This window comes from Nymphaea colorata, chromosome 4, assembly GCF_008831285.2.
Source record: "Nymphaea colorata isolate Beijing-Zhang1983 chromosome 4, ASM883128v2, whole genome shotgun sequence".
NCBI classification, from domain to species: Eukaryota; Viridiplantae; Streptophyta; class Magnoliopsida; order Nymphaeales; family Nymphaeaceae; genus Nymphaea; species Nymphaea colorata.
This window is the reverse complement of record NC_045141.1, coordinates 1223033-1283980: the sequence shown is the minus strand read 5'-3', so window position 1 is coordinate 1283980 and position 60948 is coordinate 1223033. Positions and strand designations below refer to the sequence as shown.

The following is a 60948-nucleotide window of genomic DNA, read 5'->3' as shown; positions in this document are numbered from 1 at the left end:
TCTGTTCCATGGTGTTCCGAGCTCGAAACAGCGTGAAACAAGGGTACCCCTATTCAATTGTTTGTCTGTCACTGTAGACGGCATTTGATAAAAAATGATACGGCATTTGATAAAAAATGATTAAACATAACACGTGTCCAGTAAACATCAAACGACCTCTCTAAGGTTTACGACGGAAGTCCCAGTTCCAGTGCCCACAATAAATAGGGAGCGTCCGCTCAACTCTTTTCCCCTCCCCCACCCCCTCGCCGTTGTTTCCCTTGGGCGTCCATTGGTGCTCGGGAGTGAAGCTGAGCATGCGAAGAGAAGCGTCCCTCAGCCTTCTGTTGATGCAAACCAATCGCCTCGCCCGTCGCTTCTTCGAATCTCTTCGCCACGGTTCAGCGTCTCGCTCTTCCGCCTTCACCTCCCCTCGACCCTCTCCAGAGGCATTCCTTCTCACCAGGGAACATCTAGATCATCCTTTCCGCTTTTGCCATCTCAGATGCGACCTGATAGGTCGCTACGTCTCGTTCCGTCCGGATACAGTTTCCCTTGGCAGAGCGCTTGGTGTCCTGCCCTGCCATTTGTTCTACCGGAATTGCCCTTCGCGGTGTGAGTACACCAGAGTATCTTGTAGCGCTCATAATACTCCCCCACAAAGTGTGCCTGAGATTGCAAATAATAGTCTTAAAAGAATCGCGATGCTCTTGCACTTCGTTGCTGATACTTGCTGACATCTTGGAGTCGGTTGATATCCCTTGGTGCTTGTTCTTTAGGGTTTTGATTTCTAAACGGTTTTAAGAGCGATTGCAGTTATGCGAGCAACTCATACAAGTTAGTGTTTGTAGTGCACGGCTTCCTGTGTGATGGTTCATTTGATCTCTGCCTTGAATTTAATAATTTTTTTTTAACAGTTTGTAATGCACGGCTTCCCATTTGGCAGTTCATTTTATCACCCTTGACTTGATTTTTTTTTTACAGTAAGTAGTGCATGATTTCCTGCGCGATTTTATCTCCGCTTTGACCTGAAATTTTTTAGCGAAAACTTCCGGACAGAAGTAAAAAAGTATATGATTATTTGTTATTTCGGAAAAGGGACTTTCACTACCAAAGAGGACGGAGTCACTTTTATCCGCGGAGCCTCCAACAAGACTTGTTTCTTTTGAACCCTCCGAATTTGGTCGCTTTATGTCACTCTCTTTTCGTATATGATTATTTGTTATTTCGGAAAAGGGACTTTCACTACCAAAGAGGACGGAGTCGCTTTTATCCGCGGAGCCTCCAACAAGACTTGTTTCTTTTTAACCCTCCGAATTTGGTCGCTTTATGTCAGTCTCTTTTTGTACTGCTGGCGGACTAGTTTAGTGGAAGTAGTTTCTTATTAGTGTGGCTTTTCCAACCGTTTGTGCAAATAAATTAGCTATAGAAATTGGGGGGATAGCAATCCAGTATTTAGATGAACAGTGTGTAATTGCGTTGAGTTAGTCTAGTTGGTTGTCCGCCAATATGACATCTAGTGGAACCTGTTATCTGACTGTAGGCCAAGCGGTGAAGATCTTTATTGTTCAAAAGCAGCAACTCTTAGCAGCAGTTCTTGATGTATTGACATAAATTTTCTTAATGAAGTTTATGCTGTGAAAGTTAATACTCTTTACACTTTTTATTTCCACGATCAATGAACTATTCTCTTATTCGTCCGTCTTTTTTCCATTTCCAGTTTATTGCTCAAGGGCGAGGACCATTGAAAGATCAAATGTTCATGACCACAGGTACTGATATTTATTTTGATTATTTTTTGAACACCTTGTTATAGTTACTCTTTTATCAGTTATATTTTATTCAGGACAAGTCCTTCCCGTTTTTGTTCCTGACATGCTGTACATTTGGAGCTGTGTCATCCAGTGAACCGTTGACTATTAATAGCTTTGAATTAGCTCATTTTTATTGCTATCATGGGAAGATTCATTGTTGTGGCCAAATAACAAAACATAGTTTCAATACGAATTTCTTCTTCAGATAATTTTGCAGTTATTTGTACGAGTTATGCTTGCAGGGACATCGATCCAGCTTTGCCTTGCCTTGATTTGAACCATTGTCACAGATGTCGTGCTTTTTCCTAAAAAAGGCACGATATTAATGTAAAACAAGAAAGACAAAAGGGGAACACATTTTTTTAAGGTAAAAATTAATTTAATGCATTTTTGATGCATTTTCCCCATTTTTTCGTTTCTCTTTTTATTGACGTTTATAATGTCATCGATTAATCTTTGAACTTAAACTGAATTATTTATCATCATTAAAACATTATTTTTTATCATTTTACCTGGTTATTTGTATATCTTCTTATTAGTTTATGATTTAATTGATTTCTACCTAATTTTTAGGAAAAAATGCCAACTGATTTTTTGAGATTTTCTCAACAAGAACAACTTTGCCAAAAAACATCCTAGAAAAAGCTCATTGTTGAAAACCTGATAATGATATTTGTGATGATTTGAACCCTCATTAGAGACTCCATCAAACATAGCAAAAGACCAAAACTTGCTTAATTTCAATGCTAAGTTGCTAACATATTAGTCTGGCAAGAAAGAGGTCTGTGGGTTGTGGTTGGAAAGGGTTCTTTGGGACTAGCTTGATCCTTTGATGCATATCGAATTGGGCCAAAGCCAGCACGAGCATCTAGTTAAGGTTTTCTATTATGCCCAGCAGTGCAAAATGATTATGTCGGTTACTTGGAAAGAAAAGCTATTATGGGGCATATATTGTCCAGTGGTTGAAAACTGTTGCATGTTCAGGTTTTGTCATCCTTTTCTATTGGGGTGATGGAAAACAACTGTTGGGAGTACTTCACTGGCTGAACATCCTCATTGTGGAGTCAAGTGTGGCCCACTTCACAGGCTACTAAAGAAATGAGACAACTGGAAGGTTTGTGGGGTTGGGAGGGAGGGCCGTGCCTATACAAAGATTTTGTTGCCCCGAATCCTGGCCATGTATTCATCTTATTAGTTCTCATTAGGTAGTCTCCTCCTTCTGTGCAACTTTTGGTCCTCCTTGTGTCTGAAATCTTTAGTACAAAAAATTAGATAAAAAACTTATGGATATATAAATATAGTCAATGGTTCAGTTACTCTCACTGGCTAGATCTCTTATTTATCATTTCACCATTGCCCTCGATCCTGGCCATGTATCCATCTTGTTAGTTCTCATTAGGTAGTCTCCTCCTTCTGTGCAACTTTTGGTCCTCCTTGTGTCTGAAATCTTTAGTACACAAAATTAGATAAAAAACTTATGGATAGATAAATATAGTCAATGGTTCAGTTACTCTCACTGGCTAGATCTTTTATTTATCATTTCACCACTTGGATGGCTTTGCAGCGTTTGGTAGCTGCATATAACCTTTTTATCTGCATTTTCTTGCTGTGTTCTTATGGATATTCGCTCCAGCTGACATCTTTTTGTGTCTGAAACCTTTAGTACGAATATTCTCAGATCAAAAACTTATGGATCGATAAATACAGTCAATGGTTCAGTTACTCCCAATGCCTAGTTATGTTCTTTTATCATATCACTTTTTGCATTGATTTTGTTGTTTGGTAGCTGCATATACCTTTTTCATCTGTATTTAGTACTGTCTTCTTATGGATTTTAACTTCAGCCAACAGGCAGTCACAACTGCATTATGGTGCAACTTCTTAGTATTTTCTTTGAAATTCGGTGTATGGTTGGCAACATCTAGCCATGTTATGCTGGCTGAAGTTATACATTCTGTTGCAGATTTTGCAAACCAGGTAAACATTTCAAGTGGTTCTCTTTTTTCATAAGTTCTTCTTTTTTCTGTTTACATGGAATTTATGGATGTCTTATCAATGTTATTTGTATTCGAGGCTACTTGAGTTGGATATGTAGACTCCGTAACATTTAATCTGCATATTCTATTTCAGTTAACTGCTCATTGTTTTATGGCTTCTAGTGTGTGTTATAAATTTTTCTTCAATAAGCTTGTGAAGGTTCCTAATTGATAATGAGGGACCTTTTTCCTAGGTCCTACTTGCTTATGGTTTGAATAGCTCAAGGCGTGCTCCAGATGCTTTACACCCGTGAGTTCTCATCTATCTTAATCTCTTTGCATTCATTTCTAGGTACTAGGTGAAGACCTTAAAAAGTTACTGCATAATCTAAACTATTGATCTAAGTTTATTAATATATTATAATTTTAGGTTATCTGTTAAATTTCAGTCTTGTCTATGCAAATGTTGTTCATCAGTGGTGTTGAGTTCTTATTACTTGTTTTTTGCAGCTATGGCTATTCAAAGGAAAGGTTCGTCTGGTCTCTAATATCAGCTGTTGGAATATTTTGCCTGGGTTCTGGTGCAACCATTATTCATGGCATTCAGAACTTGTGGATTTCACAGGTAACCTATATTTAACTACTAATTGAACTATTGCCAGAATATATCAACCTCTTGAAAACTGGAACATCTTGATAGCTTATGAATTATTGTTATTTCATTCTTCCTCACATTTTCCTTCTACTCACTCGACAAAATACTGGTTCTTATTCTGCTTATTTGAGCAGCCTCCAGCAAATGTATATTATGCAGCTTTGGTGATTGGGGGTTCATTCTTAATTGAAGGTGGTCTACAAATTCTGACTATATACTCCTTGAAAAGCATTACTAACTGTCAACCAGATAATTGGAAAAAATTTACTTTGTGATTCAAATTATTTGTATTGTAGATCTTGACTTTTTTGCATTCTTTTGTTTAGGTGCTTCCCTTGTTGTTGCAATTAAGGCTGTCAGAAAAGGCGCTGCTGCAGAGGGTTTGAAAATTTGGGATTATATCTGGAGAGGTCATGACCCAACCTCTGTGGCTGTTATGACAGAGGTAATAATCTGTTAAAGAGTTTCAAAAGGAAAAAAGGAAAGTATCTTTTCTTTTTTCCTTTTCTTTTTTGATACTTGTGTGTTTCCTTAGGTATGGAATAGTAACTTACTGAGCTAGAAACCTAGAGACATGGTGTACAGTTCTCACTTCTCAAATCTCATGTTTTGAAATTTTATTATGTTCATAAATAATAACATTGCATAGTGCACATGGTATCAATATCATGTATGTTTAGTGCTTTCTATTTAGATTATATATACATATAAAATTTGGTACTTAGTAATTTAAATTTTGAACTTGTCATTTGATAATTTTGTTGTTTATAGACAATTATATATTTACCCTCACACCGGCACCGGCACCCCGCACCCATGTGACATAGATGAACATGCTGAGACATATCTTGTGATAACTACTTTGGACAACTGTAGGCATGACTTCAAGTTGAGATTGACTCCTCCATCGTGACCCTTGCATTATTTGGAGTGGACAAAGTGACCCTTTAGGTAGTGAGGAAACAAGTACAACTTCAGGATAATGTCGCTTCAGCCTTGAAATGTGAAAGACAGGATGGATAATGGAGTCCTCTGAAAGTTGCAGCTAATAAACTATCTGTCCTATTCTTTTGTGATTTTGGAAAGGACCTGAATATCGTGCAGATAAGCTTGGGTGCTCTAGCTGATTTGGACTGCAGCTTACCCATTGGGAAATTCTTAATCTAGATCCAATCCACTATCAAATTCTCACGATATTTATGAGAAAAACAGGCAAGATGAAAAAACTAGCAAAATTTTGTTAGATTTGGAAAATCTCTCTTGAGTTATGATTTTTTTTAAAATTTTTTAGGAGTTTTTACAATTTTTAGGATTTTTTAATGTTTAAAAATTACTGAAATTTTCCTGAGACTTTTCCAAGAGGAATAACTTTACCGAAAGATACTTGAGAAAAACCTCGCCGATAATTCCTCGAGGAGGACATTTGTGACAATGGTCTAATTCTCAACCTTGAACTCCTTGTTGCAATGACCCTTACTGTGCTGCTCTACTGTTCTGTTTTGAGTTGTGACTAACCTTTGCCTAATTACTTCTAACACTTTGTTGAAACTTATGAGTTGAATGTGAACCTCTTCAACTGCTGAGTGTGAGGATGGAATCGGCACAACTTCGGTGGAGGTCTTCTATAGGCTATTTCGAAGGGGAAAGTCCCATAGCAGAATGAGAGGCTGTGTTATAAGCAAATTCAGCCTGCAATTAAGAAATTTGTCCAGTTATGTGGCTGAAGTTCTGTATAACATCACAGGTAGGTTTCAAAGAGTCTATTAACCATTTCGGTTTGGTCATCTCCTTTGCAAAGGTATGCAGTAGTGAGATTGAGTGTAGTTCCTTGTAGCTTGAGGTAATTTTGCCAAAAGTGGCCGAGGAATAGTGTCATAGTCACATACAATGGATTTCAGCATCCCTTGAAGCTTAACCACATTTTATTGGAATGCCTAGCTGCTTCCTTGGCCCACAAAGGATGTGAAAGCACCACCACAAAGTGTGCATATTAGGAAAGCCTGTCCACTGCCACTAGGATGACAGGTTTCCCATTCGAGGCAACCCTTTTATGAAGTCCCTGGACACCCTTCTATGCAGCCAAGACAAGACAAGGACATTCATACACACACATAAGAGTAATTTTTCTTCACTGACAGATTCTGTATCATCTTCCTCCATAGGACTTAGGTTCGAAGAACCATGAAAAGCTCTAATACCATGTTGAAACTCATGATATGAAAAGGATAGGAAAGAGAGCAAAACGAAGGAGAGATAAATGATCATTCTAAATGTCATTAGCCTTAAACGCCTCGTGAATGGGGATTTGCTTAATAAGGTTAGAAAGAGGTCCACATTATTAAGAAAATAATAAAGGAGAACTAAGAAATTTAACTCAATTTCAATCTACATTTGTATTAAAATTATTTATTTCGACAATGTAAATATGAAAAGAATTCTGGAATCAAATGAATGTAAACTTGGTTTTCTTTTGCAAGTGCACAATTCACATTCTCTTTCAGACTTGCAGAAGATCTTTTATTCTTTTAGATGTTTGTAACATTGACACAAATATTGCAATATTTTCAAAATTATTGAGATATTTACAAGAAAAATGAAAAAGCCCAAAAAAACGTGTTTTTTTTTAAAATATGAAAGTATGTTTATCACATTTTTATTGTTTTTTATCCTGTTTTTGTCCTACTTTGTCCTTCTTTTTTCGTTTTTCTTGTTTTCTACATCAATGTTATTATGAAGTCAAATTCAAACATAATGAAGTTATTTATCATCATTTTTGTCATTGTTAAAACTTTATTTTTATCATTTATCTAGTTTTTACAATGTCTTTTTTTATTGGTTTTCTCATTTATTTTATTTTTATCAAATTTTTTATTTTTTATTTTTTCCAAGTTTATTTTTTTCAAGAAAAGTAACTTTGCCAAAAAGTACCTGAGGAAAACCTTGCCATTAAAAACCTCAGAATATTTGCGACAACATATGTCACATAAGTACGAGTATGGTGCTGGTATGGGTACGGGTATGAGTATGGAACATTTAAAAAAAACTTGAGTGCGGATATAAAACAAAAAATTGGACTTTAAGCAAACAAAATGACATATTCATGTTCCAAAATTTGTAGACTATGAAGAAGAACCTAATAAACTAAGTATAAAAGACAAAGTAACTAACATACTAAAAGTCCAAGATATGTCAGCTTTACTGATCCTTCTCAATTGCATCATCAAGATTAGAAGGAACAACCAGTTTCGTAAGGTCCATATTAAGAGCATGCAAATCATGTTCTCCTTCAAGTTCCATGTTAATGTCCTCTGGATTAACATCTCAATACTTAGATGATGTTGGACTGCAAGTTGCAACACAAACACAATATGATTTAAGTTAATATTTAACTTCATGCAACCGACATAGTATACAGATTTATTCATATCAAAGATAAAAATAAAAAAAATACCTGTAATCATTTGAAGTATGTGAAAGTAAGTGTAGGTTGGAGTGAACATAAACTAATTCTTCTGCTCGCTTACTAGCTATGTCACATAGGTACGGGTACGGGTACGGGTGCGGGTATGGGTACCGGTACGGGTACAGATCATTTTCAAAAAATTTGGGTACGGGGGTACGGCCGTACACACACGGGCATATATATATATATATATATATCAAAAGATTTCAAACAAAATAACATATTCACACATATATATCAAAAAATTGCAAACAAAATAAAATCATTGTCCAAAACACAGTATGGAAGTAATTAACATACAATTATACTAACATGTCAGCTTTCTTGATTCTCCTCAGTCGCATCATGAAGATTAGAAGGAGCAACAGGTTCTGTAAGGTCCATGTTAAAAGCATGCAAATCATGTTCTCCTTCAATTTCCACATCAATGTCCTTTGGATTAACATCCCAATACTTGGATGATCCTGAACTGCAAGTTGCAAGTTGCAACAATTTCTTTTACAACATGAAGAGGTTGGAGTGGACATAAACTAAATCATGTATACATATCAAAGATACAAAAAGAAAGAAAAAGTAAGCGTAGGTTGGAGTGGACATAAACTAAATCTTCTGCTTGCTTACTAGTTAGCTTATTTCTCTTGATGTTGTGAATTTGAGAATAAGTGCTCCAATTTCTTTCACAACATGAAGAGGTTGCCGGTTGAGATAATCACTTCAGCGCAAGTTGTTGGAGATTTGGTGTCGATGCTCCAAAACACAACCACCAATTACCAGGATCTTCTTCATCTCTTGCCATTGCAGCTTGTATTGAATCGTTTCTTCCACCACAGAAGCTCGCAAACTCATTATTTATTATCTTCAACCGATGAGAATCAGAATACAGTCTTCCCAAACATATCTCCCTATTTTTTGATATTTCTGGATCTCGATTAGGAGGAACACGACCAATACCTCCTGCCAACCATGTTTGTCCATAATACTTGGGATTTAAAGAGTGTGCCATACAATGCAAAGGGTTATTGCTTTTGTTCCATCTTCTTACTAAAATTCTATGCACATGATCGAAAAACTCAGAATCATCAAGTGCAACATTCTTCTTCTCATGTCTAAAAATGATGTTTTGAATTTTTTCAATCATGTTATCCCACATATCATAAACTTTATGAAGCATGGGCCCTTCTTTATCAACTTCTCTCCGCATCTGCCAAATAGGCTCTGTAAACTGCAGAAAATATGTAACTTTATCCCACCATTCATCTTCTAAAATGTATTTTTTAATTTCTTGAGCCTTCACGATGTCATCATTCCGATAAAACTCCCAATCATTGTCAGTCACCATAAGTGTTAATGCATGTTTCACCTGCTTTATTATTCTTTTTATCATTACGATAATGGATGCAAAACGAGTCTCTGCTACCTTCAACAATTTCAAATCAGAATGCCTATTAAATATAGCAAGAGCATTGTTTTGGTTTACAACAAAATTTCTGATGTTTCTGACATCATGCTCAAGCTCCTCAATCCATGAACACAAGAAACCGGCATTTGGATCATCTTTTGATGGGTTGCAAATACTTTTAAGTGCTAGATTTATATTGTGTGCCACACTAGGAGTCCAGAATATGTGACTATACTTGGGATCACTTGCCAAATTCATTCCTGCTCGTTGGCAAACTGGAGCATTATCAGTAATAAGCTGCACTACATTATCTTCACCCACTTCTTTGATGACTTCTATAAATAGCCCTTTTAAATACTCAACATCTTTATACTCCCTAAATGCATCAACACATTTCAAGAAGATTGGTCCATCAAGCGAATAAGCAATAAAATTTATTAGTGGCCGCCTTTGTATATCAGTCCACCCGTCATTAACAATGGATACTCCATATTGTATCCACGAAAATTTCTTCTTCTCTAATAATTTTTCAATGTTTGCTTTCTCTTCTGCAAGAATTACTGTTCTTAACTTCTCTGAACTCGGGGGTACATAACCACTCAAACTGCAATTAGCCAAACCTGTAACAACATCTTTTCAATAAGGACTTGTGGCTACATTAAAAGGAAGTGAACTTGCAAAAAAGAACCTTCCATCCTTCTATCCATCTCTGCCCTTCCCATATTATTGAATGCTTGTGCTAATGTTTTTCTTTTCTTTGAAGGATCTTCACCTCCTTCAGTAGCATAAAGAGGAACAGACACACTTGATTTGGATGAAGATTTCTTCGTCTCAGCTGCATCTTGTTCTTTTTTGAATATTTTGATCTCCTCGTTGGTAACTTTTGGGCATGGTCTAATTCCAACGCCAGAAATATGCAACAAATGTGCCTTGCAACGTGGATAAGAGCCCGTGAACATCATATCACAAAATTTGCAAGAAAACGTTACATTCCCACCACCACCTGGTCCTTTTGATAGTTTCTTCACATAGCGCCAAAGAGGCTGAGATGGATTATCCTTCTCTATTGTAGCGGTATTAACACTACCACTGCTGCTTTCTACATTCCCACTTCCTGTAGGAGGCAGTATTTCTTTTCCTTTATCAGCCATTACAACTTATGTCTCAACAGAACCTAGCAAATGAGCTGCAACACATAACCAATAAAAACAGGGATCATTTGAAAGAGATGAATCCTATTCCTATCACAAAACGATATATCACAGATTCACAGCCTTATACAAGCAAAGCTGCAGTCACCCAAGTGAAAGCTATACAAGCAAAGCTGCATCACTGCATGAAAAGAAGACTTTTCGCCCATACAAATTATTGCTTTGAAACTTGTTTTGAAATGTAACAGCTGCACATGCCAGAGCAACAAGAAGCACGATTTACCAGCACACAAAAGTGACTGCTAGTTAGACAATTAGTTTATCTGTTGAAGGAAAAGAACTTTGAACAAGCAAATTCCAATAATGAAACACAAAAGAAAGCTTTAGCCGAAAGTGTTTCAAACAACAAAAACATAATATTCAGACACCGGATTCTATATCGATCAAAGTCTCCCACCCATATGCACATACAAATCAAACCCAAATAAGAATAAATGAACAAATCCACCAAACGCTTCATACCATACCGACTACCGAAACATGTAAAAACAAAGAATCTCTCTCTCTCTCTCACACACATCGCTGGTCGTTGCTGGCGACGATGGGTATTCTGCCTGTCGACGCCGATCGTCGCCGGCGGCGATGGCAGGGGTGGAGCCGCTGAAATGGTTTAAAAATAAAAACAAAAAGACAAAAAATATACCTTGAGAGGTAAGACAGTCTGCCTGCTGTCGCCTCCTACCGTTTGCCGTCGTCGGTCGCCACTGCTATCGCCGTTCTGCCCTCCGTTCGCCGCCTCTGCCGCCGCCTGTCGCCGCTGCCGCTGCCTTCGTCGCCGAGCTCGTGAGAGGTAAAGAGGAACGAGAAAAGGGTTTCGAGCGAAACCCTTACGATTTTTGTTTTTTTTTAAACGTTAAAATAGATATAAAATTTAAAATGAAATAATCGTTAAAAAAAAGACAAATTTGGACTCAGTCAAACTTGATTGTGTCCGAAAAAGGTCAGATACGGCCTCCGGTACGTTGACCGTACCCGGTACGGTCAACGCGTACCGGAGCCTTACCCAGCCCCGTACCGGTACCGGTACCGGTAGGGTACGCCTCCAAAGGGAGGCGTACCCGTGTATCATAGCTTACTAGTTAGTTTATGTCTCTTGTTGTGAATTTGATAATAAGGGCTCTAGTTTCTTTCACAACATGAAGAGGTTGCAGGTTGAGATAATAACTTTAACGCAAGTTGTTGGAGATTTGACGTCGCTGCTCCAAAAGATAACCAACAATTAACAAAATCTTCTTGATCTTTTGCTTGCAACTTGCAGTGAATCAATTCTTCCATCCGAGAAGATCACAAACTAATTATATATTATCTTCAAAGGAACACAAAAAAGTCTTCCCAAACATATCTCCCTATTGGTTGATGTTTCTGGATCTCGATTAGGAGGAAGTGAACATGACCAGTACCTCTTGCCAACCAGGTTTGTGCATAATATTTGGGATTTAAGGAGTGTGCCATACGATAGAAAGGGGTATTGCTTTTATTACATCTTATTAAAATTTTATGTTCATAATCGAAAAACTCAAAATCATCAATTGCAACATTATTCTTCTCGTATCGAAAAATGATGTTTTGAATTTTTTCAATCATGTTATCTCACGTACTGTAAACTCTATGAAGCATGGGCCCTTTTTTATCAACTTTCTCAACATCTGCCAAATAGGCTCTGTAAATCGAAGAAACTATGTAATCTTGTCCCACCATTCATCATCTAAAATGCATTGTCTAATTTCTTGGGCCTTCATAATGTCATCACTTCACTAAAATTCTCAATCATTACCAGTCACCATTAGCAATAATAATGCATGCTTCACCTGCTTAATTTTTTTTTTCATCATTACAATACTAGATGCAAGACAAGTTTCATCTACCTTCAACAATTTCAAATCAGAATGCTTATTGAATATAACGAAGCATTGTGGTGTTTTATAATGAAATTTTGGTTCTTGACATTATGCTCAAGCTCTTCAATACTTGAACACAATTTAACAACATTTGCATCTTCTTTTGATGGGTTACAAACACTTTTAAGTGCTAGATTTATGTTGTGTGCCACATAAGGAGTCCAAAATATGTGACTATAATTGGGAGTTGGGATCACTTGCCAAATTCATCCCTGCTTGTAGGCAGACTGTCAAAATTTGCTCAACATTTTCTTCACCATTTCTTTGATAACTTCTGTAAACAACCCCTTTAAATACTCAACATCTTTATGCTCCCCAAATGCATCAACACACTTCAAAAAAATTGGTTTGTTAAGCAAATAAGCAATAAAATTTATTAGTGGCCGCATTTGTATGTCAATTCACCCATAAGAAGAAATGGATATTCCATATTGTGTTCATGAAAATTTCCTTTTTAATAATTTTTTTATATTAGCTTTCTGTCTGCAAGGTTTACTGTTCGCAGCTTCTCTGAACTTGGGGGTACATAACCAGCCAAACTGCTATTAGCCAAACCTGTAACATCTTTTCAATAAGAACTTTTAGCTATATTGAAAGGAAGTGAACTTGCAAAAAAGAACCTTCTAGTCCTTCTATCCATCTCTACCATTTCCATGCTTTTGAATTCTTGTGCTATTGTTTTGGTAGGTGTTATTCCCATGTTCATGTTTCTTTTCTTTGAAGCATCTTCACCTTCTTCAATAACATAAAAAGGACCACATATTTCACTTGATTTGCCTGAAGCTTTTTTTTTTGTCTCAGCTGCCTCCTTTTTTTTTTTTCAATTCCTTCATTGATTCTTTGCTCATTCTTAGCCAACCTCTAATCCCACAGCCTTTAATAGGCAATAAATGTGCCTTGACATGCGTATAAGAGCCAGTAATTATTACAGAAATTGCAAGCAAAATTCGTATTCTCACCACCACCACTAGCTTTTTCTGCTTTAGTCACACAGCCCCAAAATGGCTGAGATGAATCTATTTCTGTTGCAGCAGCGGTTTTAATACTACCACTAGAGCTTGCTATATTTCCACTTCCACTTGCAGACATCATTTCTTTACAGCCATTACAACTTATATCTGAAAAGTAAAAGGCTATAACTAAAAATATATATCAATGATTTCACATAAACAAATTTTAGGAAGAAAAGATAAACAACATAGAAAATCTATGACAATTGACAAGTAAACAACAACGAAAATATATAATATCAATGATTCAACATAAAGTAAACATGACATGCGTGTAAACTGTGTAATTGAAGTGCAACATGCAAGCTGCACCTGAACTGCGGCTCTGCCAACAATTTGTTGATTCTGCACTTATGTGATGTAGCTCCAACAATGTTTTGGTATGTACTTTAGACTGTTAAATGCAACTAATATCAAGCACAAATACACAATTCAATGCACCTAATATCAAATCTATGAATGTACTTTTGACTCTGTCATTATTTGCAAACTTAGCACAAGGAATAAACTGCTGTGAGGCATTGGTGAAAGCTTACGCCATAAGCTTTCACCAATGATTCCTAGTTATCCTAGTCATCTCCAGCAGATGAGCGCTAGTGTGAAGGACAAAAAATGCCCAAATCAGGCAACTGCCTGTTTGTTGTTGTCTGAACTTAGACAAAGCAGTTCAAACCGAAGAAGAGGAAAGAGACAGACGCACGGTTATTTGATAATAACATGGTAAAATGTGAGAGAAAGGCTGCTGAAAAAAAGCTGCTGCCGAACGATGGGAGAGTCTATCAGAGAAAGAAGGAACTTCAAAGCTGAAGCTTCATAAAAAAAACAACCAAATTAGGCGATGGAGAAGTTCGAATACCATAACAGCTGCGTCGCCCTTCGCCGAACACATCGCATCTCGCCACAAAACTCGAACACGTGTTGGAAATTGATAAACAGAGCAATAGAAGTCGGCGGTCTTCTTTTGGCAGTGCTGTTGTGGGTAATGCACAGAGCCTTCGACAGGCTTTGCATTTTCTTTAAAAAGGAAACCTTAATCTAAGATGACTTTGTACTCAGTCAACTTTGATCGAGTTTGAAAAATACCAGATATGTACTTAGGTACGTTGACGTTACCAAGTACAGTTATATATGTACCCGGGTCGTACCCGAGTACATACCGGTACCCGCTCCAGTATTGTCCCGGTACGGTATGGGTACTGCTCCTAAGGAGCAGTACTCGTGTTACATTGGTGACAATGGCTTGTAGTCTAGAAGTTTCTTTATGAATAATATGGTAGCAGAACTATGACATGCTTTCTACTGAAGATGGTTCTTCCCAATTATCAGGACTTTTATTGTAGGTTTGCATTCACAAAGTATGTTTCATATATCTTTATTATCTTAAACCATTCTTTTTTTGCTTTTCATAAACTGTTATTTTTTATGGTTCATAGACTTTGTGTCCTTGCAAAACTATGATAAGAATATACATTTCACCCTTCTCAGGATAGTGCAGCAGTAACTGGCCTTCTTATTGCGGCTGCATCTCTAGTGGCAGTCAACAAGACAGGAAATGCAATTTATGATCCTATCGGCTCAATTGTTGTTGGAAATTTACTTGGAATGGTATGCATATGCTTGTTTCTAAATTCTATTTCCAAATTCCAATATCAACTGTTATTGACTAGTACATTCTTGGCTTTGGTGACTAATACATTCTTGGTTTTGGTTATGCTAAATGTTGAGTGGTAGTGGTGTTTGTGGAACTTCAAAATAGTTCCATGATAATTGATACACAACAAGTACCTATACTTTCAGTGACAAGGCATTCACTTGAGCTGTACCAAACTGCTATAATAAATTCTCTCTCTTTCCCCCGACACACACACACTCTCTCTCTTTCTCTCCGTGTTTATAGTGCAATTCTAGAAAGCTAGAATGAACTTGTGACACAGTGATTAGAGGGTTAACTCTAGTCCCTGCGGTAAACTACGTTCTAAACGACAAGTGAGAAAGCAAATTGAAGGAAATATAGTGAAAGCATAGAAATAAAGGAAGGAAATAACCTAAAAGAAGAGATTAGGGTTTTCATTAATCTTCACCCAGCCCAAAGGAATCACACGACCAAGTATCCCACTTAAATAGACTCAAAATGGATCTGGATCCAAAACAAAACTGAACCAGAAGATAAAAGGTCTAATAATCCATAATAAAGTTGACCTATAAAATGGGCCCTCCACATGATCCGTTCCCAACATATCAGACCTGCGTTATTCTCCTTGGGTTGAAGAAGAGTCGTCTTCGATGATGTAGAATTCGGTAGTAGGCAAAACAATAAAAACTAGATCTGCGCAACCCAAATCTGCTCCAAGGAGAGGCTTGCAATGTCTGCAAAGAAAAGGTTTTTCCTTCTTTTTTTTCTTCTCCGCTTCTTTTTCTCTGACTCTTTCTTTGATTTTTTTTCCCTTTTCTGTTTTCTTCTTCTTCGTTTTCCTTTGTTTTTTTTTCCCTTTTGGCAGAATCGGGTCTCGAAATGGGACCCGGTTCCAACTATGGAGCCGTCGGGTTGCTGACCGACACACCTCTGTGCATTAGGGCACAGGGCTATGTCACATAGGTGCAGGGTGCAGGTGCCAGAGCGGCACATCCCCAAAAATTTAGGTGCGGCGGTGTGGCGAGAATATTTATTTGTTATTATTAATATATATATAAGAACTAAGAAATTTGGAGTATACACTATAGTCTATACACTCTACACTACACACTTTATGGATAAATTATATATGAATATCATATATTACATACTTATAAGTTATAATGTATTGTGTATATGAATGTAACGTATTAAGCATTAACATGCTTACAAAGTACAAACATTAAACAAGTAAACAAAAAACGCAAAACCATGACAAAACACAGAAATGAAAAAAAAAATGCTAAACCCTCTTTTCAACGTTAAAGATTTTTAAAATAAAAAATATCAAAAAAACGATGAAAATAGGCTTGACGTGGTTTGACCGCACCCGACTCGAGTCAAACGCGAGTCGGGTGCGTGTCCAAAATGGACGAAAATGATCAGGTGCGGTCAGCCGCACCCAACTCTTGTTAACTTGTGTGAGTGCGAGCTGCACCTGCACCCGACTCGTGTCGACATGGGTGCGGCAGTCACTTTGCAGCGTCTGTGTGACTTTGGTGTAGGGAGAGCATTGGTAGACATCGACGCCCTCCATACCTGACGGTGGCCTATTGGGGTCGGCGGCTATCCGACAACGTTCCAACACTATTCTAGTGACAGAGAGAGTGGCCAGAAGGACGAAGGCAGCAGCAGCACGTGTAATGAAAGGGCCACAGGAGCACTGCTCATAAAGTTACTCAAACAGAAAAGAATGGAATCTTGGCTGTGCAAGTGGCTGGTCGGCGGTATTGCCATCGTCCTTGCGATGCCTTCTAAGTAGTTCAAAGGCATGGGCGGCGGCAAGGCCAATGGCTCCTGGCTGGGCAGGTGGCACGGTGAGGGCTTTTTGCAGCAGGTTTCTTGGAGGCCATTGATCCATGTGCCTGTTGCTCAGGTGACCTCTGGTGGGCAGGAGATCCATGGCTGTTCCGCGAGAGGGGATGAGTACCACCGATGTTGTTGGTATATGGGTGACTCCTCTGATAGAGTAAATCGTCGCTGCTGCTACCTGTGGCTGCTCCACTATGCCTAAAAAATACACCTTAAATGCACAATCCCAATACATCTTCAATGCACAACCCAAATACTAGGTTATAAACATTTATTGAATGAGAGTTGGAGCTGAGCAAATCGGCAAGAAATTGCAATTTGTACTACCTATGCAATAATATTAACACTCCTTCCAAATCCCCCCTTACCCAGGTTATAAACAATGTCCGCATGAGAGTTGTATACTAACTCTCAATGTGCCAACACCAGGTTATAAACATTTACTGAATGAGGGTTTATCCTAACTCTCCATGTAAATACTCCAGGTTATAAACAATTAATGCAGGAGGGTTGAGGGGTGCGAAACACTTATTTCCATAATCCTAACTCGAATGTGAATGAGAGTTAACTAATCCTAACTCTCTGCACAAGTGGGTGGCGTGGTAGAGAGACGCCTCCCCACTTGTAGGGCATACAGCCCAAAATGTGGGCGGCATGGTATAGGACGCCGCCCACTTGTGGGGCTGTATGTCCGTCAGAGAGTTCGGATTAGTTAACTCTCATTCATAATTTGATGGATAGTTAGTAATTACCATAATCCAAACTAAAGTCCATAATCCTAACTCGAAATAAGTGAATGAGAGTTAACTAATCCTACCTCTCTTTGGGGCGTGGTAATGGACGCCCCAAAGAGAGGTTGGATTAGTTAACTCTCATTCATAATCTGATGGATAGTTAGGAGCGAGGGGCCCCATCGACCATTTCCAGAATCCTAACTCTCGGCTCAAGAGGGGGGAAGCTCAGTATTAGGCCTCAAAGAGAGTTAGGAAATGGTCGATGGGGCCCCTCGCTCCTAACTATCCATCAGATTATGAATGAGAGTTAACTAATCCAACCTCTCTTTGGGGCGTCCATTACCACGCCCCAAAGAGAGGTAGGATTAGTTAACTCTCATTCACTTATTTCGAGTTAGGATTATGGACTTTAGTTTGGATTATGGTAATTACTAACTATCCATCAAATTATGAATGAGAGTTAACTAATCCGAACTCTCTGACGGACATACAGCCCCACAAGTGGGTGGCGTCCTGTACCATGCCGCCCACATCTTGGGCTGTATGCCCTACAAGTGGGGAGGCGTCTCTCTACCACGCCACCCACTTGTACAGAGAGTTAGGATTAGTTAACTCTCATTCACATTCGAGTTAGGATTATGGAAATAAGTGTTTCGCACCCCTCAACCCTCCTGCATTAATTGTTTATAACCTGGAGTATTTACATGGAGAGTTAGGATAAACCCTCATTCAGTAAATGTTTATAACCTGGTGTTGGCACATTGAGAGTTAGTATACAACTCTCATGCGGACATTGTTTATAACCTGGGTAAGGGGGGATTTGGAAGGAGTGTTAATATTATTGCATAGGTAGTACAAATTGCAATTTCTTGCCGATTTGCTCAGCTCCAACTCTCATTCAATAAATGTTTATAACCTAGTATTTGGGTTGTGCATTGAAGATGTATTGGGATTGTGCATTTAAGGTGTATTTTGATGGTTGATGCCCTCTTGTCATCTGCAACTCTGTGTTTGGTCTTTCTGACCAACATTGGAGACTTTAGAATGCCCTATCTACCATTATTTGGGCATCCCAAACTGCAGCGTCTCCCATTGCTTCACCTCAACGTCAGTATTTTCCTCTTCTTGAAGCTCCATTAAATGTGTTTCTTTTCCAATTGCAGTCATCAAGTTCTGATTTTTCATTAGATTTTCTCGTCCTGTGTCCATCGGCTTCTCAACCATTTCCAACATATGATCATCAACCTCAAGTGATCTCCTTGTCAATGCAGCCAATATTTGATCCAGTTGTACTTGGCTTTTCTGATTTCCCTTTTCCATCCGTGTGTACCTTTCTAAAATAATGTTATTGCCTATCACATATATCTTCTATGGACTCCAGTAGGAAACCTGGGCTTTGATACCACATTAACACAGTGATTATTGGGTTAACTCTAATCCCTGCGGTAAACTACGATCTAAACAAGTAAGAGAGCAAATTGAAAGGAACATAGAGAAAGCATAGAAATAAAAGAAGGAAATAACCTAAAAGAAGAGATTAGGGTTTTCATTAATCTTCACCCAGCCCAAATGAATCACACGTTCCACTTAAATAGACTAAACCAGATCTGGATCCAAAGCAAAACTCTATCAGACGATAAAAGGTCTAATAAATCCATAATATAGTAGAGACATAACCCTCTACAAGATCCGTTCCCAACATATCAGCCCTGCATCAACCTGTGTATATATTTCATTTCAATTTATATATTTGAAGTACCAAGAAAGATTCCATTTTGGTTCTAGAAATACAGACCATTGGTACTTCTCCCCTACAACTGCTCTGTTACTATTACGCCTCTACAACTTCTCTGTAACGATTTGAACTTTTTCAGAATTGCGCTTCATAACCCTTCCAAGGCAATCCTTGAAGGTCCCTTTCCACTTTGTAGGAAAGGATTGTTGTAATATGTTCTGTTCAACCTCTGAGAGGCGACAGGGTTATCTATTACAATTAGTTCTTGTGTCTAATGTATGTGCCAATTGGACAAGTATATTTTTATTGACAGATCTCATGTATGATGCATTCAGCAAAGACAACAATAATGAAAACATGTATCAGATCTGATTACTAGATTTTGCATTATATAATGTAACTTTCAAGATTCCAAATAATATAAAATCAATAAGTCATATGAAAAGTTTTATTAGAATAATAGCATGATGAAAAGTAATAAGATTTTGCCAATGAACTTAAGTTTAGTACAAAGAGAGCAAAATTGAGGAAAGAAATAAATAGACTCAATTACACACTTGAGACGAAGAGAAGGCTAAGACGGACTTCCACCAGGAGGAGGGTATCAGAGATTGGGATAGTGGGCAGGTGACGCAACCCAAAAAGCCTCCTTGGTTAAGAGCCGTGGAATTGAGAGGAAAGAAATAAATAGACTCAATTACACACTTGAGACGAAGAGAAGACTAAGACGGACTTCCACCAAGAGGAGGGTATCGAGATTGGGATAGTGGGCAGGTGACGCAACCCAAAAAACCTCCTTGGTTAAGAGCCGTGGAATTGCAGGCAATGTGGCCTCTTACATTGAGAGCAACCAGAAGTTTCAGAGGGGGGGAGGAGAATCTAGAGAAGGGGAGGAAGGCCTTTTGGAATTTGCACTAGGAATGCAGATGACCTCCCTCCCTTGCGAAGGTTTCGGGCCTTGCTAAATGGACTCTAAGAAGAAGATCTCAAATCTGATGAGGCCGATCAAGAAGGGGCAGAAGCTCATCCTCTACATGTTAGTCGAAAAGAATGGCGATCGACTCACTTGTGCAACTAAGGTGTTGGAGCCATTGAGTGGGCAGATGCAGGGGCAGTCAACAGTTAATATAAGAAGTGTCGATGAAACTATAGTGATTGGTGCTGCTCTTTCTTTCTTTGCCATCTTCTGCCTTTATATGACAGATGCTTGTAGAGAAAGGAGAGCTGCCTACCTGACTTGGATCTGCTACCACAAGACAGGAAGAGTTGGGGACTAGCGAGGAGAAAGGGACATAAAAAGGGTGAGCGTCAGGTTGCCCCTTCATTCCTATTAGCCGAGGCAAACAAGGCAGCAACATCGAAGAGTGGGGTGGGAGGTCACTGGGGCAGCCTATGAAACCTCCCTGGAATGGAGCCCTGGACGCAACCGGAAAGTATGGGGGAAATGCCCTGGGGGATGGGGGAGCCATGCCACCAACTGAAAATATGAGGTATGCTTCTTTCCTTCTCGAAAGACCCGATAAAGTTCTTTACACGCTATTGCAGCCGCCCTCAATCAGATTGGAACTTATCGGATGGGAGATGGAGGCAGCCGGTGACAATTCAGAAAGAGAGATGGGGCAGAGTCTAGTGGGGACGATGGGTGTCTGGCTTGCCATAGAACGTGCAAGTTCATATTTATTAGGTTATCGTCTCCAAGGCTTCCTCAATGTGCATCAAGTGGACGAGGAAGTTGCAGATGGCTAGGGAATTAGCAATCCAAGCCATCAGCCTTCCATCTGTACCCTTGATGTTATCATTCTGCCCAACGTTATTTATGTTGGTGAAGGTTGTGCTGGACACATGGGGAATAGTGGTATGGTGGAGAACATAAATGAAGAAAAAAAATGGCGATAATCAGCTCTATCTCATCAGATGGCTAATGAGGCCCAGTGCTCTTATGGTAGCTAGGGACACTTGTCATACCCAGTTTGTAAAAATGGGTGACTCATGGCACTTTTCACTTGGTGCCTATCCAACAGTTGCCACAGTACCCTGCAAACACTACTTTGGAAGTTTGGAAGAGGCCCCAGCAAGAGAAGAGAATGACTAATTAAAGGAAGAGCAGACTCCGTGGCATCTCTGTCTAGTAAAAAATATATAAAGCTTCATGAATTGCGCCACACGTGCTTTGGGTGCATGAATCCAAATTAAGGCAAATGATAGAGTCTTGTATTCCTCTTGTAGCAAGGAGTGGTATGAAGTATAGAGGTATTTGGTGTATTGTCTACTATTATAGCATGGAGGCATGTCATCGAATATACTCGCATGGCAAATTAATGGAAAACCACCAAAATAAAGACACTAGAGGATGCACAAAAGTATCATTGAATGTGTCTTTGTACTGCTCATATTACACCAGAGCCAATCCACACTTATAAGATGATACATTCTGCTACTCCAGCTGATCGTGGTCCACAGAAGGTTCAAATTACTTTTGTGTCGATGCCCAATATCTGCTATGTCAGGGTTCTGGCTATAGGTGTTCACCATCCTGGAAAAGCAATTGCCGATTCACTATTACCTTGTTTGGATTGGCAACTTAAAAAAGGTGACAGCATGCAGTGCGTATTGCTCATATTACACCAGATCCAGTCCACACTTACAAGATGATACGTTCTGTTAAAATATAAATCCTTCACCAGCACGTTGAAGAGGAGTCTCTTAGGATTCCACCTCCTTGTAGAATGTGTTAAAATATTTAATGTCCTTGTAACATGTGAAGAGTCTCCTAGGATTCTATGTTATAGTTAATATCCTTGTTATATGGGAAGTCTCCTAGGATTCTATGTTGTAGTTAATATCCTTGTAATATGTGAAGTCTCTTAGGTTTCTATGATGTAATTAATGTCCTTGAAGCTTGTGAAATCTCCTAGGATTCTACGATTGGAGACTCTTAGAATTCTGAAAATGAGATTATAAATAGAGGCCGTGCAAACCATTTTGGCTACGGCTTCTTCTCCTCAGTTTCTTCTTGTTTTCATTTTCTCTCTCTCTCTCTCTCTCTCTCTCTCTCTCTCTCTCTCTCTATCTTCCTGCTTGAGTGCTGTTTTCGGGTTACAGATATTGGTGCTACATTTCTATCATGGTATCAGAGCGCCAGGTTACGTTATCTCTACCAAACGAAATGCCCAAACAGGTCTGATCTGGTTAGAACTCTTTTCTCATCTTGTCTCTATCCTGAATTTACTTTTCTCTTGCGCAATTCTTGTTCCTTTTTTCTTCTTGCTTACCAAGGACACATCTTGTTATATCGTGTCTTCTTTCCCTCTCATCTTCTACCTATATACCATTCTTTTCTGCTGTCATGGAAAACCTTTCGCATTCTGGCATGTCCTCAAGTTTTCTTCCTCACCTTATTACCGAAAAACTCAACCATGAGAATTATCTGATCTGGAAAAGGCAAATCATGCCTTTCATAAGAAGTCAAGGCCTCTTTGGACATCTCGATGGTTCAACAAAGGCTCCACCAATATCCGTCTTACAGGAAATAAAAAATGAGGCAGGAGAAGTTATTGCTGTTCATGAAGACAACAATCCTGAACATGCTATGTGGATGAGACGTGATCAAAGTCTGGTTGCGTATATTTTGTCCACTTTATCTCAACAAGTGTTACTTTCAGTTTCTGATGATTGTACTGCAGAAGAATTATGGGAAACCCTTGCTGATACCTTTTCCCAAATATCAGAAGCTCGAATTATGTACTTAAAGAAAGAATTTCAGAATTTGAGCAAAGGTTCAACGTCTATCATGGATTATTTGGGGCGTATTAAGGCCGTCGCAGACCAACTTGCTGCCTCAGGGAATAACATTTCTGATAAGGAAAAGGTGCAGCAAACCTTGAATGGACTTGGGCATGATTATCATGCTTTTATTACAGCTCTTGAGGTCCTTCCTGTTCTGCCTTCCTTCAACGAACTACAAGGTAAACTTCTCCAACATGAAATGAATATGAAAAGAGTCATTGAAAGGACTGATCAAGGGAACTCCCAAAATGTGTTGGCTATGAATGTAAAGTTTGGTAAGAGCCATGGGAACTCCAACCATGGTGGTCGTGGCATTCTACCAACACCACATAACCAAGGTATGTCTCCTTTGGATACTTCAAGAAAAATACCAATTTGTTTTCAGTGCAACAAGAAAGGACACATGAAGGCACAATGTTGGTTTAATCCTCAAAATAAAAACAAAGGAGTAAGACATGATTATAAACAAGGAGGACAAAGTTCTAAATCCACCGCTGAAGATATGCAACAGCTATTGATGGCCGCATTCTCAAAGATGACTATAAAGCAAAATGAGCAGGGAGAATGGTTCTTGGATTCAGGTGCAGCTACCCATGTGACAGGAAATGCAGGTAAATTGACTAACTTATCCCCTCATTACGGTAGAAGTTGCATTATAACAGGTGATGGAAAATCTCATCCTATTACACATATTGGAAATGCACATATTCCATTGTCATCCTCGTCTCTATCACTGTCTAATGTTGTTCTTGCTCCCAATATCAAAAAGAACATCATATCCATTTCTAAACTCATTGATGATACAAGCTCTTCTGTTGAATTCACACCTTCTTCTGTCTATGTCAAGGACCTCCAAACGAAGAAAATGTTCGCTAGAGGGGAGCGTCAAGGGAATATGTACGTCCTCAAGGAATGTCTACCCAAGGATTCATCCACTTTTGATATAGGATTGAAGACATTTTCTCTTTCTCATAATGCGTCATCAGTGCCAAGTTCTTGCCATTTTCAATCAAAAGTAAGGGGCCCTAACCAATTTTTGGAGTCTGATTTGTGGCATAGTCGGCTAGGACACTGTGGTCGACATTTCATTGAAAAACTTGTCACAGATAGTCTCATTCCAAGATCAAGTTTACCTCTTACTTCAAGTGTCAAAAAATGTTCAAGTTGTGGACTTTGTAAGAGTCATGTTTTACCTTTCCATAATATAAATCAAAGGGCTTCCAAACCTTTTGAAACTATTTTTTCTGATGTATGGGGGCCAGCCCCTATTGATTCCATGTCTGGGTCAAGATATTATGTCTTATTCATTGACTCTTACTCACGTTTCACCTGGATTTACTTCATGAAACACAAATCAGAAGTACCTCACATATTTCGAAACTTCTATGCCATGATTCAAACTAAATTTTCATCCAATGTGGTGCATTTTCAATGTGATGGAGGGGGAGAATATTCCTCGCTTGATTTTATTGAATTTCTACGTGAAAAAGGGATAACTAGACAAATTTCCTGCCCTTACACACCACAACAAAATGGTGTAGTTGAGCGGAAACATCGACATATAGTTGAAAGCGCCATGAGCATGATGCATGATACTAATGTGCCCATTTCCTTGTGGACTGAAGCCTTCCATACTGCTGTATACATAATAAATTGTTTGCCTATGACACTCTTGATGTCTAAATCGCCATATTTTACACTCTTAGGCAAACAACCTGATTACAAGAACTTGAAGGTTTTTGGTTGTGTATGCTATGTTCACGTTGATGCTGCCTTGAGGAACAAGTTTCAAGACAAAGCTATTCAATGTAGATTCGTTGGATATGCTGATGAATATAAAGGTTTTCGATGCTATGATCCAACAACTAAACGTATCAAAACTTCAAGAAATGTCATTTTTGATGAACATAGTTTTGATAATACAAATGAAATGCCTATGACCATTGAATCTTATGATCCCTGGACCAGTACACAGTTATTCAATGCAGATCCTGTTATAGAAAATGATGTGCCTCAAAGTGAAGATTCAGAGAGAGCAATACAACCGTCGGATATGGCTCAAAGTGAAAATCAAGAAGATCCAACACAGTCATTAAGTCATCACGAAAACAATAATGAACAGAGCAACGATGCACATCGGTATTCGGGTCTTATCTACAGTCGACGACTAAGGGACAGAGATGCTCACAGTGAAGAAGACAACATGCCCCACCTTAGAAGATCCCAACGCCTTCGTCATCCCATTCACAGGTGGGTTAGCTATGATTCTTTATCACTTGATTTTCAGTTATTCATGGCAAAAGTTGGCAAGGAGGAAGAACCTACTTCATTTGATGAAGCATCAAAATCACATCATTGGAGAAAGGCTATGAAAGAAGAAATGGATGCCTTGCATGAATGTGGAACATGGGAGATCGTTCCGAGGCCACACGAAAAGAACGTAGTGGGCTCCAAATGGGTATACAAAATTAAATACAAACCTGACGGCAGCATAGAAAGACACAAAGCAAGGTTAGTAGCAAAAGGGTTTACACAACAATATGGAGAAGATTATGATGAGACATTCAGCCCTGTGATCAAAATGGGAACAATTCGCGTGATTATATCATTGGCAGTTGAATATGGATGGAGACTACATCAAATGGACGTGAAGAATGCTTTTCTTCATGGTGATTTAAGGGAGGAAGTATATATGGAACAACCTCCAGGATACACGAAAGGAGACTCTCATGCATGGGTTTGCAAACTAAGAAAATCTATTTATGGACTTAAACAGGCCTCACGTTCGTGGTTTGACAGTTTCTCTTGCAAGATTCAAGAATGTGGTTTTCGGAGATGTCCTCTAGATCACTCTCTTTTCATTTATCGAAAGGAAAACATATTTACTTTACTTCTTATATATGTTGATGATATTGTTATCACAGGCAATTCAGAAAAACACATAGAAGAAGCTAAAGTTTTGATGATGCAAAACTTCAAAATGAAAGAGCTTGGTGATTTACGATTCTTTCTTGGAGTGGAGATTGATAGGCACAATAATCGCCTCACATTGACACAACAGAAATACACGTTGGATTTGTTGAAAAAGTCAGGTATGTCTGATTGTAAGCCTGTTGGAACTCCTAGTGTTCTAAATCAAAGACTAAGTGCTCAAGATGGGGAGTTATATGAAGATCCTACGCAATATCGAAGTATTGTTGGGGCACTTCAATATCTTACATTTACTAGACCAGATATTATATATGCTGTGAATCAAGTATCCCAATTTATGCATGCACCTAGAGATACTCACATGGATGCTGTCAAAAGAATATTAAGATATCTTAAAGGGACAGCAGGAGATGGCTTAGTTTATGGTAAGAGTGAAAATATAACTACTGGACATCAACTTATGACATTCACAGATGCAGATTGGGCTGGAGATCCCGATCAAAGAAAGTCCATTTCTGGTTTTTGTATTTTCATTGGACGTAATCTTGTGTCTTGGAGTTGTCGAAAGCAAAAGGCAGTAGCAAGATCCAGCACTGAAGCTGAATACAGATGCATGGCTGCAGGTACTGCTGAAGTTACATGGGTTAGACATTTGCTAGAAGACATTGGAGAAAAGATTAAAACATCAATGTTAATGTGCGATAATCAAAGCGCTATTAACATTGCCTTTAATCCCGTACAACATGGTCGAACAAAGCACATTGAGATTGATCAACACTTTGTTAGACAAAAGGTGGAAGACAAGGAAATTCAGCCTATTTATGTTCGTACAGATGAACAAGTTGCAGACTTATTTACAAAAGGATTAACAAAGGAACGATTCTGGTTTCTAAAAGGCAAGTTGTACATGGTGCAAAACCATGCACAACTTGAGGGAGGGTGTTAAAATATAAATCCTTCACCAGCACGTTGAAGAGGAGTCTCTTAGGATTCCACCTCCTTGTAGAATGTGTTAAAATATTTAATGTCCTTGTAACATGTGAAGAGTCTCCTAGGATTCTATGTTATAGTTAATATCCTTGTTATATGGGAAGTCTCCTAGGATTCTATGTTGTAGTTAATATCCTTGTAATATGTGAAGTCTCTTAGGTTTCTATGATGTAATTAATGTCCTTGAAGCTTGTGAAATCTCCTAGGATTCTACGATTGGAGACTCTTAGAATTCTGAAAATGAGATTATAAATAGAGGCCGTGCAAACCATTTTGGCTACGGCTTCTTCTCCTCAGTTTCTTCTTGTTTTCATTTTCTCTCTCTCTCTCTCTCTCTCTCTCTCTCTCTCTCTCTCTCTATCTTCCTGCTTGAGTGCTGTTTTCGGGTTACAGATATTGGTGCTACATTTCTATCACGTTCTTCCTATGTCACATGTGTGCGGGTACGATACGGGTACAGACATAACAACTTTCAAAATTTTCGGATACGTGGACACGTCGAATTTTATATTCTAAAAAATGATAAAATGTTCACAGATTACACACGAAGATGACTACAGAAGAGAAGTTGATGTTCACAACATTCAAACGAACGCACACAGCCATAAAAAGAAAAAACAGAACATCCCCAAATCGGCAAATCCAAAAGAAAAAACCGTCCATAGCATTGAAGAAGAGTTGAGGATGAAGAACGACGAAAAAAACCTCCAAAGCGGCAAATCAAAAACAAAAAAAAACCCAAATGAAGAACTTGAAACCCTAAGTTCTAATATCGAAAAAAAAAAGTACTTACCTATCAGTCGCTGGCTGCCGCCGAATGTCGCCGTGGGTCGCCGGACGCCGTCACCATCGCCGTCGCCTGCCACTGTCGTCGAAGTCCTCTGCTGCAACACTTGGCGCCGGTGAAGTGGAGAGAAGTCTAGGGTTTGGCGTAAAGAAAATTTTTGTCGTTAAAAAGTCGGGTAGATCTAACGGTTCAGATCGGGTTTGATCCAGACCCGATCCAAGCCGTATCCTGTGGTGTCTCGTGTCAGGATCGCCGTGTTGGCGTGTCGACACAGGTAGGCGACTTATTTTGCCGTATTCGTGTGACATAGCATTCTACTACTCTAGCGGATCGTGGTCCACAGAAGGTTCAAAGTACTTTTGTGTTGATGCCCAATATCTGCTATGTCAGGGTCCTGGCTGTAGGTGTTCACCATCTTGTGTTACCTTGTTTGGATTGGCAACTTAAAAAAGGTGACAACATGTAGTGCGGAGAGAGACCATCAACCGTCTCACGGAGGAGTCGACTCAACCAGCGATCACTGTCCAGGCTCACACGTTGAGGACAAGGTGTTTTCCTTAAGGGGGGACCATTGTTAGATACTAGATATGGGATCTTGGGTCGGGTCCCTTGGACTAACCCATTAACTTGCATAAAAAGGGACGGTGGACCAGAACAAGGTTCAAAATTACTGATGTTCCTTTGGGAGGAGAAACCCTAATCTGGAGATTAGGGTTGAGTGTGTGTGTGGAGTTTTCGGTTTCCTCTTGTAAGGGCTCATCAACGTTAACAAGTCCATATTAAGAGCATCCAAATCTTGTTTTCCTTCAAGTTCCACATTAACGGCCTCTGGATTAATATCCCAATACTTGGATGATCATGAACTGCAAGTTGCAACACAACCACAATATGATTTAAGTTAATATTATCTTCAAACAACCAATATAATATACATATGTATACATATAAAAAAAAAAAATACATGTAATCATCTGAAGTACATAAAAGTAAGCGTAGGTTGGAGTGGACATAAACTAAATCTTTTGCTTGCTTACAAGTTAGCTTATTTCTCTTGATGTTGTGAATTTGAGAATAAGTGCTTCAATTTCTTTCACAACATGAAGAGGTTGCAGGTTGAGATAATGACTTCAACGCAAGCTGTTGGAGATTTGGTGTCGATGCTCCAAAACATAACCACCAACTAACAAGACCTTCTTCATCTCTTGCCAGCTTGCAAAGAATCACTTCTTCCACCATTGATGCTCGCCAACTCATTATTTATTATCTTCAACCGATGAGAATCACAAGATAGTCTTCCCAAACATATCTCCCTATTGTTTGATATTTTTGGATCTCGATTAGGAAGAACATGACCAGTACTTCCTGCCAACCATGTTGTCCATAATATTTAGGATTTAAGGAGTGTGCCATACAATGCAAAGGATTATTGCTTCTATTCCATCTTCTTACTAAAATTTTATGTACATGATCGAAAAACTCAGAATCATCAAGTGCAACATTCTTCTTCTCATGTTTAAAAATGATGTTTTGAATATTTTTAATCATGTTATTCCACATATCATAAACTCTATGAAGCATGGGCCCTTCTTGATAACTTCTCTCTGCAAAAAAATATGTAATCTCACCATTCATCATCTAAAATACATTTTTTAATTTCTCGAGCCTCCACAATGTCATCACTCTGATCAAACTCCCAATCGTTGTCAGTCACCATAAGTGTAATTCATGCTTCACCTGTTTTATTTTTTTCATCATTACAATAATGAATGCAAAATGAGTCTCTGCTGCAAGAGCCTATCGGACAATCTAGAAAAACATGCAAACGTTCGACAAAAGGGAGAGGATGAAAAAGTTGACAGACGATGAAAAAAAAATTTCGGGGCAACCCCCCAGCATCAGTTCTCCAGACATAGGATGAAAATACCTGTCGGTGGTCATTGGTAAAGCCTGTCGGACGACGGATGAGGCTGCTGGAGAAAGATGCTTAAATGTTGGTCAGAGAAAAAAAAAAAAAGCCCAAATCAGGAGATGGGGAATCATATTTCTGTCGTTGTGGTCTAGGGCTCTGTTGTGTTTGGCTTCTCTTTAACGTTAAAAACAGTGTTGCCCTTTGCCGGAGAAGTCGCCGTTCGCTGGAGAATCGGTGGAGAAGTCGTCGTTCATCAGAATGCTTACTGCCGTCGGTCACTGTGGGTGAAACGTAGAAACCGTCGAGGGCTCTTCTACGTTTTGCTTCTGTTTAACCTTAGAAAAGGTGTTGCCCTTCATTAAAGAAGTTGTCGGTCATCGAGAAATCGTCGTTTGTTGGAGAATCACTGGAGAAATCGTCATTCGCCGGAGTGGAGCTTGCTGCCGTCGGTCGCTGTGGGTGAAATGCAGAAACCATCAAGGGCTTTGCTGCGTTTTGCTTCTCTTTAATGTTAAAAAAGGCGTCGTTCTTTGCCGGAGAAGTTGTCGGTCATCGAAGAAGTTCTTGTTCGCTGGAGAATCGCTGGAGAAGTCATTCGCCGGAGTGGAGCTTGCTCCTGTCAGTCGCTGTGGGTGAAAACGCAGAAACCGCCGAGGGCTCTGCCTTTTCTCTTTGATGTTTTTTTTAATGTTAAAAAAAAAACATAAACCCTAACTGTGGACGTTTTTGGACTCGGTCAACTTTGACCGAGTTAAAAAATGGACGGATACGTACTCAAGTACGTTGATTGTACTTGATGCGATCAATGCAGTACCTAGGGCATACCCGACTGCATACCGATACTCGTATCGTTACTAAGCAGTACCTATGCTACATAGGTTTTGATCGACAACTTCTCAAGGCTCATCATAACCCGTTTTTGGCTCATCATAATCTGTTTTTGACTCATCTATTTCCTTTTGAATCTTACTTTTCTGTAAAATATGAAGCATATCCAAATATTACTGAGACACAAATGGTGGAAATGGATTCTTGTGACTCCCATTACAAGGAGCCATATATTATTGCCTATCCCCGTCAAATGGTGCTTAATTCTAAAAATCCCTCCTATATTGTAGCAATAGTTACATTTAAGTTTTAATTGATCACTCTCCTTCAGCTTTTTGCAGAATTTTCATGTCTGATCGGAAACCATATCTTCAAAAACAAATGAAAACTAATGGTAAACTTAACAAAAAACAATTGAAATATATGATTCTATGGTAAAAATGAGAGCTTTCATGCTTTCGTAGAACAAATTGAAACAACCTTTTTTTCCCTGCCCAATCGGACATCCATGCACAGATCTACCCTTAAATCCATGATTTCACGTTGAAATCGACGGTTCCCCTTTAAAACAAGCACAAACTCTTCCTTCTCCAACTCTTAGATAGGTTTAGAAATTATGGGAGGAGGGGGTTTTAAAATCCAAATTGCAAGAGGGGGATTCAGACCCTTTTTTTCGCAAAATAGAATTGTCTTTTCTGACTCATGTGATACTGGCATGATACACTACTTATCTGCAATACAGGTGGTGTAGCGTACCATAATTTTTAAATGATGAGATTCTTATCTTATGATGTAGCCCTATATTGTCCAATATGTACAACACTGTTGTCCACTAACTTGTCTATGCCAGTTCTGGCTTCTGAAGGAAGCTTCAAAAGTTTATTTAGTTTGACATATTATATCTGGAAACTATCCATCAAGGCGAACGGTTTTGCAGGTTGCCATTTTTCTCATTCACAGAAACCGACAAGTTTTGATTGGCAGAGCAATTGATGATCATGATATGGCACGCGTCCTCCACTTTCTATCTTCTGATCCGGTGAAAACAGCCCCACAACAAACTCTTTATTAATCACTTAAGTCTGCTAGCTTGTTTGTTAATGGCTTTGATTTCTTTAACAGCATGTTCATACAAGACCTGTGCATTTTTTGAAGGTTGTTGATGCTATTTATGATTGCAAAAGTGAGGTGATTGGACCTGGCTTCTTTAGGTTCAAAGCAGAGATAGGTTCTCTCCCTCTCTCTCTTTCTTATTCTACTGTGGTTCTAAAGTTTAATCTAGCATGTTCATTCTTTTTAGCTCTCAAAAGTATGCCATTGGTGAAACATATCCGACTAATTAAATGGTGGCTAAAATCTAGATTTAGCATGTTCACTCTCTTCTTGAAACATAGACCATTGAACTGCACCAGTACCTTCCAATCATGCAAATGTGCAATCCTGCGAGCTATTGGCAAATAATATATAAAAGGTTGATTTGTAGAACCAGAGGTTGCAGTAGTTTATGTCAAAAGGGTTAGTACTTTGGGTACTCTTTGTTGATAACAAGTTTCTGTCGTTGAAGGCATTCAGCACAATGTTTGATGAGTCAAAAGTTGGTTTGTAAATTAGCTTTAGCTGTCTTCTTCATTCCTCATATGACAAAGTCGATTGGAGCAGTAAAAAATAACAACATTTTCTCTAAAGGTTGATTTCTCATGTATATACATGGCACACATCCACACACACATGCATTTTGTTAGTTGAAACTTCACAATACAATTTCAGGGAAATCATTCTATGTAACATATCATTGCCTCAAAGAAGTTTGAACATCAAATGGGAAGTAAATAGTGGAACCAATGTGGGTTAAAACATTAAAAGTGAATCTCTTTTTTGTGCATATAAGCACGTATAAATATGTTTGAATACCTGTTTCTGGGATTCATCTAGCATCCTATACATGTAAAGGTTGGGGACCAAGAATGATTAGACAAATAACTCTTCTCCAATATGCCTGAAGGACACAAGTGTTTCCTCAAAGAATACCAACACAAAGAGCTTACAAAAGTTTCAAATAATAAATCACACTCAGATATGTTTAAACAAGAGACATAACCATACAAAATTCTCCTTTTGTTACAAGTGCTCTGCAAGAAAGCATACATTACAAGGTGGGTAGAATCCTCTATATGTACATGAAGGGAAGAAGGAGAGAGGGCTAACGAATTCTAGCCATTGGAGATGACAAAAATACATTAAGGAAATAAAAAAGATAGGACAAGCTATATGTATATATATGTATATATCTGTATGTATATATCTGTGTGTGCTTTTAAGGAATAGGATATGGTTTTCGAAGGTGTTTATTAGATCATTCTCTATTCATCTATCAGAAGAAAGGTATTACAACTCTTCTCCTTATATTTGTTATTGACATTGTGATAACAGGGAGTTTAGATGACCATGTAAGAGAAGTGAAACAGTTACTAGTGAAAGCTTTATTGTGAAGGACTTAGGAGAATTGAATTACTTTCTTACTGTAGAGGTGGACAGACAAGGGGATACATCATCATGCAATAAAAATATTGCAGTTGATCTCTTGGGAAAGTCAAACATGGAAAATTGCAGACTGGATAAGAGCCCTAGTGCTATGTCACATGGGTATTGGTACAAGTGTGGTACAAGTATGGCAATGTGGGTGCAGAAAGAGAAGATTTTATAAGTGGAGGTACGGGGGTGCAGCAGTGAATGTGGTGTGTGTGTGTGTGTATATATATATATTATATGCAAATTTATGATCATATTGAGAGTCTTTAACCAATTTCCATATTTACTAGCATTCATTTGTAAGTTTCAAAAACTTAAGTTTTATTTGTAATATAGGTAATAGCCTAATAGAAGAGGTCTTGAAAGAAATTTTACGAAACAAGAAACACCTTAAAGGGGCAACACAGTTTCTCCAAAATCACTCTCGGGTTTGAAGAAGAAGACAAGTACTAGTCTCTCTCTCCCTCTCTCTCTCTTTCTCTCAAACTTACCATTTGTACCGTACCTAGATGGTGGTTCATATCTCTCTCTTTCTCTCTTTCTCTCTCTCTCTCTAAACAGAACTGTATTAGACTTTTTTCTCTTTTCTTTATTTTCAAAATGAACTTACCATTTACTACCATACCTAGATGGCCCACCTCTCTCTCTCTCTCTCTGTCGAACAAAATAGATTTGAAGCTTTTTCCTCCTTTTCTTTATATTATAAACAACCTTACCATTTGTTGCTTACCTAGATGACCCATTCTACCTACATTAGTGTACCCACATACTGATGTGAGTACTTGGGCCAACATGGCGTACCTATGTGACATAGCCCAAGTGTATTACATCAGAGACTAAGTTCTGAAAATGAAAAACTTCATACTAATTCTCTGAGTTATCAAAGTATTGTCAGGATGTTTCAGGATCTTTGATCTTACATTTACTAGGGCTTACATAGTTTATGTCGATCAGGTGTCGTGGTTTATGCATGCCCCAAGAAAAGGTCATATGGATTCAATGAATTGTATCTTAATATATCTGAAAGTAAGAATATTGGGTGTTAAGCAAGGGCATGACATTGTTACTTATATAGATGCAGATTGGGCAGGTGATCTAGATGAGAGAAGGTCGCTAAGTGGATATTGTATTTTCATAGGGCAAAATCTAGTATTTTGGAGCAGCTGAAAACAGAAGGAGCACAATGGAAGTTGCATGAATTAGATACATATTAGGTGATTTAGGAGAGAAGATTGCTCGGTCATGCTCTTGTGTGACAGTTAAAGTGCCATTAACGTTGTTTTCAATGCCATTCAACAAAGCAAGATGAAGCATATGCAAATTGACCAACATTTTTATTTTTATTACTTATTTAAATGTTGCTTTCATTTTGATTTTTTTATGTTGTTTTGCATATATACATATACATATCCTGCAGTATCCCATAGCCACATTTTCTAAAGTAACCGTGTCCGTACCAGTATCTCTGTATCCATAACCGAATTGTACCCATATGCGAATCATACCTGTATCCCTGTGACTTAGTCTATAACCTAACAAACCGCAGAAACAAAATAAGGACCAAGTTAGAAACAACCCAAATCAAGATGAGCACACGTTGACCTTTTTGGCAAGAAAAATTGGTTTCCAAGAACAAATGAAATATGAATATGCAAATATGCTTCATTCTTATGAATCAGATCACCAGCATCAGCATAATACAGGAGTGTGTCAGTCTTGTTTAAAACGAAATGCTTTAAAACAAAACAGTACAAATGTATAACTATAACCTAAACAAGTGGGGTTAAAAACATATAAACAACACTAAAGAATAAAATTTGAGGTTTGACCATCATCATTAAACAAATTTGAGCATCATTATTGAGCGAGAACAAAATTAGAGTATCATCATTGAACTTGAAAAAAGTTGGTTCATCATTGAACAAGAAATACGCAAAAAAGTAATAGCAACACTAGATGGTTCTAACTTCTAACTCTACTTTTAATGTGCATATGCAGCTCAGAAATATCAAATGGAACAACACTGCGAGCTGCAGAACTGAGAAATCTGTCATGCATTATAGCTCAGAAATTGGTTTGCACAACTATGGTCAGATCCCAAAATTGAAACAAAACTTCAAAAGCAGAAATAAAACAGCTCAAGTTGAAAGAAAGAAAAAAGAAAAGAATGAAGAACCCCAAAAGTTTATATGTAAATATTGATAAGGCTACTCAAAAGTTAAATAAATATCTAACAAATGATTTGTATACACATACAGACACGCACTATATCCATCCTCACTGAAACCGTACCTAATTTTGTTTTTTTTTTTAAATTGCTGCATCCTTGTCCGCACCCGCACCCACACCATGCACCCATACGGCATAGCTATAATGCCGTTGATTTTGAATTGAACAATGTTTTTAGTTTCAAACTTTAATTTGAGGGGATTATATATATGAAGTATGAAATAGACTAGTAATTTAAATTTTGAGTTTTAGTTTTTGTTTTTTTGAATTTTTGTGGGTTTTTATGAGTGTCATCATATATCTATATATTCTACATCTTGCCATGTCCCCTTGCCAACTTTTTTCTCAATTTTCTGTAAATGTACCCATTTGGTCGTACCCGTATCCATACCCATGTCTATGTGATATTGCTTAAAAATACGTTAGATACAGTTCATGCAATATACGGAAAATATAGTTTGCGTTTTTCAGTAATTTACATCTTTATTTTAATTTTAAAGCCAAAGAGAATCTCCTCAAAATGGAAAACTGGAAAGTTGGAATCTGACTTCTTTTGTCCCTTTTCTAAAACAGATTTCAATGGAGAGGTCTTGGTTCAAAATTATCTACAAAGGACTGGACGTGATGAGTGGGCTAGACAGGTATATGAATGTTGAAGCATGCTTTTCATTAAAATAAAATGTGATGTTATCATTTTTTAGCATGACTATCCTTGAAGAATCCAAGTATTCAAGCATTAGGTTTGAATGACCAATATGTTTAAAGCTTATATTATTTAATACATTAACTGCTGACTTTCACAGGCTTGGATGGATACATTGCAGTGGTATCTGATTTACTGTATGATCCATGAAAATTTACTATATGATCCATGTCACCCAGCAGTGGTTGAACTAGAAATTTTTCTTACCACCTTGAACCAAGATAACATTTCCACCTTGGACCAAGATAACATTTCAATTTGTTGGATTAGGGTTTGCACTTGCCCACACATCAAAATGTGGCTTTGCGCTGTAAAATCATATTCATTGTCCTCTGGTAAAGTTGCAGTATCAAGTAATATTTTGCTCAATTCAGAACCATATCTGCACCTGTATGAATTTTGTGGACACATGCATGTTTGTGTGCTCAACTGCATTGACATGTATGTGTGCTCATAATGCAAATGCTTGGGACCAGTCTCTTTTGGATAATTATGCTGTGTGCTTTTCTAGCCAACCATTTCAATCTGATCTCATCATGCTTTTCAGATGAGTGGAAGATTCTTTATGAGGACTTAATTGGTTATTAAGTTTTATTGACTTTTGTTCGATTCCTGGGTTTTCGGACATGGTCATGCATCCTTATGAAAGGTCTTATAAATGATTTCTGTAAATAAGGAAACCGTCTGGAGCTGCCTGAAATGGAGAATGCTCTCTCTGTCTCTCTCTCTGTCTCTGTCTCTGTGTCCCCAAAACAAAATTACATTCGAACTTCTCTGGACCTTGATTGAATGGATATCCAGTGAAAAACCATCCGAAGAAACATTACCCTTGTTTAGCTTGTTGATATTATTCAGTCTGCAATTTGATGCACATGTTCAGGAATTTGTATTTTGGTTGTGTTGGGAGGCAAGCCATTGAGAGCCCTATTCAGCTATATGAAGGCATAAATAAGGCATCATGATCTTCATTTTGTTCATGCAGCTACTAATTGTCATGCCTTTTGTGCTGTTGACCCATAAAAGCAAATGAGACAGTAGGACACATGTACTTTAGCAATTTGAAACAAGGGTAATGGCCAGTTTTGGGATTTCAAATATTTTTTTGTAGTGATATGCATTGGTATCCATAATTGGTGATCTTAGCAGTTTCGAGAAGCTGCAAAGAGGAAAGATGACACACATCTTTTCAACCTGATGTCCAGCTATGGTAAGAAAACGTGGTATTGAAATTTCTTTTGGCCACTTGATGGGATGACTATAAGGAACTGTTGATTATTTGGTGTCCAGGGGAGGAAGTCGTAACTGCACTAGGTAGCGAGGTTGACAGGTTGGAGAAAGAAATACAGAAGATTGTTCCTGGAATCCGCCATGTTGATATTGAAGCTCACAATCCTAAGGGTCCTTTGCCATGATAATAAGCTCTCAAAGGTATTTGAGTAGGTAAACCAACTTATGTGCTAGTCAAGTGTCTCAAGTTTTGCAATTAGTAATTTAATATCCTCTCCTACATTCCTGGCTAATGTCAAAATTCTCATGCAGTAATTATGAGTTAGTCAATTGTCTTAAGCTTTCCAATTAGTAATTGTGTATCCTCTCCTACATCCCTGGCTAATGTCAAGATTTTCATGCAGTAATTATGCTCAAGATGTGGAACATGCTGCAACGTATGTCTCCTCCTGGTAACTATGGAGCCAATCTATTGCAAGAAGAATTAGCAATTATACCAAGAAGACTCGGGTGGAGCAATATTTGTCTTTTTTGCAGTTATGCAATGGTAGTGGAAAGGCACCGTTGGCGTCTTCATCTAGCTTCTTAATAATTTATGATGGTGTCCTAGTTCCGCTTGGAACAGGCCAAAGTTGGCACCCGTCATGGTTCATAGAAGCAGAATCTACAAGTACAGCGCTGTTGCATGGGCATGGGACTGCAGTATATTTTTTGGCAACCAAGGGAGACTCAGATAAGATTAGTTTAGATTAGTTTTGAAACCAAAGTGCTTTGCTCATATTTTTGTTGTGAAGGGTTTGAAAATTTAGGACTATATCTGGAGAGGTCATGACCCAACCTCTGTGGCTGTTATTGACAGAGGTAATAATCTGTTAAAAGAATTTCAAAAGGAAAAAGGAAAGTATCTGTTTTTTTCCCTTTTCTTTTTTGAAACTTGTGTTTCCTTAGGTATGGAATAGTAACTTACGGAGCTAGAAACCTAGAGACATGATTATTCTTGTTTCTTTATTGTATTTGATTTGTTCAAGGCTCAAAAATTGTTGGTGCAATATTCAATAACGAGGACATGCTTGACTACGTGGCAATGTTTGCTTAGTGCATCCTCGAGATGCCAACTCCAATCCCTTTCAGTCTTTGCCCATTATGAAAGTACAAACTCTTCTTGCTTGCTTTTATGAATGAGTTGTATATAGCTCTTTCTATGAAGACGCTGTCATTAAATGGTTGTGGTGAAATTCATATCTTGTCTGTGTTACATTAATCCTTGCAAAGACATGAAGTGTCAGTTTCCATCACGTCTGGACACCTATAACAATGTGTATCGTCGTGCTCAAGATATTACAAGTACAGTGCACAGAAGAGGATAGATGTCTCTCTTTCTGGATACAATTCTCCTGAAAATATAGACTTGCAATAACTAAAAAAGTGTTGATGTTTGAGATAAAACGTCTAATACAAGAAGGGCATCTAGGAGATTTCAAACACTTCTAACATTTCAAGTGCATGACATTATTAAAGTATAAAAGAACGTTTACAACTAGATCAGGAATTTGACATTGTTGGATTCGAGAACCCGGCCGTAACAATTGGTTCTTAGTTCATATTTGCAACTCTATTTTCTCAATGCTTATCATGGTGTACGGTTCTTAGGGCTGCACAACGTGGAGCTTGACTTGAACTCGCTCGAAAATACTCAAGGGTTGCACAACGAGTCAAGCCAACTTGAGCTCGACTCGAACTCGCTCAAAAATACACTCGCGCTCGACTTGTTTATAAACGAGTCGAGTTCAAGCTTACAATGATACTCGAAACAATAAACGAGTCGAATTCGAGTTTTAGGAACTCGACTCATTATAAATTCATTAAATGTTGAAAGCCGATACACTAACTTATTACTAACTTATTGAAACCAGTTCACCAATTTAAGGTAAAATGTTTTACATTGAATGGTCCGTGTTATGCTCGACTTTAATTTGTGTTTTTAGTTTTCCTTCTCTCTCTCTCTTTACCCGCACAAGCCCACTTTAGTTTTGTTTTACGTTTTTCATTTTCCCACCGGTTTTCCCACCGGTTTTCGTTCTCTTCATCTTTTTCTTCATCTTTTTCTTTTCCCTCCCTTCTCCCCCACGCAGCCATCTACCCTTTTACTCTCATTATTACTCCTTCCCATCAATTTCCCTCCCGTTTCTTTCTCACCTTACGCTCGTCGTTCACCCACGCCTTTCCTCCTCACCCACGCCTGCGCCCCCCTTCCCAACTTCTCTCTCGCGCTCGCGCTCTCTCTCTCTCTCTCTCTCTCTCTCTCTTCTGAAGGCTGAAGCAGAGGCAGGTCGGCGCAAAATGAGGTCTACAGAGAGGACGGCGTGCAAGAGGAGGGCGAGATGGACGCCGACATGGTCGGAGCTGAAGACAGCGAGACTTCATTTTCCAAGGCTAGAGCTAGGGTTTCTTTCATTTGCGACTCTTCGGCACCGATTCACAATGCTGCAGATATTAGAAATTTAGAATTTTCTTATTTAGGAATTGGGTCAGATGAAGAGGAGGCTTAAGGAGAATGAGGACGAGGCCGGTGCTATCCGCGAAATGCAGGCCAAGATAGAAAAGGAGATGGGCCAGGGCAAGGCGTGAGCAAACGTGTGGTTTTTTTTGCTTATTCTGCAGAGGTCCTTTTTCGTTCACTTCCTTTTTTTTGCTTATCCTGTAGAGGTCCTTTTTCTTTCGTTCAGTTCGTAAGTTGTAATGGGCAAGACGCTGGATATTTAACCGACTTACTCGAGTTAAGCGAGTCGAGCTCAAGCTCGAGCTCTTTGAGTCGAGTGGTGCTCGAGTTGGGCAAGCTCGGGCTCAACTCGGCTGGTGTGCAGCCCTAACAGTTCTCACTTCTCAAATCTGATGTTTTAGAATTTTATTATGTTCACAAATAATAACATTGAATAGGGCACATGGTATCAATATCATGTATGTTTAGTGTTATCTGATGTTTTAGAATTTTATTATGTTCAGAAATAATAACATTGAATAGGGCGCATGGTATCAATATCATGTATGTTTAGTGTTTTCTATTTAGATTATATATACACAAAATATTTGGTATTTAGTAATCTAAATTTTGAACTTGTCATTTGATAATTTTGTTGTTTATAGACAATTATATATGTACCATTGCACCGGCATCGGCACCCCGCACCCATGTGACATGTTCAGAGATAACTACTTTGGACAACTGTAGGCGTGACTTCAAGTTGAGAATGACTCCTCCATCGTGACCCTTGCATTATTTGGAGTGGACAAAGTGACCCTTTAGGTAGCGAGGAAACAAGTACAACTTCAGGATAATGTCGCTTCAGCCTTGAAATGTGAAAGACAGGATGGATAATGGAGTCCTCTGAAAGTTGCAGCTAATAAACTATCTGTCCTATTCTTTTGTGATTTTGGAAAGGACCTCAATATTGTGCAGATAAGCTTGGGTCCTCGAGCTGATTTTGACTGCACCTTACCCATTGGGAAATTCTTAATCTAGATCCAATCCACTGTCAACATCTCACGATATTTATGAGAAATACAGGCAAAATGAAAAAATAGCAAAATTTTGTTAGATTTGGAAAAATCTCTCTTGAGTTCTTGTATTTTTTATTTTTTAGTATTTTTACAATTTTTAGGAATTTTTAATTTTTAAAAATTACTGAAAATTTCCTGAGACTTTTCCAAGAGGAATACCTTTACCGAAAGATACTTGAGAAAAACCTCACCGATAATTCCTCGAGGAGGACATTTGTGACAATGAGGCTCTAATTTTCAACCTTGAACTCGTCACAATGACCCTTATTGTGCTGCTCTACTGTTCTGTTTTGAGTTGTGACTAACCTTTGCCTAATTACTTCTAACACTTTGTTGAAACTTGAGTTGAATGTGAACCTCCTCAACTGCTCAGTGTGAGGATGGAACCGGCACAGCTTCGGTGGTGGTCTTCTATAGGCTATTTCCAAGGGGAAAGTCCCATAGCAGAATGAGAGGCTGTGTTGTAAGCAAATTCGGCCCGCGCAGAATGAGAGGCTGTGTTGTAAGCAAATTCGGCCCGCAATTAAGTAACGTAACGTGTCCAGTTATGTGGCTGAAGTTCTGCATAACATCACAGGTAGTGAGAGGTAGTGAGATTGAGTGCAGTTCCTTGTAGCTTCAAAAGTGGCCGAGGAATAGTGTCACAGTCACATACAATGGATTTCAGCATCCCTTGAACACACTTCTATGCAGCCAAGACAAGACAAGGACATACAGATTCTGTATCTTTGGCTCCTATTTGACTCATCTTCCCCCATAGGACTTTGGTTTGAAGAATCATGAAAAGCTTTCATACCATGTTGAAACTCATGATATGAAAAGGAGAGGAAAGAGAGTAAAAGAAGAGAGATAAATGATCATTCTAATGTCATTAGCCTTAAACGCAACGTGAATAGGGATTGCTTAATAAGGTTAGAAAGAGGTCCACATATTAAGAAAAATAATAAAGGAGAACTAAGAAATTTAACTCAATTTCAATCTACATTTGTACTTAACATTATTTACTTCGACGACTTAAATATGAAAAGAATTCTGGAATTAAATGAATGTAAACTTGGTTTTCTTTTGCAAGTGCACAATTCACATTGTCTTTCAGCCTCATAGAAGACCTTTTATTTTTCTAGATGTTTGTAACATTGACACAAATATTGTGATAAAAATTATTGAGATATTTAAAAAAAAAATGAAAAACCCAAAAAAGCATGTTTTTTAAGAAAATGTGAAAATATATTTATCACATTTTTATTTTTTTATCATGTTTTTGGCTACTTTTTTCCTTCTTTTTTCGTTTTTCTTGTTTCTACATGAATATCATTATGAAGTCAAATTCAAACTTAATGAAGTTATTTATCATCATTTTTGTCATTGTTAAAACTTTATTTTTTCATTTTATCTAGTTTTTACAATGTCTTTTTATTAGTTTCTCATTTATTTTATTTTTATCAATTTTTTAATTTTTAATTTTTAAATTTTCCAAGATTTTTTTCAAGAAAAATAACTTCACCAAAAAATACCCTAGAAAAACCTTTCCATTAAAAACCCGAGAATATTTGTGGCAACATATGTCACATAAGTACCGTTATTGGTGTTGGTATGGTGTTGGTATGGGTACAGGTATGAGTATGGAACATTTTCAAAAAATTTGAGTGCAGGAGTATGGCCACACACACACACATAGGAATGGAACTCAAAATACATGTCCAACAAGACAAAGTGTCGAATGTAACACTTACACCGTGGTAAATTTTTCGAGGGGGTTGAGGGAGATGACAAGGTGTAAGATGTTCTTAGAAAAATTTGTATATATGATAGTACAACTGACTCAAAGGCACACTTCACAAAATTTGTCAATGAGTTTTATCAGTACAAGGACAATAATAGGAACTTTTCCAAGGTTTCCTATGGAGTTTGGGAAGGAGCCGCTGCCCACTGGTACAGAGATAACTTTAATCTTGTGGAGCTTTGTGATTTTGATTAAGTGGTTGACGTCTTTATAGAAAGGTTTGAACACAACACATAGATGATACCTATTGTAAACTATTTGACTAGTCTCTACAAAAAAACCAAGGGAAAAGGAGTGAGGCTACATACAATGATGGATGATTGTTTGCAACAAGTTGAAGACCCCTATGTCGAAGTACCTTGCCTTGTCCATGATTTTCTCCAACTCTAATAAGCAATTGGGTGAATGATAGTGCAGTTGCCCCCCAAATCCTTTAGGGCCCGTTTGATGCACAGGAAAAATCCTGTGCATCGGTTGAAATGTGTACGGGCGAGTGAAGTTTCACTCGCCCGCCCGATGACGAAACAAACGTCGTAAAATTTCACTCGAGGATCGAGTGAAATTTCACACAAAAAAAAGTCGGCCCTGCCATGGCCGACTTTTTTTCGGGTGAAAGTTCACCCGTCGTCGCCCTTACCCGTCGACGACTTGCAAGGGCCGAAGCGGAGGGCGACAAGTGAAATTGGAGAAGGGAGAAGAGGGGGAAGGGAGAAGGGGAGGGGGAAGGGAGTAGCGGAGGGGAGAAGAGGGGAAGGGAGAAGGGGAGGGGAAGGGAGTAGCGGAGGGGAGAAGAGGGGGAAGGGGGAAGCGACGACCGGTAAGGGAGAAGGGAGAAGAGGGGGAATGGGAGGACGCAGAGGGGGAAGGGAGAAGCGGAGGGGAGAAGAGGGGGAAGGGGGAAGCGGAGGGGGAAGGGAGAAGGGAGAAGAGGGGGAAGGGAGAAGCGGAGGGGAGAAGAGGGGGAAGGGAGAAGGGAGAAGAGGGGGAAGGGGGAAGGGAGAAGGGAGAAGAGGGGAAGGGAGAAGTGGAGGGGAAGGGAGAAGCAGAGGGGGAAGGGAGAAGTAGAGGGGGAAGGTTGGAGAGGGAAAGAAGAGAAATAAGGAATAAGGGAGACCGTGATCTCTTGCAGCCATGGCCGTGGTAGAGAACGCCGACGTGGATTTGGGGCGTTGGATTGTCGTTGGCTGGCCGGAATTTTGGTGACGAAGTGTTTTTTCAGATTTCACCGGTCACTTAAAAAGTCTCTTATTCATTTTACCATGTGCATCAAACACAGTTAATTTTACCTTGCAAAAAACTTCCGTGCAATCAAACAGGGCCTCAAATCGAAAGAAGGTTAAATTTCATCCTGTATTTTTTTCCAGAAAAATTTACCGTGGTAAATTTACCACGTTAAATTCTTCCTTGCCATCAAACGGGCCCTTAAAGTGAAATGAGAAAACATGAAGTTGAGTGATGTGTGGGCACTTCAAAATTTTTATAGGCAAAATGGCCATTTTACCCCTACAAATGGGACTTTGAACTGGTTTTTCTAAAAGGATTACAAAAGTAAAGGGCCATGAACTACTCCGAAACAAATCATATACCCTAGGCATCATACACTAGGAACCCACATCACTTAGGTTGCCACCACCTATAAAATGACCATTTCACCCCTAAGTTTCTCCATTTGCCCTTCAAAATAGTTGTAGAAACATAAGAATCATTTTCCATAAACTCAATTAGGAATATTTCCATTTTCACAAATCGAAGGAATCAATAGGACAAGTTTTCAGCTCAAACCCAACCAGAAATGATCTAGAAATGACCAATTTTCTCTATTTTCCACTATTTCTTGCCACGAGAACACTTGCAGATTTGACTAGACCCACAACACCTCAGTGAGAGCAGGGTGTTTTCAACTACATTTATAGTTTTAGGTCCAAATAGAGTAGTCATTTCTAGGAAATGACATATTGTCCTTCCTATTTTTGCATGTTTTATCATCATTTCCATTTGATTCAAGTGAGCCAATCCAAAACTGAGGTGAGATCGTGTTCTTCAGTGCTGGATATGAGTATTTTTGTTTTCGGTTCAAATAATTTTAAATTAGTTTAAACATAATTCTAGTTTTCAGGTCACTCCTATAGTGGTCCATTTTTAGACATTGTCACTCATGATTTTTGAGCTGATTTTTAAGATATCTAGGAAGCCAATTTTCAATCTATCTACACAGATGGATTCAGGCTCACTCAAGGAGAGTATCAGCGTGTTCGATTCCCACAAACAAGCCTAAAATCTCTGTTTCTCATTTTTACCCTTCACATTTTCATTTACATGTTCAATTACAACTTGGTAAATTTTGAAGAACGTGATTTTTGAATGGCAAACTAGAGGATTTTTCAACCAAACTTGGCACACCCCAAATTGAACCCAGGACACGACTCGATGTAGTTAGATCGTCCACCCATTCTTATAGAGCCCAATTTTGTGTTAAGGGTACAAACGTCATTTTTAATATGTGCATTATTTTCATAAAACCTAAATTTGGAGCCACATGAACTTAACTTCAAACTCTCTTTGTGCCAAGCTGGAGTCTAGTATGCTCATGTAGGGTTTGAGCCTATTTAGAATTGAGCTAGATCATCACATTTGATTTGAAAATTGCATCTAGAATTCATAAAGGAGCTATGATTGGTTCGTAACACATCTCAAGAAAATAATCCCTGCATGTAGACCTTGAATCTAGTCTAACTCCTAAATGAGTTTCCTTTTTCCAAAAAGTCATACCACATCTCATTGAAACATGTTGTGTTCTTGTATGTTTGTTATGAACTCATATAGTTTACCTTTTGCCCTACATCATGCATATTGATTTCAAACCATGCACTTAAACCTAGGTTTCATGAGGAAACTATCACGGGATAATAAGTAGCATGCATGTGACAATAGTCCTAACATGATTGACTTTCACATGAACACATTTTCAAAAGCATAGCATTTGAACTGCATGTCTTCAAAGGCAAACTTGTTTTGTAAAACCATAGGTCTAGATATGATTGATGTACAAACTCTAGACTTAACCTACATAAACCATATTAGACTGATTTTAGGTCTCAACCCAGACTCGACGTCAAGCCCACTACAACAAACCTAAACCCAACCCACATTGCAAATAGGCTGGGACCATGACTCTAGTTAGGTGGACCTCAGTCGACCTTTTAAACCTAGACAGGTTAGCCATGTGAGTCTAGGTCAACTCCATATATGGATTTTGAAAATTGGATAATAAACATTTGAACTTGGATTTGGACATATTAGACCTTAAATTTCAACTAATCTTTCTTGTTACCATATTAGTAAAGAATCAAAAGCTAGTTTTGATATATTAATCCTAATTACATATGTCAACATGACCCATGACAGTTCAAATATGAATGTGGTATAAAAATTGCATGCAATATGATCACATCATACCTATTGTCAATTAGTCATGACTTAATACATAGTACAGATCAAAACACACAAGCACAAAAGGAAATTAAGATTGTATTTCTATGAAAAACCTAAAATGTATATCTATGACATATGAGCATTCAAATTACAAACTCCAGTAAACAAATACATCATCAAGTGATAAAACCATTTGAAAAACATGTTTATGGAAGACCTTGGGTTGGGTGCTAAACCTTTAGTAAGTGGATCCACAATCATAAAGTTTATTCCAATATGGTCTATAGATACTTGACTATTATGTATTCTTTCTTTTACAACAGAAATTTAATGTCATTATGTTTTGACTTCGACAAACTTTTGATGTTATTCTAACATTGCAGTGTTGAGTTATTGTCATATAATAATTTTAGTGCTCATTATAATGAAAATAGCCATGGTTTGCTTAGCACTCCTAATATAGTACCTCCAGCTAATAAATAAAAACAGCCTAACCAAGACCTATGATTGTATTGACATCCTATGAAAGTTAGAATATGTGAAACCAATGATTTCTTATTAGTTTGACTTCTTATATATGATCACAAAATACTTCATTTTCTATAAATGCCACAATACCTATTTGGCTGCCTCTAAATGGTCCACACAATGATTACTAAGATATCAGCCCAAAATCTCAATGATGCATACAATATCTGGACATGTATTTCATGCATCAAATTGTTTATAGAGTTATATTAAGGAATTGTTTCTATTTATTTTATTTTCAAATTTACTTTTAGAGCACTGATTGAGACTGAATTAGTTGCCTTTAGCAACATAGGGATCTCCTATTTACAATCACTCATGTCATATCTCTAAAGCATTTTATCAATATAGGTCTTTTGCAACAATCCAACAATAGACTAAGAATGTTTGTTATATATCTAGATCCCTAAGATAAGGGTTGTGAATTGTGTCACCAAGATATTTTAGTTCAAACTTTGTCACTAGAAATCTCTTGGTGTCATGCAACAAATCTTACCATTATTCACAAGTAATACATCATCAACATATAAAAACAAAAAGAGGTATTTTCCCCTACAAAGCTTATGATACACACATTCATCATCAGCCAAATTATTCTCAAAACTAAACGAGGATATAATCTGATAAAACTTATGCTATCATTGATGGGATGCTTACTTCAGAAAATAGACAAATTTCTTTAGTTTGTAAATAATTTTTGTTGTACTACTTTATGATAAAAGTTTTTTTGTTGCATTATATTATTATTTCATCAATGTCACCAATGAAGAACATGGTCTTTACATCTATCTCATATAATTCTAAGTCAAAATAAGTTATTGATGTTATAATAATCATAAATGAGTATTTTTAATGAAATAAAAAAGAAAGCCTATGCATAATCAATGTCTTGCCTATGAGTGAAGTCTTTTGTCACAAGAAGTGTTTTTATATCTTGCAACATTATTAAGTGAATCTCATTTGGTATCAATTATTTGCAACCAATATATTTCACACATATGGCTATGCCTTGGGCCATCACAGCCTGCTAAGAAGTCAAGCTAGGCTTGGATTGTAACATGAGCTTGGCCTGATGGCCCACACCTTCAGCTCTAATCTGATATATATATATATATATATATATATATATATATATATATATAAAGCTCGTACCCAGACCCCAATCGGGCATTGTACTGGGCACTCGTTGATAACCCAGCCCGGTGCCCATATACACACCTTTAAAAAATGTGACAATATTCCACATCTCATTACCCTTCATAGGCTTCCTCTCCTCATTCATGGTATTTATCTACTTATAAATAAGCATTAGAACCATGTATTGCTTGTCAGAATTTGAATTGGTCATTTTTATTAAGCATGTACTACCTTTATATTCCTAGAAAAATGCAATATAATTATCTTGAATTGTGTTTCTCATCTCTCCAGTGGATATTCTTAATGGCGCGTATGACTTTCTTGATTATGTTGAACTTACTTTTTAGTTTCTTGAGTGGGAAGATCTTCATTGTTACCTTTGTCTTGATTTATTGGTTGGACATTGATAGGGATAATAACATTTGCACTACCGACAATGAAGAGACTTTTGTTCCTCTTTAAAGACAGTTCCTTATTTACCACCTTCCCTCTTTAAAGATAAAGTTCCTTACTTACTCGACAGCCAACATCCTCAAAGAAACAAGCCTTTTAGGTCCCAGAGAATGATATACGTTCGAGATCATAAATTTTTAACCCCGATATCTTTTAGAATAATCAACAAAATAAAAACTATCTTAAAGTCCAGTTTCCTTTCGCTCAGCCTGTATGCATAACTAGATATCCTTATATATCAAAGTGTCTAATACTATGGCTTTTTCAATCCATAACTTAATATGGATTTTTGGTATTGCTTTTATTGGTTCTTTGTTCAATATATAAGTTGCAGTCTTTATGCTTCTTGTTGAGGGATTTTGATAAGGTAGAACAATAAATCATAGTCCTCACCATATTTATAAGTTATATTTTGCCTCTCACCAATATCATTCATACTAAGAGAATCTGACATGATGTACTAAGGGATTATACCACATTCTTCTAGGTATAAAGCAAATAATCATAAATGTTTTTAATCCATCAAATATGCTATACTATTCACTACTATGGTCAGATTTGATAGTTTTTTTTTTGTTTTGTTGAGTTGGATTTCAACCTCAGCCTTAAATAATTTGAACATGTCTCGTCACCCATAAAAATGAATCTTTCAACACCAACTAGCATTCAATAATTTATGCAAACATTCTTTAATATGACAAGTGAGATACTTGGTACAATCATTCTTCACATATCATTCACCCTTATAGAAGAAACAATTTGATTTAAATTGTCTTTTCTTCTTGTTACCAATAAATTAAGAATTAACTACAACTTTCTTTACTGCTTTCCTTTTTGACCTCCGATCTAGTTGTTAAGTGAGCACTTTATGTCTTATCATGTCGCAACATTTCATATTTTTACATACAATATGAAATGTGTTTATTAAGAGCTCATTTCTAATCTTTTGACAGTTTCAACTAATCTTAAATTAACCGAATTATGTAGGAAGAGAAAATAAAACCAAATGTGTAATAGTCTTTAGACAACACTAGATAGCCTTTAATATAGATGCAAGATTAGACATTTCCATAATGTGCTGCCTTGCATGCCTTTTTTCTTAATGACACAATTCTTTCAAGAAGAGTACGTGTTTCAACCTTTTCATTTTTAGCAAATCACTCATCAATTTCTTGAAGAAACACATGGCACTAGTCTCTACTGAAATAGTTCCTCTAAAATGTTATAGGATCAAACACTTCATGATCATTAGACTCATGAAATTTGAATCTTTTCATCTCTTAAGGCTCCACATCCTCACAGGAACTTTCTTCTGTCATGGCAGGTGTTTATTCTTCTCAAAGTGCAAGGTCCAAAGGACCAGATCCACACATCCCAAGTCTATCATAACATTAATCTTTCTATTGCATGAAATTTGAACCATTCAACTCAGGTATGACATAAATATTATTAGATACTTATATAAATAAAAGTATTAACTATACAAAGAACATGACATAAGTAAACATGCTTGCATCAAACACATGTATGCATGAAATAACAATAATTCAACAACAATAGTCAATTCACATCACAAGGTCTCAGTGCACCATTGATATGCAATCTTTAAATTGTAATATCAATTGCAAGTGGTACTTGGTTAACAATGAATATGGTACACTTGATTAACAATGAATATGGTACACTTGATTAACAATGAATATTGACGATTAATCATGTCAAACAATGAATTCTTCTTTAGATTGATTCATTATTTACATGAAAAGCTAACAACTATTATATATTTCATTGCTTGTATGTTTAAACTCCGCCAAACAACAACCTTCATTTGAATCAATTATTACTTACACAGATTCAAACATAGTAATATTTAATGTTGTAAACAAGCAAATTTATACAACAAAACTCACTTTGGTGACCTTTAATCTACTCATTCATGAACATTATACATTATCACAAATAAAATTCATGTTCCAAATATTCATCTACGTACAAGCATTACTTTAAACAATAGGCAAAATATTTTAAAAGAACACAAATAACAAGAAAGACATCATAAACTCCCATGTTTCAATTCTAAAACCTAATGAACCAATAAAATGATATGGTATATATTTTAAATTTTATGAACCAATTTTGAAATGTGCTATCTGCCCTAAATTGGGTATCGATTCAAAAATACGTAAAACCTGGTTAAACCCCCCATATCATTTTGAAATTAGGCTGAATTGGATGTAAAACCAAATAAACCAGTTTGGAAAGCTCGGGACCGTTTGAAAACTGATTGAACCATCCTGAAAAACCTCCAAATCAGTCTGAAGACTGAATGAACCGGTTAAGAAGTGTTTGAATCGGCCAGAGACTATCTGAACTGGTCTGAAAAGAATCAGACACAAAAGGTATCAAAGTGGTCCAGAATAACCTAAACCGGTTTCAAAAACTGTTTCAAACAGAGTCGGCCCACAATGGATTTGGATACGGGTCAGTATACAATCCAGATCTATACCATACCTGATCCGTTCAAGGAAATAACAAATTGTGGATCAGATTGGACTCTATATAGACCTGATCTGAACAAAAAAATAAACAAATAAGATCCAGGTCGGATTTGATTCACAAACCGGAACCGAACCAGACTAGTATTTTTTCTTTTTTCTTTTAGGGCCCGTTTGATGGGCTAGAAATATCCTATAGCGGAGGAGAAAAAATTCAAACTTTTAAATTTTTTCTCATTCCACCAAACTTGGAATTTTTTTCTTTACCATTAAAAGGTGGAAACGGAAAAAAATTTTCAGCCAGAGAGGTGGAAAAATTTTTTTGATTTTTTTTTTTTTGACCGTTAGGAGGAAGAAGGGAAGGAGGAAGGAGGAAGAAGGGAAAGAGGACGAATGAAGAAGAAGGGAAGAAGGGAGGAGGAAGAAGGAGGAGGAAGAAAGGAGGGAGGAGGAAGAAGGGAAGGAGGGAGGAGGAAGAAGGAGGAAGGGAAGGGATGGGGAGGAAGAGGGAGGAGGAGGAAGAAGGGAAGGAGGGAGGAGGAAGGGAAGGGATGCAGAGGAAGAGGGAGGAGGAGGAAGAAGGAGGAAGGGAAGGGAGGCGGAGGAAGAAGGAGTGAGGAAGACGACGATGATCGTGAGAAGGATCATAATGCCGAGGACCTCACGATCGGAGAAGATGCGGTTAAAGAGGACAAGGGGTTCAGTTCTAAAGAGGTAGAGGAACAACCAGCCAGAGAGGAGGAGGATTAGGACGAAGAGGGAGACATGATGAGAAACGAAGGAAATGGCAAGCACAGTGGACAGGAGGATGAGGTAGTTGACGCGGAAGTAGGTCCAGTTCTTGCGGACACGGGCGGTTGCTTCAGCGAGGGAATCTGGCTTGGCGAGCTGGTTGGGATCGACGAGCTCCAGCCAGGGGCGGCACTACGAGAGGCCGGAGCGGACGCCGCCGTATAGCCGACCGAAGAAGGCGCAGGCCGTGGGGGTGGCTGTGATGGGGCTCTGCGTCCGCAGGGTTGCTGACACCGTTGGGGTACGCTCCCGGCCATCGGTGCAGGATTATGCCTTAATTTCCTTTTCCCTCCCCCCTTCTATTCTTTCCCTTTTTCAGTTGCTGATTTCCCTGCCATGGATCCTACTCTTCGGCTGCTGCTTTCCCATTCCCACCCATTCTTCCTCCGTGGCCATCAAACGATGAAATTTGTTTTCAGAAAAATAATTTCAAGTTAACAAACACAACGTGGTTTTGAAAATATGGAATTTTATTTCCCATTCATCAATTCCAGAAATTTATTTCTAAAAACTTCTTTTCGTTTCCATATTTCCAGCCATCTAACGGGCCCTTAATCTCCCCATTTCGGAATGGATCCATGACTAGACCCGCCCTGATTCGTCACTAGGGAACCGCCTCAGGCGGTTCGGCAACCTCCACCGTAAGGTAGTGGAGGCTGCCGCGTATGTACCCAGCCGCCAGGCGTTGTGTGGCTACCCGACGATTCTAATTGCCTCACCGATGGAAGACCGGGGAAGGCAATCCCTTGTCCTCGGCGGCTGAGGTTGTGAGGATGTTGTCACCAGGCTTGTCTAGCATCGTCCAGTTCCTGCGCCGGTCCACTAGGAGGGTTGCAAGCCCTCCCTCTCTCTTTTTCTCCTGTAGCGAAAGGGAAGGGCCCGACGACTGTTTCCCCTTTTGTCTGAGCGGCGGCAGTGACCCACTGCCGCTTCTTCCCCCCCCCCCCCTTTTTCTTAAACTAGCATTACCGACGGTCGACAAAGCTGGTATTCCGGCCCCAGGTGGGCCCGCCGGCACCCTTCTTTCTTTCTCTGTTGGGTTGAGCAGGGAGAGGACCCGATGCTGTCCCTTTCTCTTTTCAACTTTTTTTTTAACACAAAACAACGTTTGCCAAGCAAAACCTAAACTGTTTTTGTGAAATCCAACCCTGCAGCACACTAGCATGCACTTTCCTACAATAGACGACGTGAAGAGAAAAACAGGAGAAACCCACTATACAAAGGGAATCGTATAGAGAAACAGGGAGGAAGAGGGAAGACAGCAGCGGAGTCAGAAAAATTCGTTGAAAGGGTACTTGTTTAAAAATACTCATATATATATATATATATATATATATATATATATATATATATATATATATATATATATATATATATAACGATATGTATTTAAGATTCTTCTTTAAAAGATTGAGTCATGGTGTGGCTATGCCACTGGGGGAAGAGAGATATACCAAATGAAAAGAGCTTTTATGTTTCAACAATTCAAGCCTAAAAACATATATTTTCTAGGTTGAAAATCAATTGTCCTGAAATGGAAATGTTTATGAAATTTTCAAATAGATTCCGACAACATCTAGCCCTCTTCGTCTCAGTAATAGAGAGAGAGGGACACATTTGAGAGCTCATATATGAAATGTCTGATCCACAGGACAGATGGTTTTGAGAATTCCATTGCAATCTGGCAAAAAAAGCTGTCTGACAAATACCACTCTCCCTTTCTCTTGCTTATATATATATATATATATATATATATATATATATATATATATATATGTTACGTAAACTCCAACCGAGTAAATTGCTCGACTGGTTTGAACCGTTGCCTCTCCCTTTTAATTAAAAAATGAAAAGCCTATCTATTTGAGATGGGAGAGGCCATCACCTCCTCCATCATTGTGGGTAAGTTGCGCCTTCTGGTGACGATGGGAGGTGACAGCCTCCCCTAACAGTGAAGAACAAATACCTCTTACCTTTGATTGTAGATCTTTTTGATCAGTTAGGTGGAGCTCGAGTATTTTCCAAGTTGGACCACAGATCGGGATATTGGCAAGTTCGCATTGTTGACAGCGATGAGCCGAAGAAAATTGGTGTCACTTGCTACGATGCCTTTGAATTCTTGGTAATGCCGTTCGGGTTGACGAATGCCCCAGCCATTTTTTTCGACTCTAATGAACAAGATATTATATCCATACTTAGATAAGTTCGTGGTAGTCTACCTTGACGATATTGTATTGTACAACAGCTCAATAGGAAACTATGTCGAACACCTACGGACAGTGTTCAAGGTGTTGAAGGAAAACGAACTATATGTGAAGCGCGAGAAGTGCTTATTTGGCCAACAAGAAATCTGTTTTCTTGGTCATATTGCTGTAGATGGACATAGAAAAGGTGAGAGCTATTCAAGACTGGAAACCGCCAACCAATGTACCAGAGTTGCATTCCTTTCTCGGCTTGGTGAACTACTATCGGCGATTCATTGAAGGGTATTCTTTGATAGTTGCACCCCTCACTGATTTGCTAAAGAAGAACCAAACTTGGGCTTATGAAGAACTTGAAGAAGATGCCTTTGAGAAGTTAAAGAGGGCCCTGACGTAGAAGCCTGTGCTCGGGTTACCCGACCACACGAAGAAATTTGAAGTCCGGACAAATGCATCAGATTTTGCTATTGGTGGAGTGTTGATGTAGGATGCTCACCTAGTTGCCTTAGAAAGTAACGTACATGGAGGCATTACTTGTTGGGAGCTCAGTTTGTGGTGAAGACTGATAACATAGCCACATGCTACTTCCAAACTCAAAAGAAGCTAAGCCCAAAGCAGGCCCGATGGTAGGAATTCTTTGCGGAATTTGATTTCGCCTTGGAGTACAATGCAGGGAAAACAATCGTCGTAGCCGACGCACTAAGTCGGAAGGTGGACGGCGTCATCCCAAGCACAACTTGAAAGTGCTATTCTTAGGTGGATTTGAGAAGGCATGAAGCGGGACCCTCTGGCCAAGCACTTGGTCGAGACAGGGAAAACGTGACGATTCTAGTTGCGTGATGGACTTCTGATGGTGAAAGGCGGAACTCATTGTGGGCTGGCTATCCTCGCCAAGAGAGCAGACACTGGCGCTCCTCGAACGTGGCTATTACTGACCACAAATGCATGATGATGTTGAGGCCTATGTGAAGACTTGCCTTATTTGCCAACAGGACAAGAGAACGAATCAAAAGACTGTCGGCCTTCTGGAGCCTCTTCCTATTCCAGAACGTTCATGGGAATGCCTCTCCATGGACTTCATCGTCAGCTTACCCAAAGTTGACGGCTTCAGCTCCATCCTTGTGGTTGTGGATAGATTTTCAAAATATGCCACCTTCATTCAAGCCTCTAAGGAATGTCCCGTAGAGAAGACGACAGAGTTATTTGTGAAGCATATAGTCAAGCACTTGGGTGTGCCGAAAAGCATTGTAAGTGACCATGACGCCCGCTTCACAAGGAAGTTTTGGCGCGAAGTATTTTGTTTGCTGGGTTTAGATTTATTATTCTCAACAAGTTTCCAACCGCAAACTGATGGCCAAACTGAACGAATCAACAGATTGTTGGAACAATACCTTCGACACTATGTCAGCGTGAATCAAAAGATTTGGGTGAAATTGTTGGATGTAGCTCAATTTTGCTACAATTTACAGAAGAGCAAGTCTTCTAAACATAGTCTATTTAAGATAGCTACTGGACAGCAACCGTTGATGCCTCATACCCTTGCAGCCCAAGAAAAGGATGACCTACTTTGGCCTACCAATTGGTTCGTGATTGGCATGAATAGACAGAGATGACTTAGGTATTCTTACATAAGGCTGCAAAAAAGATGAAGAAATTTGCAAATCGGAATCGAAGCCCAATGGAATTTCGAGTGGGTGATCAAGTCCTCATGAAGCTTTATCATGCAACGAGCCCCACCCACCAAGTGAACGGCAGGCCGATAGATGGAAGACTTTCTTCGGCACAAAATAATCTATCTAGGCGAGTTGAAAAAGTACCAAGTGAAGTGGATAGGCGAACAAAACCCAACCTGAGAGTATGCATTCCGTATGAAGCAGCGCTACCTGCCTATCATGAAGCCGCTGGCGCCGAGGATGGGCGCTTGATTTGAAGGGGGGAGCCTATTCCTCTGTGTCTAAGAGTTTGTACAGTCCTTTGCTTCGTTTTGCAATGTACTTATTTGCTTATGTTGAGTCATTGCTTATGCTTGTTTACTTGTAAGGGATTACCCTCCCACTGGTTTAAGTGTCATGTCTTGGGATTCTTTGTTTTGGGTGGTCGGCATGAGAATCCTGTAAGCGGTTTCGGCCATCCTATGTAAGCAAGTTGAGATCATTCTCCTTTCTTACATTCTCTCGTGATGTACAAGTTTTTCAAGTTGAATACATTGCGAGATTTCTTTATTCACAAAAGCTTTCTTTATGCACTTGTTTTCTAAAACAACCTTTCGCCCCTTTCGGTGGTTTGAAGGCTGACGGCAATTAGGTTCTTGCCGTGCCGCACGAGCTGAAGGAGTCAGCCCATGACAGAAAGACCTTCTTCCCTGCCTCCATTTCTGGTAAAAATCAATAAAAAAAAGCTATTGATGGTATCATCCCCTCACCACCCGGTAGTCTGCCACCTTGCCGTCACTGGTAGGTCCATTGGCCACCACCTTGGCCTCAGCGGCGAGGGGGTGATGCTTCCCTCTTCTCGCTAATGGGGAAGGAAGTGTCGCCTCCCCTTTCCTCCAGCGCTCGAGCATTTTCTTTTAATGTTTGTGGGCTGTCCGTGTGGATTGCCCACACGAGCTGGGCAAAAACTCTCAATCGGTGTTTAGAGTGATAAAAGACTATATATATATATATATATATATATATATATATATATATATATATATATATATATATATATATAAACTCAATGAGGCGAAGTGAGACATTTAGCATATCAAGAAAAGGTTCATATTGGCTTGTAAAATGCTGTCAAATGAAGAGAGATGGTTTCCCATTGTCCTCAACTTGCAACTATTAGAAACAAGTTCCTTTTGCATGACTACATATAGAAGCTATGGACCATTCACCCTTGGATAGGTAGTGTCCATGGGGCAAAGGGGCTGCAATGACAATTTTCTTTCTCTCTCGCTGTGTATAAGCCAGACACCCTGTGAAAGAGGCTTCCATGGACAAACGAGAGAGAGGGGATGCCATCATGCAACCCTCCACCATCAGAGACACATATACACTCTGTGTGTGTGTGTGTAAGAGAGAGAGGACAGTATCTGAGCGAGAGAGAGACTCTGTCCAGGAGTGACTTGGAAGCTTGGAATCTTCATAGGAGAGGGGGAGAGAAGCTTTCGATGTAGAAAAAGTCCAAGAACACAAGAAATGTGTATCACTTCATGTTTATTTTTCTAATAAAAACTGAGAGGTGTCACTTTATATTTATTCCTCTAAATAAACAAAAGAGAAGAATGTGACTGAGGCATAGGCCTCACGCATGATGAACAGATCATGGGAGGCATGCACTTCACCGATGCCTCAGGCCATATGCGCCTCAATACAATGCCTTGCCTGGAGGTATGTACTTTTAATAGCACTATATATATATATATATATATATATGTGCGTGTGACTTTTGTTTTTGACACAATGAAACCGAAGTACCTACCAGACCTCCATATACCAGATATTAATTGCAATCATCTATGTTGTCAATTCCAATGAGATTAGATGATGGAGATAAAGTTGTAAATATCAATTTCTTTAAAAGTCCAAAATGCCTTTCAAAAGAAGAGAGAGCAAAAAAGAGAGGAGAAAAACAAATAAACCTCCTTAAATAAAACCCTTCATCTTGTTTCAGGGGTATTCACTCTTAAAACAACTAAACTTCTATATTTACAACTTCATCTCCATTGTCTACTCTCTATGAAATCAAGGGCCTATAACAAGTTTGGTGTGTGTGTTTGTGTGTGTAGATAGATAGAGAGAGAGTAATGAAAACCAGACTCTCCAATATGCACACCCATAAGTACCTCCTAATTCCTATTGATCACGTTAACGTGGCAAGAAAGATAAAGATATCTCCATAACAGATCTTGCTAATGTGTTATTTTGACATAAGATGTCACTAATGCATCCCATCAATGTTATCTGTATCGTACGATACATATCGTATGTATCAAGATGAACGATACGTTACGCCATAAATTTGCGATACACCCCCTTATCGTACGATACGAGATCAAAACTAAAAATGGGCCGGACGGCCCCTTCTTTGCATATTTTTTTTTAAAACCGACGCTCCTCTCTCTCTTCTCTTCTTTCTAAACATTGCAAGAGACGTGGGAGGGAGAGTTGCATCAAGATTTGCCGGTGAAGAAGCTTTATTTCTCGTTGTGGGAAGCCTCAAGACAGTGGGAAGCTTGGAGGAAGAGAGTTTTTTGGTTTCTAACACCAAGAAGGTAAGAAATAACTCATTTTTTCCATTGAATCATTTATTTCTCTTATTTCGTACATTTATTTGCATGTTTTTACTTGTTTTGTGAAGATATAATGTCGGATCCTGCATGGCAATGGTGTACAAGGGTGAATCCCAAAGATAGGTTAAGAGTTAAGTGCAATTATTCTAAGCAAATCATCTCAGGCGGGATCTCTCGCTTAAAAACCATACAGCTGGTACACACAACGATGTGGCTGCTTGCATTGGCTCCCAAGAGAACTCATTGCCAGCGTATGTAAAGCACCAGTGTATGAAGCTTCTTAATGCAGTGAAAGCAAATAAGATTGAAAAGAAAATGCAAGATGCAGAGGCAGGATATGGGGACCCACATGAAGAGGAAGAAAGTGAAGGTGAAGATGTTGACCTTGAAGAAGAAGATGTTGGTGTCAGTTTGGAAACAGATAAAGGGAAAGACATCATGCATGGAGGTGGTTCTTTTGCAACTGCAACCAGAAAAAGAAGAGGTGCAAGTGCAAGTTCAGTTTCACAAGGACATGGTAGGAGTCATGTTCGTACTGGTGGTGGTAGAGTACCTACTATGAGGTCGAGTAATATGTCTGGTTCGATCAAAATTTTTTTTCCCAATTATACTGCTGCTGGTGCTCAGCCTGAGATTCGTATAGCCATGCAATCAAAAGATATTGTTGAAGCAGCAGATGAAACCATATGAAGGTGGTTCTATGATGCATCCATTCCCTTCAATGCATCAAACCCTTATCATTTTCAGCCTATAGCAGATGCAATTGCTAGTGTAGGCCGAGGGTATAAAATGCCATCTTTTCATAAATTGCGAGGTAAAATTCTCAACAATGTAGTTAGAGATGTCAAGACATATTGTGATGAACTAAAATTGAGTTGGAAAGCTACAGGATGCAGTGTAATGGCAGATGGGTGGACAAACATCAAGAACAGAACATTGGTAAACTTTCTTGTATATTGCCCCCTTGATACTATGTTCTTAAAATCTGTTGATTTGTTTGATACTCCTAAGACTGCTGATGTTTTGTTTGGGTTTTTGATAAAGTTATACAAGAAGTTGGGCCTGAAAATGTTGTGTAATTTATCACTGATAATGTAGCAAATTATAAAGCTGCAGGTGAAATGTTAGCAGCACGATATGAGACATTTTATTGGAGTCCATGTGTTTCTCATTGTGTAAATCTTATGATTCAGGATCTAGGTGAAAGAGATGATATGAAGTTGACAGTTCATAGATGCCAAGAAATCACGAAGTTTATTTATAATCATGCTTATGTCTTGAATTTGATGAGGAAATTCACAAATGGGCTGAATTGATTCGACCTGCACAAACACGGTTTGCTACAAATGTTTTGACTGTGCAGGGTATAGTCAAGCAAAAAACCCCTCTCAGACAAATGTTTTCAAGTGATAATTGGGCTGCATATCCACATGCCTATAAAAGAAAGGCTACGACAGTTGTAGATACCATCTTCGATGCTGACTTTTGGGAATCATGTATGCAGTTATTGAAGATTTGTGTACCTCTAGTGAAAGTCCTCAGATTAGTTGATAGTGAAGATAGACCTTCTATTGGATATCTATATGAGTCTATGGACAGAGCCAAGAAGGCCATTAGAGATAATATGAAGGGAAAAAAAAAAGTTGTACATGCCTATATGGAAGATTATAGATGAAAGGTGGTCTAGACAACTTCATCGCTCACTTCATGCAGCAGCCTACTACATAAATTCTGCAATTAGATATCTTCCCACTTTTAAGAAGGACAGAGAGGTCGAGTATGGCATGTTGGATTGTATTGACGTATTAGTAAGTGATAGTAAAGAACAAGACGCTATCCATATGTCGATCAACAAATATGATACGGCTTCTGGTACCATGGTGAGAGACACAGCAGTTCGATGCAGGACAACTATGCGTCCAGGTATTAGAAAAAGAGACTTTATACATTTTGTTGTTTAGCTTCTATTCTACGTTCTCACATATTTATTCTATCTCATTGTTACTTTTCATCTGTTATTAGATTTGTAGTGGGAAAGGTTTGGGCTTGATTGCCCAGAATTAAAGAAGCTTGCAATTAGAATCTTCAGCCAAACATGTAGTGCAATTGGATGTGAAAGAAATTGGAGTGTATTTCAACACATCCATAGTAAGAAGGGGAATAGGCTAGAACATAAAAAGTTGAATGACCTTGTTTATGTTCGTTATAATATGAAGTTGAGACAAAGGTAAACATTTGTATTTTGTTATACAAAATAGCAAATTCTAATATATATTTTAATTTCTAACAATTTGTTAAAATTTTCTCTTGTTAGGCAACTAGAAACAACATCTACGAGGAAGCATCACACTCAATATGATCATATCTTCATTGACCATTTTGATATATTAGATTCTTGGGTTGAAGAAGAACCATCTGTAATACTTGATGAGGACGATCTTGATTTTTTGAACGTTAGAAACAACAGAGATTATTGAAGGAGAGGCTGAGGGGGGAGTAATGGAATGTTGGTGACATTCCATTTGCAACAAAGGAGATAAAAGAAGCACTTAATGAAGAAAATGAAGATGATGATGCAGATGACGATTGATGAAGCTTTTTGTTTTGAGTTTTGAAAACTATGTCAATATGTTTTGAGTTTTGACTTCTGAACTTATGAATTGTGATGTAATTGAATACTCTTAGGCCGCTTAGTATGTTATTTTGATTTTTGAATGTTTGATTTCTTATTTTAAAATGTGTTGTTAATATGCATACTTCATGTACATGAATGATGAATGTTCCTTTAAATACATTTTTCTTAAATTTTTCTGACTTTTACTAGTTTTTTCAAAAATTTTTCTGATTTTTTTTATTTTTTATAATTTTTTAATATTATTTATAAATTAAAAAAATAATTTTACGATACGTTACGATACAATGTATAAGTCAACCTGACCGATACAGCAGTGATAACATTGCATCCCATACTACTTCAAAAACTTTCATCATATAAGCCATCTGTGAATTGTTA

The 60948-nt window shown here is 38.4% G+C and overlaps 1 protein-coding gene across 5 annotated transcripts; it reads left to right on the top strand.

Moving 5' to 3' along the window:
- Positions 1–216: 216 nt before the first annotated feature.
- LOC116252258 (metal tolerance protein C4) lies at positions 217–38354 on the top strand. 5 transcript variants are annotated; one of them, XM_031626405.2, is made up of 14 exons: positions 217–594; positions 1700–1751; positions 3638–3770; positions 4024–4079; positions 4280–4394; positions 4559–4616; positions 4751–4869; positions 14891–15010; positions 31527–31628; positions 31745–31817; positions 35921–35988; positions 37194–37257; positions 37338–37478; positions 37682–38354. In XM_031626405.2, exons 1-13 carry the CDS (start codon positions 297–299, stop codon positions 37460–37462), a joined length of 1383 nt encoding a protein of 460 aa, XP_031482265.1. In that variant the 5' UTR covers positions 217–296; the 3' UTR covers positions 37463–37478; positions 37682–38354. The 5 variants fall into 5 exon arrangements, 4 of the variants coding, with proteins under 4 accessions (XP_031482265.1, XP_031482268.1, XP_031482267.1 ...); XM_031626408.2 differs by having other exon boundaries at positions 37338–37486; XM_031626407.2 differs by having other exon boundaries at positions 37338–37490.
- The last annotated feature ends 22594 nt before the right edge of the window (positions 38355–60948 follow it).

What these genes read in the sequence shown, in the direction of transcription:
- LOC116252258 (XM_031626405.2), top strand. Translation starts at nt 297, where the DNA reads ATGCGAAGAGAAGCGTCCCTCAGCCTTCTGTTGATGCAAACCAATCGC. An exon ending in TTGCAGATTTTGCAAACCAG is followed by an intron (nt 3,771 to 4,023) that starts GTAAACATTTCA and finishes CCTTTTTCCTAG; the next exon opens with GTCCTACTTGCTTATGGTTT. An exon ending in CAACCTGATGTCCAGCTATG is followed by an intron (nt 37,258 to 37,337) that starts GTAAGAAAACGT and finishes TTTGGTGTCCAG; the next exon opens with GGGAGGAAGTCGTAACTGCA.